The following is a 67,949-nucleotide window of genomic DNA, read 5'->3' on the forward strand; positions in this document are numbered from 1 at the left end:
ATCTTGGCCGCGGGTTCGTGTGTGTGCGTAAGTGACTACCTGAGATGCAAATGTGTCAGCGAGACGCGCACGTGGGTTAGGATTATTACGTGCATATATGCGACTACCTGGAAATGCAAATATATGTTGAGGGTAATGCTCGCCGTTGCGTAGGAAATCGTGCGCGTGAGTGTAGCTGAATTTGAAAATCGTTGCACACGCGTGTACATTTGTTTTGCAATATAAATAATATTTTTGTATTTATCTTTTATGGCATATATTGCATGGCAAAATATTTAGAATATATATATTATATTTAAAATATATATATTAATGCTATTTGTATTTATCGTAACAAATATATAAATGTTACGTAAAAGGAATAGAAATCATTAATATTGTATAATGCTCCACGCTCATGTATAAGAGCAGGCGGCAATTGGTTCTGCTTTAAGAAAAAATTAATTTAATTTATTTTCACCCCGCTGCGCGAGGGTTTACAGACGCGCCGTTGACGCCATTTACTCGGACGGCCGGAGTAAAGGGTTGCGAACAGCTCTCTTAGAGGCACCAGATGACGCTTTTTCCAATTTCCTGAATGAAAAGCGAAACTGAATCACGTCATTTCGTTACCTGATAGGTTTTTGTTTTTTCTATCTTTTTTTTTGGAGACAGTCTGTAGCGTCGAAAGGAATCATCATCGGGACAGAAGAAGTAAAATTCGAAAAGAAACGCTCTTTCATTCTCACCCTCAACCCTTTGAGTGAGCTTATTTGTTCTTGTTATTACGTGGCTCCATGGGTATAATAGGCAAGCAGATGGGAAGAGAGATAAGCCTACGACTATTCTACCAAAAAACATTAAGGCTGAGGTAGACGTTATACTTACAATTATGCAAATTATAATGATCTCGTCGGTGCGGGAAACGCAATTAAAACTTTTTTTCTTAAAAGCAAATGCAGCTATTATTACGAGCGAGTTATCTGGATTTGAATTAATCCTTATTAATTGTTAACCCTTTGTTTAAGCAAACAAACTTGATTTTCAAGTGCACTGCATTACAAGAGATTTATTCTTTATTTGCGAAAGCGCTTACGTACCTGCAGTGACCAACCTGTCCTACAATAACAACGCTAAAGTCAAAGTGCTCAAATCGTCCCCTCGTGCTGGATTACGTGCTTTTGACAAAAAAAAGGAAAGCGAGAGAGCGTCGGGCACACAATAGCCCGAGGGTGGTTTTGGGCGAAAAAACGTGAAAACCGACACCCAAAACAGGGCGGGGAGCGAGAAATTGGCAACAAAGAGCGCAAATAACACCGCTAAAGTAGAGATATCTGATTCGGGAGCCACCCCGAACGTGTTAAATTTTTTTTATCGACACGTCAGGTTCAATCCGATTTTAATCGAGCGATCCTTCAGAACGATACTTATTAAGCTGCAGGTTGCGCGTTTGTCAAGTGTTAATCTACCATGTAAAATCCATCAAAATAACATAATTGTATAAAAGGAATTATGTTAACGTAATCGTGAACGTAATAATCAGTTTGAAATGTATCAGCAAAAATATTTCAAAATAAAAGCAAGAAATATGTTATTGCATTTTAATGCATTTTAAATGTTCATAGGAAAAATATATCATCATGATGTAACGATGAAAATTCTGGAAAAATTTTCTATAATACTTCAGTACAATACTTCATCTCGCGCATACGATTTCACACCTCGCGCGCGCATTCATGCGTTTGTACGTGCATGCTGCACAAAGGATAGCACACGTACCCTGAAATACTCGAAACGCTTTGAATACTTTATCTCGGGTATCTCTAGAACCCTCGAGTCCGGTCGGACGCGTTCAAGAATTATCCGAAATCTCCGACCCGATGCATAAGCAAGTCCGCGAAGAAGTATCCTTGTAAACGATCGTAATCTTCATCACCAGCGAAAAATCACTGGGTTACTTTCGCGTTGACACGCTTCGAGGACAGTTAAATTGATTCGAGTGGTATCATGCTATTTTGTGGATACCTCAAGAGGTGAGCCTTAACTGTATCTATCAAGTACTTGAATCGACAAAATTGAATGGATTGTATCATGATTAACAGCCTCTTTTCATGTTGTTCAGTTTTTATAATTCATAGCTAATAATTGCAATGGATATTTATATAGATACTTAAACATGATTTTCTGTAATTTTTCTAAAATCTTTTATATTTATTCTCTTTCAAATTTTCTCTAGACACAGATTAAAATTCTCATAATTTATTTTGATATAATAACTGAATAATAAGGAAACTACGAGTATCATTAATTTTCTCTAGACGTTAACGACGACATCGAAAACAAGCTCACTGATCAAACGCTAATCAATCGAAAGCGGAATATAAACAGAAGAGTTCCGATATTAAAATGGCTTCTAATGATTCTAGTTTAAAGCTTTCAGTTTATCGATCAGGTTACAGTTTCTCCGGACGCGGATGAGGAAGAAAAGGAAAAAAGGAAGAGAAAGAGAGAAAAAACAGAGACCAGGAATGGCCTAGAGAAGTGAAGAAGGGTGGCGCGGGTCGTCGGCTCTAACCGAAATGAAAATGCAGAACCTATCGGCGCTCGCTCCCGTGTTCGACGCAAAATCGATAATGTAGTTCGGCGCATCCCTAATCCTCTTCACCGATTTTTTAACCCCATCTGTCGTTCTTTCGCCGGGCGCATCCCTACGGAGAGTGTTGCGTGCGAACCGTTCACGGCAATTCGACCTACTTCCGCGAGGTAAAGGATTGAAAAGCTGCAGAAAGGGAGAGAGAAAAAGAGAGAGAAAGGAAAAAAGAATCCCTGCATAGGGTGTCCTTCTGGCGCACGATCTACCTGGAAAACCGTAGTTCCCGCTCCCCCCGCCTTTCACCCTTAAGGATAATCCATTAACATAATTTTACATGGAGCACGATAGGTAGACGCAAAAGAGAAAGAGTGAGAAAACGAGCGCGGAGAGCTTTATACCTCGACACGAGGGAAACATTATATCGATGGATACGCCAGATGCAAAGGAGGACGACCGAATAAAATAATGGCAACCCACGGGGCTCAGGTATACGGTCTCCGCTAGACCGCCAGCCCGAAAGGGGTTAATTCAAATATTTAAAATTTCTCTTCCACTGATTTTTCGCGTATAACGGCTTCCGCTCCGCAATCTACCCCTACCTACCCTCTCTCATTCGTCCCGTGACCCTCTTTCCGTGTACCTGAGACTGGTAACTCTAGCGGGCGCCAATGAAATAGTAGCGCGACCCCGGACGACCCCGAAGATCCGCTAGCACTGCACTCAACAACGACGGCCTCAAAGGGTTGGTATTATCGTTACGCCACCGAGACCGAAGCATTCGTTCGCCTGCTCGCGAGCACCAGAACAGCGGCTAACGAGCGAGCTCTTTCTCTCGTAGACGAACTACCCGCGGGAGTAACCCAGGTTCGTAGTCCATCGGTGAGTACGTGCGCGAGGCGCGCAGGGTGAAAGCTCGACGAGTTAGCGGGGTCTCGCACGCGGAAACCAACCCTGAAAGGAATATATGCAGCCGCGATCTCGCACTTGTAATCTCCCCTTCGCGGGACGCGATAATTGGCGTAATTAGACTCCGAGCTTCCCAAAGAGATCGGAGAGTGCAGCGTTATAAGTTCGACAGCTCGGCTATATTCTGCTGTGCGAATGAAATGGGCAGACGGAAAGATTTTTGCTGTATATTTTAATATGCTGGACAAATAACACAATGAAATCGGAAATCAGCGTATACATATAAGCGCGGAGTGTGTTATATATCGTTCTTGCAATTTGATTATAAAATGTAATTTTCATTTTAAGTTGGATGAACGTATTTCTCAACACGTGATAAAGATAAACTGGGTATCTAGGCTTCATAGAATTTGTCAGAATATATTTGTGATATATATTTTATATAAATTGTAGATAAAATTATGTAACGGCAGTGTAACAGTGAAACATATCTCACTATGCTCGACAAGAGAGTATTGCAACGTTACGTACTGTAGCGAGATTCGCCACGAGAATATTACACTTTCCGCTGCTGTGCGCAACTGCGCTTCAGTGGGTTGTAGCAGCCATATCTTCAATTGTACTGACACTCTTTCCGAATTCTGAGCGTGGTATCTGGATTTTCCCGGCGTATATGTATCCTGCTTGATCTCTCTTCACAAGTTGCTCAATACTCAATCCCGTAATCGTTACAAACAGACTGCTAATCTTATTAATATTAAATGAAAAATTATTCTCAATAATATATATTCTCAATAATATATATTCTCAATAATGTATTATTCTCAATAATTTTGATTTTTATTTCCGATCTAAATCTTGATATCTCCAGATGTGTAATCATTTATATTTAAAAAAAATTATACATGTCTCAATTTTCAAAAGAAATATTAATAGCAAATTAATCTAAAACTTTATAGACAAAATGACATATAACGAAGAAGATTTTACTTTTATATACATATACTTTTATATACATATTAAATGCATATAATACATATAAATTTGATATTTAATTGTTTAATTATTCACGTAAAATGATTCTCCAATTTCACCACTCAATTTCTAAAAGAAATGCGTGGCAGTTAAGGGGATTATGCGTTTTGCGAGAAGTCAAAATCGTGGCATGACGCCCTTGGTCTTTCTTGGTTTTGAGCTTTGATTTACGAGAATCGTGACGGGCCATTTGTCGAGGAGCCCCTCGGACAACGCGTGGTGCGTTCTCCTTATCAGCTCGCGGCAGCGGCCATTTTCAAAAGCGGCTGGTTTCCCCGCCTGCCCGCACAGTGTAGATTCGCACAATCGACCAACCTAATACGAAACGAGGGGATCAGAAGTTAAGGAAATGGAAAAAGCTACAGTCTTTATAGGTCCCACCCGCTCGACACGGCCAGTGTGCGACTCGTTTGTGTGCACAATTTTTATTTCCTCTCGTCAATGTCCAAATTTCCGCTCTTCAGATGAACATCGGTACGCGGCGTGCCGTGGACAACCATATTAGGACACAATATAATAAAAAAACATCAGTTTTTGGAATTCTTACTTATTTATCCCATACATTTAATTGTTTTTATATTCAATCAAACTATTATAAATAATTACTAATGTAATAATCAACAAAAGACTATTTAAGAATAACAGCAATTAAGTTCTATTCATATCATTTAAAAAAAATTCATGAGTTGTTTAATTTATACAAATTGTGCAACGACATCTGATACACTTTTGCGATCGCTTGGAACGATTTTCAAACAAACAAACCTAATGTACATCAGTATCTGCACCTGTTCGCGGCAGACTGAAAAATTCAGGATTGCTCTTTGACGTGCCACTTTCAGTGCCCGGACCGATGCCAAGAGCGGAGCGCCGAAAAGAAGGAACCCTGAAGTCAAAGGTCGCCAAGATACTCGGTGCTCTCTGGAAAGGACTGAATTCGGGGCGAAATTAAGCCAACCCGAGCGACCAACTTCCTTTCGTTCGCGAGGGAGGGCGAAAAAAGGGCGAGCGAGGAGAAAAGGAGGCAGAATGCGGCGTGAGAGGGTGATGAAGGGATCGATATCGGGAACGGTGGTGGCTACATTTTTCAGAACATTGGGTACCTTCGCGGTAAGCCGGTCGTATGTATTCTTATGGACCGCCCTGTTTATGGCGCGCAATTTATTTCGAAATCGAAGGTAATGGCCGCCGGTTTACGCCCGACGGTGTTCCCTCCACCCTCGTGGTCCTCGACCACCCTCGGCCGCACCGGCAAGTCCCGACCGCGACCACATTAAAATTTGAAACAAATACAAAAATGGCCGGGTCCAACCCGGACATGTATTGCCCAATTTTTCGGCATTCTCCGGGTCACAAAGGAAGCGGAAAACGCATCATACGTCATACATTGTCTACATGCATATCAGCAACACCATGTCCATTCTTCATCTTTTGAGAATTTCTCATTTTTGTGTAAGTCAATCTTGACAAATATAATAAAGAAGATTATATATCATTTTTTTTACGATATCGATATCATTATTTTTGTCCAAATGAAATTTCTAATTCCGCAGGTAACAGAAAAAGAGTTTAGTTCTTAAATACGAATTATTGATAACAGGTCTATACTTTTTTCATGTCATAACTGTTTGACTGCAGTATCACAGATTCCATTGTGTCTTTGCGTTTGCAGACCGACGTTAGGTGGGGCTAGCGACAAAACTTTTACCGCTCGCAACGATATCATACACGGCGTGGATTTGGAGAGGCTTTGCGGGTCTTTGGAAAATATTTCCCGTATGTCGCAAAGGAAATTTCCGCACCCAGGTAAGTTCCCGCACCGCCGCCGTCACCGTCACCGTCGCCCACGATTGTTAGGATAAGAGAACCAGAGAAAGAGAGGATGCCTCGAATTTTTTTTCCATGTCGAGTGCGACGACGAGGACGGCGGCTCCTCGCGGAATAGAACGCACGGACATATTCGTTCGCGATGAATCATAATACCAGAACATCGCTGAAAACGGATTCCTCCGATATTAAATTCCCTTCGCGATGGATATTCACGAGGTACTCGTATCACTTTGCGCACCATAACGCGGCCGTATGATAATTATTTCGCGTTGTAGCGCGCGGAATACTTTTATTGATAATATATATAGCACGTAATGCACGATGCCTCTAACGATTTCGTCTTGCAACGGCAGACACGAAGAATGAAAGGAAACTTGCGACCAATTAACACAAAAAAGTATATTAAAATATTATAAAAAGAACCTATCAAATCAAAGTTTCAAGTCTACATCAGTATGAAAGACAAAGTAACACTCGTGTCGAGCACATGAACGTCTGAAAAATCGAACAGAGAACAATAGACGCTATAGTCTAAGAGCATCAAGAACATTAGGCACGCAGATCTTTGATCGTGACTCATTCTGAGCTCCATTGAGAGAAGAATACACGATCGAAGCTCGATTCGCGAGAAAATCGTCCGGCCGACCCTATCTCGCACTTTTTAGCCGCCGGATCATTTTTGATCGCTCGCCGATGACTTGGCAGCTCACCCTCTCTTCCCCATCCGCCCTCTTTCTCGCCACTTCGCTCGCTCGTCTAAGTCCGCCGCGCACGTGTTATCGTCGGGGTGGCGAAGGGGATGGACGAAAGACGACGCGCTTCCTCGCGCGGTGTTATCCGGGGGATTTAAGGGACGGACGAAAATTCGGCCCTCTTTGGCGATGCGGCACTGGCATGGGCAGAAGAGGGACGCCTCCAGTCAATTTTTATCATATATCTGAGAGTTTCGTTGGATTGGCTTCTGCCTGACCTATGCCCAATGGCCCGCGCGAATTCTCGCGCTATCGCGCATGGCTATCGTCTCTCCTCGACCGGATCTTCTCCGCCCGAATCCGGGATTTCGTCGTAGGTTTTCTATCTATAGCTAGTCCCCACCCCGCGATGAGACCTCTCTTTTTTGCTTCATCCCGATCACATCGAAGCTTCGCATCGCCGGAAGCGGGGAATCGTACCGCGCGATCGCGACGCGAAATTTTACGTTCGAGGTGCACACGGATTTCCGCTACGAAGAGTACAAAGATATGCGAACTGTCTGGCGCTACGGTGCCAAAAGATGATCCGTGGATGAAAATGGTATATCGTGTTGAAAATGGTATAACGTGTAGAACAACCGTGGAGTAAACTAATCGCAGGTTCTTTCTACGAGAAGAATGGTAAGATGTGTTATCGTTAAAAAATAATTGGAAAAGATAGAAAAGAACGTGTAACAAATATCGAAATTATTTAATACAATTATGACTGATATACATATACAACACGAGCGAGATGCAACTTTTCATGTCTTCAAAAAGATGGATCATTGTCAATAGATGTATTTTTTCCAGAATTCTGTTGTTTGCAAATTTTAACTGTTCTAAATTAAGAATTGACTTATTGTTAAACAATGTCAAGCTATCTGAAATATGTTACTGGGTCGAAAAATCTTTGTGTGCATTGAAAAGCGCGGACAGCCACAGTGGAGGACGCAAATGTAAACGTCGAAATTATATTCAACGACACAACGACGTTGTTCGCTCTCGCCTTCGTCAGTTACATAATCGATTGGAAAGCGATATCAAGATTTATCCTAAATTCACGGCTGCATTACACTGTCGCCGGTATGCGAGACTACAACTGTTGTAACGCCAATAGGCAAGCGAGGAGGGCGAAAGGGCAAGAAGGGGAAACGAGACGGTTGGCGTATACCTGGTGTTGCGCTTCCTGCGCACACGGACGCACGCACACGAGGCGAGCCCTTAACTTGCAACCGCGGAAAAGGCTTACCCCTTTCCTCCCCGGCAATGGGGTGCCAGTTTTGGGCCAGACTTCGCACGCGGCGCATCAGGTAAGAGGCCTTTGTGTAATCTGATTTCGTTGCCCTCTCGGCACTTCACGCCGATCGATACAGATTCGGCGGCACTTTCCCTCGTTACTGCCTTTCAAGCACGTCATTCGCCTTCTCCGCCTCCCCTAAAGATGCGTTTCTTCCACAAATATTGAGCACTGCTTAAACTCCACGATATTTCCGGAATCGTACATAGAGTGATAGATCAAAAGAGAAAACGGATGTTTCTTCGATTACATATATCAGAATATAAACTAACTAACAAAGAAAGACAGCGATCATTATTGAAGCACGTAACGTAAATTATAATGTTAGTTGACATTTAATCTTTATCTGCTTTATTTAACATTACTATTATTTATCTTTCCTAACATCTTTGCAAGTTTGTGAACTTGTCGACTATTTTGTTAACAGGAAATACTTCTTTGTATAAGCTTATCTTGTAACATGCACTGCTGTAAAGATTGTCTTTTTGCCACTGCAATAGTACGACGTGTATCGTTGATCAAATCGTTGTAGCAAGTGTAGCACGCGAGGACTCGTTGAATTTCCAACGTCTACGGCTGGCTTATCCACGTCTTGCTGATGTTCCAACTTGGAAGATATTTGAGAGTGTAGTCACACAGCGAGAGAGAGAGAGAGAGAACAGGGGAAAGGAGGTGGACGGGCGCCCGGAAGGTTTCCGAACAACCGAAGTCTGCGGAATAGTATCGATCTGGCTTGATATATTACTGCGAAGGTCCACCCTGCCGCAGCCCCGACAGGACCTCGAAATATGTTTTTTATGCGCCACCCTTCTGCGGTTGGATGTACCCGCGTCTCGACACGAATACCACCCTTGAGTCGATGCTGAATTTCTTAGTTCAGAGTAACGCCGGCTGGCGAGAAGTATTCGTTTTCACATAATGGCCCTACTTGCGTCGTGACAAAAGATCCGCATGTGAGCTCCGTCGTTTTTATTTATCTCCCTGTACAGAGCAAACAAGACAGAACGCGATTTGCGCGACATCACGTTAATTAAATTTTCCTTTGTGTCGAAGGCACGTCCCTTTCCCCTTGAAGAAAAACGCCGAGAACAACGGCTGTTCAAAGGGTCTAATAATTCCTTTCAATTCTTGTCACGATGTTCTTGTACTTCATGATTTACTGTGGAAAAGCGTTCAGTAAGAAGGTACTGCACAGATGAAGGATTAAACAACTTGCACGCGCAGTTCTCGCGAGCTGGTCTCTCAAGAAGCAGTAGTGCCTGCAATATCAGCGAGAGCCAATAACTTTAGAGAGAAGCGTGCACACGCAAAAATACAAAGGCCCTCCTGGAGAGACTTGCGAGTCCGATTTCTGCATAACGTCCTAATTTTCCGAGTGGATGAAAACATATGAAAATCTGCGAGGCAAACGAGCAGACGTTAGGGGCGCCAAGTCAGAGCCAATAAAATTCTCTCTTCTCTCCCCCTTAGCTCGCTCTTATTCCCTTCGCCGCCCTTTTACTTCCTCGCTGCCAGCCAGCCGCTTTATCCGTTTCTGCCGCGCGAGCTCTCGCGAGTGTACATCTCCGTATTTACATGTTCCCTTATCGCAGCTCGGGAAAAAAATCAGAGACGCGAGAAAAATCCTCGAGCGCCAGTTAAAGTCTCGATTGTCGGGGGCAAACTCGAATCGGTAGATTATTAGAAATCGTCGGAGGTAGATCCCGCGGCTCGTTTGCATTTCAATTGGCAGACAGTTGCCCGGGAGAGACATTAATCGGTTAGCAAGAAGCTGGGAAAAATAATGAAATTATCGTAAATCAATATGCGGTACAGGAAATCCACTTCGCCCACGCGAACCGGAGTAGCCGTACAACACGGGGTACAGTTGCCCGCAAAGACTTCGATCGTCTATAAATTTCGCAGGGTACGTTACTCCGCCGAGCCCCGAATGTTACATCACAGATGATGCCTGTGATACAGACAACGTCTCGCTAAGGATCGTTCGAAATTCATAACCGGTTGATGTTATATCTTGACGCGTGATACGTCTTGAAATAAATGTTCAATAATTCGCTAATGCGTATAATAATACTGTCTGTCTAAGTAAAGCGGTCTGACGATATAATTGTTTTTTAATTAATTGTTAATGTAAAATTTTATAGGATTTCACATTTAATTTTGCTTTTATTTTCACATTTGAAGTTGCTTTTATTAAACTCGTGTCATTTGTTATCAGAGACAAAATCTGCGCAAATAAGGATATGTATTATGATATAATATACGTTTTAAAGACATAATTTTATATAATATTTTGTATAATAAATGTCTTTTTAAATAAAGAAATATCATTAATTGTTTTAATTTGTATGAGATTTGCTGTCTTGAGTTATGATAAATATTAGGAAGAATTTGATCGTATTAATAAGAATCTGTTTAAGCGAATGTTGAATTGAGGTGTACGGCACACGAGAGTGACGTATTGCGGGAAAAAGGATAACGCGCAAAGGGTGGGACGGCAACCTGCTTCCGTGTAAGGAAACACGTAAAATGACCCTATATTGTTCGGCGGTTGGTGCCTGGCCCCTTGGACAAACAGAAATATATGTCGGGAAAAGATGTCTTTCTACCCCAGGACTCGAGGCGTTCCTTTTTTAAACGACGAAACAGTTGCGACCACGAATCGATGGTAACTACGCCGACCGGACTCTGGTACAGTCGGTCGAAAACGCAATGCCGTTTCGCGAATTTGTGTTAACGCGAGCTAAATGGGATGAGCCGTTTGACGAAAGTGTCCCGTCGATACCGATTTTTCGAGGATGCCTTCGGTTATCCCTCCTGACAGTCGGTGACGTCAATCTCGAGAGAAATACTTGAAAGATCGCTGGAGCGGAGGGGTAGCTTTTCTCTGCGGGGTGTACCGTGTTAGGATGCGCGGGGTGCTCCGGTCTTTTGCATACATTTTGAAACGTAGAACCGCCACCGCGCCGAATATGCTAGCCCGGCAAGAAAAAAAAGAGGGGGAGGAAAAGGAAAAGAGAAACAGAAATGAAAGAGAGAGAGAGAGAATCCGAAGGGAAACAAAAATATCCGTCTCTTGCTTTTACTTGGACGGGAGAGAGAAAAGGAAAAACAGACGAGTAAACGAGGAACGCGAGAAATCAAGAGACGCTCGGAATGTCGAAATGTGCTGTGTATTAAAATCCCTTTGCCCTTTGAGTTCTCGAAACGTAATTTTGTACCGCCGAGGACTCGCCTGCGTCAATCTTACTCGAGATTTTCTAAATTTGATATAAGCCTGATATCATTATTATCAATATGAATAATTTATAATATTACAAACATAAAATATAATTTCTTCGTCATGTATACCGAAATAACTGTTTTCGCACATGTATTCCTGTATCGTAACTAAAACATATATTTTCCAGAGAGCAATATGTAAAAAATGTTCGATAATACTTTTTGCACTTTTTAAGAAACCAGCAAAATACGGATACACGATTCCCCGGTACAGCGATATTTGACAGGTTAAAATTCAGCAAAGATTCAAAATTACGCAGCCAGAGAGAAGGTAACAAAGGAGCCCGACGAGATGTGCCAAGGATTCGTACCGGACTGGCGTGGAAGGTTATTCCGGCGCTATCGGAAAAATGTTATTTACGCAGGACAGCACCAAGCTACAGAAGCTCTGTCCTTATTTACATGTGGTAAGTCTCCTACGGGACCAAATCCCGGGCCGCGCTTGGAACCCTGATAATTCTTCCTTTGATCCCGTTCCCGTGGGCTCAACCACCCTTCCCCGTCCTGACCCTGTCTGCGCCAGAAAACGAGTGAGAAGGAGAACCGCCGGGAGGAGAAAAAAATAACCGGTGGAATACCTGTCGTGCTAAAAAAAATCGTGGCTCCCCTGCCGGGTGAACTGTGATTCCCGTTTCGGCGAAGAGGAGCCGTCATAAAAAATGTCTTGATCGCGAGAGAATGTATTTTGCTATTTTCGCCCAAGAGGGTGTATCGATCACCATACGTATCGTCACGTCAAATACTTGTACGAGATACGTGTCTGTTGATTGTAACACATAAAAAACCTTTTGTTTCACAGTTGCAACAACTAAAACATTTCTGTCAGTCTACATTTAGCAAGAGAATAAATTGACAAAAACGCGAGAACAATATATCAAAGGGTTTAAGGGTGAAAATCCTATGCGCAGACTATGGCTGACGGTCTCGTTCGGGCAAGTGTAAGAAGACGCGACCAAGAAGCGTAATAGCAAAGTTAGAAATCGATCCGAATTAACTCGCGATTTCATTTCCATCGGCCGTCAATGGCGGTTCGAAATTTCCGGCGGGGTCGTCTCGCCGGCTCGTCGGCGGCTGAGGAGGTCGCGGTCGCGAACTTTAAGGTGCCTTTAAGTCACCGGTCTCGATCCGAGTGTTGGCGCGGTCTCAAGTCCCCATCTGCTTTAGTAACGGTGAAATCTAACGAAAAGCACGGGAGAACGACCGATATCATCTCAAGCAAACTAACGATGGGACGAGCGGCGCGACGCTGGACGGATACACGGGGTGTCCCATTATTACGCTGATAACATTGGTAAACACGCCGACGTTACGTTCGCATCGACGCAGCGTATCCCGACGTGACGGTTTCTATCCCGACGCGTCTAGCGGGTGACACGAACGGAAATGTCAAACTCTTCGAAAACCGACACGTATCGCGATCTTCGTTCGCCTTCTCGAGGCTGAGACGGAGGAAACCTTTCTCGTTACTCGATAAAGTGCATCGCGTCGGATAAAGATATTACTGCGGACGTTTATGTCGCGCGTATGCGCTCTCCGTACTTCGGGACGGGTGGGCACTCTTAATACACTTTTTCGTGCGAGCGTATCGCGCGGCAAATATCTCCTGCTGGTCGACGTCACGCGCTAAATGTTGCTATGAAGTTACGGTAAAACCTAACAGCGTGGCTTTTTGCGTATCGAGCGAAAATTTCGCGAATCGACAAGTTATTCGCGCCAACTGCCAGTTCCCGCGGTCGAGTGGAACGAATATTTCGTGAGAGAATCAATTGCCGCGGAGGTTTCAATTTTCCATGGCATTCCGAGTGGCACGAGAATAACCGGTGCCGTATCCGAGACAGTAAATTCGTTCTAATCCCTCATCAGAAATTCCTTTGCCGGATGAGACTGGGCGGTGAATTCCGAGGGCAGGAAATATCTCCGCGGAATCTCCGATATCGAGGGCACACCCGGTACGTAATCTCTCTCTCCTCTCCGGTTAGTTAGCGGATCTCGAGGAGATCCGGGGCCGAGAGCGAGAGAGTATCCTCGCCGGATAGAGTATCCCTCGGGAGGTTTTCGTCCAATCGGCTGGCTGGTCAGCCGGGGCGGGTGGTGGGGGCCGGAGGCCGACCATTGGTCAGTCGAGGGGCGGCCTGGTATTGAGCGAGTCGCTCCGGGGGTTGAAAAAACCGCCCCGAACTGACCTCAAACGTCCTACCCTCGTCTCCGTCTGGAAACCCAGCCTAATGTCGTCCCCTACCTCTGCTTTACTCCGCTTGGTTTTGCAAGCCCCCTCCTGCTGCCCTCTGCTCGCCCCATCGGCTACGTTTGCCACTCAAGTGCGTTTTCCCCTTATTACCGCGGCCCCTTATTTTACTCGTACCCGACGACTTTTCTTCGCGACTTTCTTTCCGCACGTGCGACGAGCCGTGTAACGTATGCAAATGTGAGTGTTAAATGATAGTCGAATGATAAAGTGCGGATTATTGATTGCCAAATAATAGCTTAATTAGCAAGCACATTTTACGTAGTAACATTTGCACGTTTTATATTTCTTTACTGTTGATTTTAATCATTTCTATTTCTTTTTTTATTCCGTATATGTGTGCGTTGTAATTGCATAATTTCTTTTATCTTTGTAATTAGGAAGTTTTACCCTATAGTAAGTAGTAATTGAATACGCAGAAAAGATTCTTCTTATAATTGTAATATTAAATAATAAGTTATATAGAGCAATAATGATCTGTTATGATGAGCAAAATATAAGCATAGTGTTATTAATTTCACATATTAAGCATGATGGAATGCAATCTGATTGCCACTACAAATAAAATTCTAAGAAGATAATGTATTCATTTTTTTAATAATATAATAATCCTAAACAAATCCTAAAATCTCATTACATTTTTCTACAGAGTAAGAAAACATAATGTAAAATTAAAATGCTTGCCGAATCAAGATTCAACATAAAATTCATCGCGACTCTTAACGGAATAAAAAGCTCAACCATTATAGCAGTCAGCTAAATTTAATCATAAGCAAGACTTAGGAATGTTCTCGCGTAACCCGCCAAACTCGTTTCATTTGAACACCTCGGAAAGGGGTAATATCACGCGAAGACTTTGTCTCACGAACGGCGACGTAACGAGCTGCAGTTCTCGATGATGGAATTTTTTAAAAGCACGTGCACACACGGAAGTAGCCGCTCTCCCTCGGAAAATACGGCGGTCTAAACTCGCGCCGCGCCAGCTCTAAAGTATATTCAGTCAGTCTAAGTCCAAAGGCTATTTGCATAGGCGATATTATACCTTCGACCCATCCTCGCTTCGTACACTCTCTTTCTCCGTCCCCTGTCCTCGCTACTACCGCTCTCTCCTTCGTCTATCCTCAGAGCGTCCCGACGGCTCTTTCTCTCGGCCACCCCTCGGCCACCTTTTGCGCCCCCGTACCCCCCTCGACCCACCACGGAACGTCTCGAGATCTCTGGAATTGGATTAGTAGTGGTTCACCCGAGTAAGACTTGGACTATACTCAATTTGAACTAAGATCGCGCCGCCCGGGAATGGGCGAATTGCTAAATCAGTTTTACGTGATCACCTATTCAGAAAGTTGTCCGCGATCGAATGCGGATACCCCGCACCTCCGGATGGACTGGCTACCAGCGAATTTAACGACGGTCGGAGCGAACAAAGTGCCCGCGTTTGATCGCCGCAGATTAATAGAGACCCCGGTTAAGTAACGATCTCTTCGGTAATTCCTGAGAATGGGGTTCGATCCGCACTGAAAAATGCCTCTACATTTTGAAAGGATCACTCCTCTGGGAAGTACTTTACTGCTTCGAAGGGAAGACTAGAGTTTACAGAGTGCTGAATACATTTAATTTAAATGAAAATAGACTCTAGTAGCATTCATAATATATAGAATATAAGATAGAAATATGACGCATAAAATACATTCGTTAGAGCGTAAATGTATTTATTTAAATAAAATAAGTAGCGCTTGAGTACGACGCGTTACAGTCTGCTTGTCACGCTCTGATACGATAATGAGAATATTCATTTGTTGTTGCACATTTGTTCATTATAGAAATAGATGAGATGTAAATATTTTAAAAGGTAAATTATATGAAATAATGTATAATTAATCGTCAGTCTCTAAAGTCGATTTCTGTTATGCATGGTCTCATAATCGGTGGAAACCCACTTTTTCACTCTGGTACTTCGTCAACCCACGGTAAACGCTTTTACTCTCGGTTGCGCGCTGTGCTTCATCTCCTTCTCTTTAAGGAGTCTCGAACAAAGATTTTACAAGCATTAGTGATTCGATTAAGAAGCTGTCTCAGGCGCTCGGCTTTAAAGTCTTGCCGCGCGGAACTTTCTTAGAGAAATCGTTACTTAAGTTTCCCGCGTTATGCACTTTCGCCCCTTTTCGAAAACTTCGCAAAGAAATTACTTCTGTCCCGAAACTCGTATTGCATCTAGTAGCCGTAATAGTAACCGTAAAATAACATATACGCATTTTATTATTCCTTTAATTACAACTATAAAATAATTTCTTGAGATATATATTAGTAGCATGTGATACCTAATTCTCAATCTAATGTTAAATTAATTCTTTTAATCTAACGTGGCAACGAGTTTGAAGTAAATCGTTAAAACACAACAGCACACAATTCGTCGTTCCAAATGTAATACCGTCGTAAATCTGTCCTACGCACGTATCCTACGGGGGGAAATTACACGTGGTAAGTGGAGGAAAATGCGATGAAAAAAAAATCGAGGGTGAGGGACGACGATCGTTTCCGTCGCGAGATCCAGCGTAAAATGGCCGGTCGTAGGTCGAGGAAAGCGTAAAGAATTCCAAGGCCCCGGTCTAACGCAGTTAATTTGGCGAATGGGGCTGTCCCTCCACCCTGAACATGGCCACTGCCTTCGCATATACGAGGTCTTCGTACGTGTTACACGCGTGTACATTTATGCACATACACAGAGACAGAAGCGCACACACACGCACGTCCGCCTGGACGGGTATACCGGGTGATCCTGGCGGAGTCTAATAAAAAGCATCCCCGTGCGCCATGGGATGGTGGGGTCAGAAGTCCATTCGGAAAATGGAGGGACCCGCTCGTCCAACTAAATCTACCCGATAACGGACACCAATTGTCCGTTCGAGAAACGCTTCGAAAATTCGCCCTGACCTAGTCGTATCGATTTAAGACACGAAACTCACGACAGTAACTTGAAACATCGTGATCGAAGATACACCGCGCGAAAATTATTGCCAAGTGAACAACGTGATTTTATAGGAATTTTTTTGGTCTCAGTTGCGACGACCAAACCTCTCCGGTCTGTTAGCAAGACGTATGGTAGACGGCTAGTCCTGGCCAGGGTTCGACTCGACTTCCGACTTTCCCTGCAGAAAACATTGAGTCTGCGGGGTGGTTCTGCCTCATCCTTCCCTCCTCCTTCCTATCCCGCTCGCAAAGACGCTATAAATTCTGACCATCTCGACCCCCTTCTATCCCAGCGAACACCCCCCTGTCGACGTCGCAGGATAGTGGCCAAAAGTAAGAAACGTGAGTCTACCGATAGCCTCCTTTACAATTCACATGCTTCGACAAGTAACAAGGAAATACATTCTTGTCAGAAATTGCACGGGTCTAATTAGAGTCAAATTGATCATTCCCGATTAATCATTTATTCGGCTATTTCTAGTGACCTAATTATAAAAGATGGATCACTTGTTAAATTACAGATGACAGGTTGGCGAAGTCTATTAAAAACTGAATTTTCGAAAACATAAATAAATACACAATTATCCAAAAATAATATCTTGCTATGTTTCCATTTGCTTTGCTTGTCTTATAATTAAGACAAATCAAATTGTCGCGAAAAAGAAATAAGAGAAATATCTTATCATGTACTAACATTATCTTAGAGATATAGAATATAAGAATAGGTGATAAAGCAATTATTATCTTTCGCTAATCGCATATAGTCAATCATACCTTTAGATGGATGTTCCTTTAAAGAGCAAAATAATTTTGCACGTCGCAAGCTAGTTATTTTTGTATTTAATTGTAACTTTATCCGTGAGGCGAATTTTATCCGCGAATACTTTGGTTTCGATTCTCTGATCCGATCCGTGGTTCGCGAGGCCGTCTAGCAATAATTAACGAGCCTTACACGATTATCAGGTCAAAGACCACATTTGGCACAAAAAATCTGACATGAACATTAAATGCAAATAGGCGATATTACCCTCTATATTAAATCAAATCATATTTATCAATTAAAACTTTTATATAAAATTAAATTCTTACGATAAAAATTTATCTATAAAAACTTAGATTTATTTAGTATTTTCCGCAAAAAGATAACATCAATATTAAATTATTTCGTGTAAAATTGAAAGCAATTTTTCTAATATATAATTTATTAAGATAATAGGTTTTTATATTAATAAGTTTTAAGATATTTTGTGCGCGCAGCATCATTTTTTATAATTGCACTGTTAATTTTGTAATAGCGCTATTTATTATTATATTTATCGTCCTATTATCGTTAGCTATAGTTTAACACTGATGAAATCACATATTCAATCTAGTTAACATAATAATTATATTCATTTGCTATTGTTAACGAAACAATGATGCATCCGATTGGTCTTAAAGATTAGCAAAACATAAGAAATCAGAAAGAACAGAGGGACCCAACAGAAAATCATGAACAAACCCATCTAGTCGATTCTTCCGGACAGGAAATCTGTGTCTGCCGCGAATCGCCGATCAATCGAATCTCACAGGGAATTTAACACCCTTCGATGGACGGAAAAAAGGTGAAATTTCCAATTTGATCGAATCTCCGGTCGCTTGTCCTTTAAACAAACATTATTGCGAATCCTAAATCTTGAAGCGATTTACTTTGCCCTCAGCTTACAGACAGTCCATCCAAAATCTACAGAAACTCATGTCGTAAACGTTACTCTTCGCTAAGCAGGTACAAATAGATATTTAGTTCTCGATAAATGATGAAAGAGACTTATTTGTGTACCTAGGGTGATCCTCGTACTGCTTTCTCGAGAAATAAGGAATCGCGCTTTATTATACAGAAGCGGTTAAATCTTACATGTACGACTTCCAACGACGGAGCGACGATCAATATTATTTCTGGTAGAAAACCGTAGAAGAATGGCTGGTAATTTTGCGAGTTCGATCCAAGGCGATCGCGTGTCACTGACGAATCGGCACCTCGATCCTACCATACTCTCGTTAACGACAAACGATGTAAGACGAACTGTGCTCTGACATTTCGTCGTCTCCTATCAGCACACCGGAAGTCGACGGGGACGGAATAAGAAGAAGTGGGAGTGCACAGGCTGAAGAAGATCCATCGGTGCAGGCTTGGCATCTGCGTGAACGACCTTATCGGAAAGACATAAACGCCTGAAATCCCAGTCGTAAATTAGGATTGGCAGAACGCCGGACTCTTCCTTCGCCCATCTCTCTATCTCTTTTTATCTCTCTCTCTCTCTCTCATCCTCCTGAGACAGTCTAAGTTCGCGGTGTGACGACTGTGCCTGTGCAACACCCTGACGTTATCGAAAAATCAAACGCCGACCGAGATGGCTCGAGAAGAGCCAACCGGCTATTAAAGAAGATGACGATTTTATGAGCCTAAGTAGAAAGCAACGTTGCCTGTTGGCCGTCAAGGAATCTAAAAGTACATAATCGTTCAGAGGGAAAAGGGTAAACGCCGTTTTCTTCAGGAACAATCGCATTGATGAGAAAGAAATTGCTGCGTTGATAATCGCGCTGTATCCACATCAAATGTAATAACAGACTATCATAAGCAAACAAATTTTGTAATGAACATTTTAATAATATTGTTTCAATTATTTTGTAAGCTACTTTGCAGGAATCGTTTTGTAAGAGGAACAAAGATTCAGTAAACTTTTTCTTAATAGATCGGAAAGAGAATATTTCACACAGATAAGTCTTTGCGCGGAAGCACTTTGTGTCCATCGCAGGTTAAAAATTTTTACAGTCTCATCGAAGGAAAGGATGAAGACAATCCTCTCTCGGTTTTAGCGCTGAGTCTGACAGCGGTAAAGACTGCAAGATTAATGACACGGTTTCGACGACTTTTTCGTTCGTATTAACGGTCACATTGCCAGATCTGAAAAATGGGGATATATCTTTCAAATATCCCCGAGTTTTTCGAAGTAGATTTTCGCTTTGTTAACATGACATGATAAGTGATGAATAATATGCACGTTCAGTATCCATGGTTACTTGTCGAGAATAATAGAGAATGATAAAAGTAACAATACTATAAAAGACGAATAAACTTAATGACTAACCTGATAATTTCGATAATTATATTCCATAATCATTGCAACATTTGTTATTTCCTTATGTCGAACAGCCATCCATGTTTCAGAAACATCTTGCGGAATGTATACCGTACAGCGCACTTACATGCGTTCTGCGGGGACTGCTACAAGAGTTAAGAATTTTTTACGATCGCACAGAGGATGTAGGGGAGGGATCGACGACGATCCTTCTTATGGTGGTTGCGGCGACGAGGAAAAGAGCCAGGTTTGATGGCGAGACGACGGGGTGAAGGGAACAACCGTGGAGAGTCTATGCCGTAACAAGGGTGGCACGATTTCAAGAATGCGGAGCACGTTCTCAACCAATGCCGGCAGCCAGGCAGTAAAACAAATACGCCCTCTCTGTATACAGGGTGTCCCGGTAATACCGCGCGCGCGTCTATGTCCGCCTCACACCCCCCGAAGGAAGAGTGCCGCGAAGTAAAGTCGACCTCGTTACCGATACGAATGGGTGTAATGTGCTGTGTACGTAGTGAGATCTTTTCATGGTCCCCTGCGGGAAACAGGTTTCCGTTGCTGAAGCTGAAATTAACTCGATAGCAGAACTTTCCTTCGCGATTCTTCCTTACGCTTATCTACGAGCCTCCAGCGACATGCATCTCTCATTAAATCAGTTATCACATCAGACTCACGTGTACTTTTAATTCTTATGCCAATAAATAATTTCTCAAAGAATAACACATTGTGCGAACTAACAACAAATGTAATGAAACATTAACAATTTTATTATAATTTAATTTACTTTGCATTGTATCGTAAAAGAAATTACAGATTACCCTTTGAAATTATTGCGTAATAACTTCATGAATTAAAAGAACACAAAACTATTATACGTAGTTAATAAACTTGTATCTCACAACTAAATCGATAAAAAAATGTTTAAAATAATAAAATTTTAATTTTAATAAAGATTTAGACGACTAAACATTTTTTACCTCCTACAATTATGACCGTCTTTTTTTATTTCTAATCGCAAAAATAAAAGTACCGATGAAGAATAGATTACTATGGATTGATAGTGCGCCAACCAATTATAACGGAAAGTAGCGCGCAATTACTTCATCCCTATGTCATATGCATTCTGTATGAGCGAACGCACGGTCGCCAGTGGAGCGAATTGCTAGCGTAGAGGAGCTTGAAACGGCCGATAAAGGCGCACAATGGCTGGTACGAGCGCGGAAACGCAAATGTCCTCTTTCAGAGGCGTTCTCTTTCGAGGTCGGGGAATGATGGACAGGTGAAAGAAGTGGCCAATGTGGGCTGGTTTCGATGTCTCATGTGACACGCACGTCAGAGGCCTTTGTTTTCGCATCCTTTTGATTGAGTGCTGCATGTTCTTTGTTCCCGAGCTTAGAGTACAATTCCTTTTATCGTATTCTTCATTTAACGCCCGACGACAGTGCTCTACCGGAAAATATAATACAAGCTTTTTCATGGCGAGTAATGTACAGACTGCGAGAATTGACTGTTTCATCAGTAGCTCCGTAAAAACATTATATAGGTATTATTAATTCCGAATTAACCATTTAGCAAAATTTACGTGTTATCATCCTTAATGTATCGTGAAACATATAAGTAATTTAATAATATCACATAAATGATGCAGCGTGACATTGTAAACAATGTTTTACAATTCTAATTAACTTTTCCAGGTATCATTTTCATAGTTCATATAATAGATATCTTCATACTTTATCGATGTTTCCACATATATAATGAGTATAGATAATGAGTGCCACATAAATGAGCGCAAAATTGTGCGCTAAGCTAAATCCTTTATTTCTGATATTACATTAATCCCATTGCATGAATACCTCGTAAACAAGGAATTTCCTCGCACTATGTTCACGGTGAATCTAAACACTCCACCTGCTCTAGATTTCCGATGCGCGGTTGAAGATCGTGATCCCGTTTATTCAGCGGAACCTGTTCCCACTCTCGTATTTGAGCTCTCGTTGCTTTTCTTGGTGAGAGGGGGAGGGGAAGCCTGATCTCTGATCTCCACTCGGCCAGATCGCTCGTGGATGACACCGAGCTACTACTGAACTGGGGGACTCAGACTATGGACCAGTTTTCACCTGATATAGATCGCGATCCATTTTCCAAGCGGAGGGATTCCGCTTCGTGGCTCCCTGCTCGGCGAAACCTGTTCGTTCGCGTGGCGAGGTCCCTCTCCGGGTTATTCTATCAGGCTCATCCTCGCGCGCTCGTGCCGCCGAGAAAAACTGGTCCATCCGACGAGGGATGCTGCCCCCGGCACAATAGCCACTGTCCACTCCAATGTACACAAACACCGGGCCACAAAACGCATCCAGTTAGCCTTTGACTCTCGTTTTGAGGATTCTTCCGGTCAGTTTCAGTCGACAAAAAACTGGTCCATCAGGAGGGAGATGCTGCCGTTTCTCTATCTTTCTCTCACTGTCCACACTCGGGGCTAATAAACGCGTAACCACAAATTATTCATCCAGTTGGCCTTTGACTTTTTATACGAAAAGGGTTGACTGTGCTCCCCTTCGTCGACTTTGTAATATTTTGAAAGCATAGATTGGTGTTTCACAAAAATGCCATTTTCTTAAAGAGAGTAGAATCTCATTTTATATTTTTATTAGATATCATTTGTTTCATGGCAAACAAATCTTGATAATTTTCTTTTTTTGCATTTTACAGCAATTAAATTTAATTAATTACTAATTTATTATTAACAGTTATTAATAAACATTTTACTGTGATGATAGGGCATAATATTTAAGTATTTAAATATTTATTTTGCTAACAGAATTTTTGCGGCATTTCTGTTGTATCGCGCCAGCAGCAGAATCGATTTTACGTGGGATTTGACTGCCCTCTACCAAAACACTAGGAAACAAGTAGCAGTGCGGATAACACAATTTTTATTTTTTCTGACATTAGGTAAATTTTGAGAAAAAATTTTATTTACTAAACAACTTTTTAATCAATAAAATTAATTAATAGGTTAAATATAACCGGTATTAAAAATTATAGAAAAATCCAAACACATACACATTCAGCTGAAATGGTAAGTACGGAAAGTAACTAATCTGTGAAAGATAACAGGCTTTCCAATATTTGCTGTTATGAATAATACAGAAAATTTCTAATCAATATATGATATCTAATTTAATTCGAAAGACGAATGAAACGATTACAATTTTCAAGTAAATGTTACAACAAAATTATTGTTTATCAGAGTAGTTGGCACAGAATTATAATGCTAAACGTTCAGTATTATATTTGAGATATACTAAAGATATACTAAATGAGACATTTGTTGCCCTCTCGTTCCTAAGCAACCCCCACGTACTACATACATATCGCTGGTGCATGAGGGAAGACACGTACCATGGCGAACGACAAGTGATATGGGCTTCTGAGGTAATATTAGCACTGTCGAGCTACTTTGGCACCTGTCACACTTTGAAATGTACGCGTCGAATTCGCATCAAATGTGCAACGTTTCACGGACTACCGAGCAAGAGCAAGCCAAGCTACAGAAAATTAAGGAACTGACAAACATCTTAAAGGTTTATTCACGACAAAAATAGCAAATAATTTATAGAACCTGTCATTTTTCCCTGTCATTTTGTACTCAATGAGCGTGTCGTTCTTTAACGATTCTAAAAATTTGCCTAATTTATTGCGCAGGATACGGACAAAAATCTTACCATATGCGAGGAAATACTGGCGACTTACGTAAAGAAACGCTTGAAGGTAATGCGCAAAATAACTTGCTTTCTTCCTTGTACAAGAAAATTATTTATTTAGTTTCGGTTGCTTCCATTTTTTTATTGTGTGAAAACGTCACAATCGAGCACTGTGCAATCTTATAATTGATACAGCAAGTGTCGCAAGCACAGTAAGTAATCGCAACAGAACATCAACTAATCAATAATATCTGATAATTGGCGTCACATGGATATAGAAAATCCAAAATATCTACAAACAACTATTATGGAATCCATAAGGTTAAAATAAACGTAGAAATTGCCTCGCTCACTTAAATGCACTCAGAAGATACAATTCGATGAACATTATACGCATTATGATAATGCAGACAACACATTTATAGATTATTGAATATTAACCACTACGTGTGGTTTTTAGCTGATTTTCCATTTATACCAATTGTATTACGATATATCAAGATTCATCGTAATATGTCCATATAATTTCCATAAGTAAAAATATTAAATTTTTCACAAATGCGCTTATGTTCATTAAGCTTTCCTATTAGAATTATACAGTCATTACTTTGCAAATGTAAATAATTGCGTGTTATAATATTATTCACGTGTCTTAACAAATTTATAGCATGTCGGTTATGTGACCATCACGGTATGAAACTTCAGTATTATTACTGACCGTCATGGCGGTCCATAAAATTGCCATTATAAAATTATCATAATGCGATGCATATTTCTCTAACAATGATCGTAAACAACGTTCAATTCTCGAAATTTACCATCCTTTGTACCAACCACTGTGCGAACCGTATAACAATGGCCAACCCGGATACCAACCGTAGCCGTACAATCCATAGCTACTTAGCTCGCCCAATCGGTACCTGAGAAATAATTATATAAATCACCGTGCATACGAAATTCTCGAAATATTTACTTATTTACATCACTGACACTAACTGACAAAACATTTATACATATTATTTACCACGGCAATACAGGAGCATAAGAGCCTACATTAGTCACGGGAAGTAAACTTCTTTTCTCTAATTTCTTTTCTCCTATGATCTCCTGGACATTCGGTTGAGTCTGAAGAATGGTTGCTTGCGAAGATACGTCATTATTCTCGCTTGTTCTTTCAGCGACAAGAGCCTCACCTCCAGAGGCCAGAACAATCAACATTGATAACAGAAGCTACAACAATGAATATGTCATACAACCAAAGTTTTCTTCATTGTTACTTTTCATTTGTTACGAAGAATACGAAACAGCATGTATTCCTGAATTGATTTATTGAGGTGCAACTGTTTTACCACTTTATGTTTAATCACCTATGTCTTAAATTTGTTTCTTTATTTTATCATTATTTAAATAATAAATGCACTCGATAATGTAGAATAAATATTTTAAACAAAAAGAAAAGAGAATTGGTTTTTATCCTCAAATTTAAAGCAATTTGATAAAACTTGTGTGTGTTAATTTATCCTTTTGATATTAATTTATAGCACAGTGCCTTTTTTGTATTACTCTTTTGTATTATGTAAAATGCGATCTTTTATTTTTGAATTTATATATCTAGATCCAGATTCTAAATTTAGATGCATCTTTTAAAGTACCTTAATTATATATTTTAATTATACTTTATTTAAAAATAACGTATAAGACAAATTTATTATATATAATAATTGGAAGAATAATTTGTATAAATTTTAATTTGAAATCTGACACAATCGGTTTAGAGTTTCATTAATTATGCATTATAATCAAATTATTCTATAGTGTTAAACGAATTCACACGAGTTCTTACCAACTTCTTCATGTTAAGCATGGCGTGCACTTACAAACTGATAGTGCTCAAAGGGTTGACACTTCTTTTATACACCAGGTTTCCCATGCAAGTCGTTTGCTAAATTTATGGTGAATTCTAGATCCGCCGGTATGTGTACGCGTATAACTAGCATTCCGACTGACAACTTCGCAAAACCACTCCCATCTAAAGAATCGCTAAATGACATAACGATTGCAGAAAACAGCACCGCGAATCAGCCAACAAAGTGAGAATGTGCAACGAATATAAGAGAGAAATTAGAATATTATTGCATTATTTTCCTTGTATAATATAATATAAAGAATAATTATAACAAATATTTAAATATGATAAAGTAATTTAAAATTATGAAATTCAATTACACAAATTAATACGTGCGAAATACCATGGAATAGAATATTATGAAAAGAAAGATAATGTCTTTTTAATTATCGTACAAGAAATAAAAGTGTTCCACTTTCACGCGACAGCGAAGAAACAAGCAAAAACCATTGACAAAATATCACCGTTAACACTGTGATCATTTGTCACTTTTGCAAGACAATCTTTATGGAAGAATGCATCGCAGAGAAAGTATTGTCACTATTTTATTACTTTGAAGTTCACCTGGCGATTTGGAATTGTTGTCTCGATTGTTTATTAGTTTTGTAATAATTTAAAGATTTTAAAGAAATTTAGAGATTTTTATGCGCATAAATTTTCTTTTTCTGTATTATTTTATATGATTTAAGCATACTTGACACGTCAATACAATGGTTTTCAAACGTTTCAAACATTGCTAATGCCCTAATCTATTACTCAACATTTTCTACCTGAGTACCTAAGAAAACTTAAAACCTTAGAACCTAAGAAAACTTTCCAAGAACTGAATGTCATTAAGAAGATAAACGTTATCACGTTTCTTTGTATTCTAGCAACATTGCCACTTGCATCATGTTTTTCACATGGACACTTTAATCATCTTTAAATGGAAATCCATTATCTCTTGAAAAACGTAATTCTGAGTATGCTAAGAGTGTCGGTTATGCAATTACAAGTCCTCCCTTACGTGCCTAAACGCTGCGAGTTTTTATTCCACCGCTCCCTTGCGAATCGTTGTTCTAAAAGGTTTTGCCGAACTAGGAAACGGCAACTTTCTCTGAACAGAGAACAGGTCGAACTTCTTCTTCGTCTAGTTACGAAAGTCTTAGCTAGGAAATATCCGACTAACGCAACGTGCTATCGTCCTCGTCATTGGCCACGCCGATATCGATCGGAGGCGACAAATGATATTTCAAATCAACGTTTACTGTCATCAGTCTTTCGTAATACTCTCACAAATCCCCGTTTTTCTATTGTCACAGTCGATTGTCGAATCGTACGTAACATAATCGTTTTTATGGAGTCGCTCGCATCAGTGAACATGTATTTTTATGTAACGCTTGCATACTCATGCGTATTTCGACGTGAATGTATATATATATTTTTTCTTTTAACTAATTATTATTAAAAGTTAAAAGTTTTATGGAAATCACAGATTTCAGAAATCTTTATTTAAATATAAATATATTATATTAATTAATCTGGATAATATCTAAAAGAAAATTGTAATTAGTGCAAAATTTTATGTAAAAAGTGTTTTAAAAATAATTACTTTGTTCGGTTTATGTCGATTATCATAATAATAACTTTATTAATTATATAATAATTTAAAATAATTTAATAACAATTATAAAATAATGTAATTATTCAAGTAATGCTAAAGCATTTAACTACATTTCTTTTAACATAAATGCTCTGACAAATTTATACATACATTGATAAATAACTGTTGAATTCATCGAAAGCAATATTGGTTTTCTATCGATTATATAACTCATAAGTCTGAATAAGTAATAATGGTAACCTTACTCTTAATAAAATTTCCAAACTCAGATAATATTATAAGAGAAAGAAGGAAAAAAAAGAAAAAGAGAAAAAGAGAAATATCGCCGATCTGTAAATAAGAAAGTTTGTTACAAAAATTTTCCCTTTTTCCCCCAGATTGTACTGGCTATTGATGGATATAAAATAATTTTTGCACTTATTAGACAAGCTATAAGTTAAGAATCCGAGATACCGGTAGTAAATATAAATATAATTTTACGCTTGTATACGCACCGGTGAATCCCCTTTCACTTGCTTAGGAAGCTGATAAGAAAATCATACAGACGAAAATATCTATGTATGTGTAAATAATCTCATCATAATTTACACACACAGTCAATTACCATAACTTTTTATAGTATATTAAAACTTAATAAAAACATTCCCCATATTTTTATACAAACTTTATATAACTTTCTGTAAATTTAAAATTGTCAGACATAGCAGCAAATATTTGATTGATTCTTTATAAAGATATAACTAAGGACAAAAATTTGTTGCCATTGTGTATTTAACCAGCTATTCTTAAGGCAACAATTAGATTGTTATAAAGCAATGTGTTTCTTTCAATTTTAATTTCACAGAAAAAGAAGAATTGCCACTGACGAAATATGACAATAAATCTAGTATGCAACTCTATCTTTTCTTAGAAAGTAATGGAATGTTGCGATAGATATACACTTATACATTTGCAATTAAACTGCGAGAGAGTTTAACTAGCTTGAATCGCAACCGAACTCGACTTTTAGTATCTTTTTGTTGGCGGCAATTCATTCGTGCACGGTCCCCTGGCTTGCTCACGCTTGCTCGCGCATTGCATCGTGCCGCTTCAGTTATCGCAAATCAACGAGTAGATCCGTACAATTCAAGAGAAACTCGATATTTCTTTCCGATATTATGCAAAAATGTATCCCCACCATTTAAGTCATTGTTTAACGACGTCTACGTCTGCGCAAGCGGTCGACAGTCATCGTGAAGTTCTGAGACACGAAAGTCTCACGTGAATCGGCTCCATTATCGCATCTTGACGAAATAATAACTTTCCGTGATCGAACTTCAAACCATGTGCCTATGTCTTATCGTTGTTCAGTTACGGTAACAATAATATGCATTAAATAATATAGTACAACATGTAATTCGTGATGTGATGCGAATTCTGTAAAATATATGTAACATGTCTGAATACCTGAAGATTAACTTCAAGGAGAAAGAACGTTATTTGTTTAATATGTGGAAGTGAAGTGCATCAATTTGTACGAGATTGTTGAGAATAACTTAGTATACGTAAACTGACCCAATGTTCTCGAGCATCAATTAAATATCTTCCAGAATGGAGCCACGCGCAGGAGTGCTTATCTTCTGTTTACTGTGTGTTGCGCGCACATCGAAAATGCATCCGGAAGAAATCGCCGAGTTCGAAGCAGGATCCTTAACCTACGAAGGTCTCTCGGGGATCCCCATACGGGAAACCAATGAGACCGATAAGCAACCTACAGATAAGCTTCGCGAGAAGAGAGCTCTCGGTCTTTTGTTATCAGGTTTAGCTCAGATTTTTGGTTATACTGTGACTCCAATCCAAGTCGCTTCACTGCCAAACCCGAACACCACGAGACCAGCCGCGATGTCGAACTCGACGATGAAAGGCAATGCCATGAAGCAGCAAGGTGCATCTTCTCGACCTGCCTCGATGAACGCCACGGTGCCAAGGCTACAGGAGACCATCAGGTTCACAGGTGTGCTGAACTTCGGCAATAACTCGGACATCATAGGACACCTCCAGCGCTACGAGCAGATCTTTCACGGTCGTGGCAACAACACGACAGGTACACCGAAGCCCGCACCGATGCCTTCCGCGAATGTCTCAGTAGATCCGAGGACGAATTCGCCGACCAAAGCGCCGTTGTTAGCGCCGTTCTTCGTGAAGATTCCGTTGCCGATTGCACCTAATCTGCCGCCAGCTACGCTGTCCATCGGAGATATCAAGTATCCTGTCCCACTGGTTTCAATCGTGAGCGAATCAAATGAGAACGCGGAACCACCGGTTCGAAAGGAGCAGGAGACAGTATACAGGAATAACGAGGACACTGAACGGTATACGGTGGAGGAGAAAGATATCTATGATGAAAAAGATGTAAGGCAACCGGCAAGCAAATATAGTCATGAATTATACATCGACGATTCGAGGTACAATCAGCAACAAGATGATAGATACGATGAGGTGCAACATAAGCAGCAGGATCACGTTCAGAGACTGAAGGAACAGAATGAACAAAGAGATCGTGAAAAGGATACTTACTACACGGAAGACGAGAACAACGAGAAATACAGGAACCGAGAAGAGGAAATCGCCAATCGAAATCGAGAATACTCTTCAAAGTACGAACCGAAGGAGAAGACGAGACCAGAACACGATGATGAAGAAGATGAAAATTCCGCGGAAAGATATGAGGAGCATGAAAACCAGGCAAACGACTCAGGCGAGTCCTCGAAACAGCCGACAGAGAATGAGGAAAATAAAACTGAAGACTACTCGGATGAAAATAATGATCCGAACAAACAATTTGACGGATACAAGTATCCTGACAGCTTTGACAAGTATGTAGAAGTGGGTTATAATCAGCGGTTGCCAATCGGCGACTACTTCCACGAGAGTAACCCTGAAGCGATCCGCGACAGCTACGGTGAAGTTTTAGATAACAAGAAACAAGAGGATGACAGGCTCTCCGGTTATTTCAGCATGTTCAAGAACCCGTACACCAGCGTGTACGATTCGCAGGAAGTACGAAATCCTGAAGACGCGTCGAAGGAGGGCGAAAAGCAGACATCTGCGGCGCATGGTTACGACGAACACTTGGACAAACTGCAGAAGCTCCGAGATGAGTACGCTTTACCGGAGAATAAATACGAGGAGTACGATATAAACGACGAGAGCGAGGCGGACAGAAACGACAGAGGGAGTGAAAGGGTTCAGGACCGCGCCTCGGCAAAATCAAAAAGTCGCAAAACGAACCGTCTTCACAGCACAAAGGACAATCGTGCGAAAACGCAAACTGGAACGGACAGGAGCGAAATGTCACGCGGCGATGTCGCGAAATCCGAGGATGTGAACTCGCAGGAAGAGATCGATTTCGTAAGGTACACACCTCTAATCGTGCCTGTACGTTACGTTGATGCGAGCGACAAGTTGGAGCAAGCAACGAGTCAGCGAGGATACGACAAAGAATCGGATAAATCGCCGCGCAGCCAGTTTCCCGAAGGTAACGTTGACTCCACTGTGTCCAACGAGAAGCTGACTTTGCCAATCGGTTTGCCCCAAAGGCCGCAGCAGTTGCACGAGGATGAACGAAAACAGCTGCACATATGGCCGCCGCCATTCGACTACGTCTTCGACAACACGGAACCTGTGAACGCCATCGTTCCGCCGGACTCACAAAATCATCCTCTAAATTATCAACATGTCGCAAAGAATATTGCAGCGAATGACGCGAATAACGATAACTCTCCGGAAGCACCTTCCGGTTACGTGGTGGTCGTTGGTAATCCGGAGAGCTCGTACAGATATCCCTATAACGTCTACTATGTTCCCAACGAAGCTGTGAACGCGAACCAAAATCCTCATCTAAACGTCGAAGGAACGTACTCGCAAGAGCAAATCTATGTTCCTCAACAACATGTGAATCAACAGCTGATCCAAGCAAATCCCAATGTCACCAGATATAACTTGAACGAGACTACAAGAGATTTTCGCGATTATTACTATCAGCCTCAAGAAACCCCGATCAACCATCTCGATCGTTACAAATACGTCTTTGAAGAACGTACCTCTCAAAATAAAGAGTCGCCTAATGTCTACGTAAGAAATCAAGCAACTAATACCGAGAACTGGTCCAACAGGATACATCGATCCCGAGATGAGACTGAACAATCCTCACCGATCCAACTGCAGAATACTGGACCTTCAAATCAGCGTGTGCAAATTAGTAAATCTTTGGAAAGATCATATTATTTGCAGCCGCTACGAAGAAGACAAAAGGATTCGCAGCCAGAGGACCAACGCAAAGATGATGGGAAGCTGAACGCTCCATCGCGACAACACATCCGGAGAAGCAAGCCCTTTGACGATCCTCAGAGTACACAAAATTCCTTTGGCTTCAGGAAAGCTGGTAACAGCTTTGCAGGTGAAAGCAGTAATGTGTCGAGAATTATCGGAGGGAACAGCAAAATTAAAAAAAAGTCCGGTGTGCTCGTTGCACCGGAACCGACTGCTGCTTATCGCAGCAACGAAAGCCCGACGAAACACATCGATGAACCAGAACATAACGCGGAGAAAGCCAACGGCAAGGAGTACAGGAACAAAGTGACGACCTTGAGAACGTTGGAGCAAAGACCGAGACCGAGATCGAACGGACCGGCTCATTACGTGAACTTGAACGTGCGCAACATTTAGTCGCAGTATTTCAAAGGGACCAATTATAGAAAAATGTGCGACGTTTTACGTCTTGTTTTGCGTTATTAATAAAGATATTAAAGCTTCTTTCGTAATATAAGAAATGTACATGTTTGATGTAGCATTCATTGCTGCATTCATTTTTGCACAGTTTTAAAATTGCATGTAATATTAATTGATACAAAGTTTGTACTTTATGTGGGTAACAAAATGTAATACAATTTATTATATTAGATAAATTAATAATAAACATAATAATATCTATGGACTGTGTGGTATAAAACATAATCGTGCAATACGTATCAATGTATTTGTAAAAAATAAAAAGATTTTCCTGTTTAAGAATTCAAGAATATATCATATTCGAGACCATATTTATTTTTCTCTTTTATCTCTCTCTCTCTCCCTCTTTTTTAAATTATTGCATAACATATTATTACAATATATATATATATATATATATATATATATATAATGATATTATTAAAATACAGAATATATATAATTAATTATTTGTCTACCAACCTGCATAAAAATTGTATTTCTTAAATATTTCTCAAAATATCTTTCTATAAATATTAAAAATCTAATTTGTAGCCATATTTTAGTTAAAATATCAAATATTAAATTATTTTAACAGAAATAAAAGTGAAATTAAATTTTTGCTAAGCACAATTGATTTATACAACTTCTTCTTTGTCCATCACAATATATATATTAAAATATTTTTAGACACTTATACATATGTTGCAGGAGAAGAGAGCAGAAATACAAAGGAGAAACGAATTAGAAAACAAAATGGCCGAGATATTGGAAAATTTGAAGACGCGATTATTGGTTGAATAAGTCAAGTCTGAAATATATATTTTTGATAATTTAAAGTGTAATATGCTCAAAATGCATGATGTATTATCGTTTCTGTTACTTGATATATCCTTTAGTGTCTGATAAACAAATAAAATTATGTTCTGGAGTTAACCTTATTTTAATCAGTTGCCTCCTATTCGCTATTCGTACATTAATAAATTATATTTCAATATTTCTTATCGACTCACCTATTTTGGATCCGGAAGATCGCTCGTCGTCCGATAGATATTCACGAAACACAGTCGCCTTTTAGGTAAACACATGCACAGTCACTTAGATCGCCGCGAATTGAAACGATTAAACTCAATCGCGAAGTATGCGGAATTTGTGAGATTACTTTTCGAGAATTCGTAATCCTTTCTTAAAATTCAACGAAACACAACATGGCGACTCGATTACAAACGATCAGCAAGCAGTTCGCGAAATTACGTATATATGTTCCGGAGTTTTGCAATCTCTACGGCAGAAATACGCATAATTAACTTACTATCACAATGTTAATACATCTTACCGATTTTCACTCGCGAATACGATTACTTTTCGCATATTTCTTTTCGTAAATCGCAGAACAAACCTTCGTGTACATACGCGTCACGTTTATCATTTACCGTCGGTACTACTTGGCTTGAAATTTCGATTATCGAAACATTCTTGTAGCGTATCGATCAGTCGAACTAGCAGCCAACGGTGGCCTGCGAGTTGACCAATCAGCATTGAGTAAGCATCTTGACAGACGCGTTTCGGACGCGGCCAATTCAGACCGTAGTATTCATTGTTATTCCGTAACGTGGTGTTGCTAAAACCGTTATTGTTTAACAAATATTAATTTCTCAAACAGTTGTATGAGGAAATAAAATCAGTAATGTTGAATTTTTGTAAATTGTAAGCGTGTTGATTTACTTGCATAATAATACGTAACGTATAAACCATGGAAGAGATACTTGAGCAATTGGGGGTTGGAATACGACCTGTAAGTGATCCCTTTTTCGACGATTCCTATAAAGTATGCAAAGTCTTTCAGAGAAAAGGCGTCACGATCGACGACGAAGAGGAATTATGCCACGAAGTGTGAGTGAATACTGTTTCTTCCAAAGTGGTCTCATCATAACCTAGAAATCTACTTTTGTTTATAACCTCTTACGATGGTTATACATAGATATAACTAGTTGCAATTAGCTTGTTTTTGAAAAATGATGGGAAATGACAAAAGTTTTAGAATCGGAAAGATTGTATAATCTTGATTTTAGTGAAGTGAGTGATTTTATACATGTACATGTGTGTGAATGTGTGTTAGAATAAGAGAAACAAAGTTGATATTTGATTGCAGTATCAGAGAATTCTCATGTTACGTCCCAGGATGCAGGACCACTTTCCAAACGTTACTAGATTACGAGATGCACTATAATAGTTCGCATCGATACACTTGTACAGAATGTAAAGTATCTAGGCCAAATCCACGGCTCCTGGAAATTCACGTTCAGGAAATGCATGATGCTTTCTTCAAGGTTCTATCCGAGAAACAACCCATGGTATTTATAATATTCACTTACATCTATTAATTCTGTTACATTATGTATCTAATACAAGTGTTATTTTATTAGTATCAGTGTTACGACTCTGAATGTGACATCAAATTCAATAATTCAGTGGAGAGGAGAGAACATTGCATTAGAGTGCATAAATTTCCGAAGAAATATCGATTTGAGGACACTCCATGCTGCAACAAGAAACACGAATCGGACGAAATGGAAGTGGACGATAGCAATAGTAAGAAAAAGATTGACAAGAAAAACGAATCAGACAGAATGGAAGTGGATGACAGCAGTAGTAAGAAAAAGGTGAACAAAGTGATTTTCAATAAAAATCAAAAGGGTAAAATGTTTTCAAAAGCCGCTACCAGTCCTATCTGTACAGACAATGCTAGTGCAGACGTAATTTCTACAACTACTACTAAAACGAAAGCAACATCGTTAACTTTCATTCCTAGACAAGTACAGAAATCCTTTTCAAAAGTACTTACAAATAATCAAACCAAAGAGAGGAATGTTCTCGAAACAGAAACTATGATGGAACTTGCAGATTCATTGCCGGATTGAAATCACTCGAAATATTTTATTATTAACAAATTGGTATTAAACTGAATATTGTCATCTGTTAGAGATGGCGTATTAAATGAATATCGAGTATAATACGCACGTTGGATTCCAGTTACAGTTAAATTTTCGGTGCTACTCTAATAGGTAATTTTATAAGCTATCATCTATCTTTATTTTCTAACTTATATTAATCATCTCATCATAATGATCTCCTTCATAAAGTATCAAAACTCTTTTAATTTTAGTAACAAAGTACTCTATGTAATTTTTGTAATTTTATTTTGAATACATTTTATTGATTATTTATATTAACACATTATATTCTTTTATACATTTACAATATTGTACATGATTTGCACGCATTGCTTAAAGATATTCCGTAAAGAGATATATATTAAAAACAAAATGTTAAAAATCGTCTATATTTTTTTATTTTTAATGTTGATAGAATTTGTTGTTATGAAAATAGAATTAGAAAATCGCAGTCATACATATGTGACACTGACATCTTACGTCCATCAATACATCGCACATAATCGACATCTGACAACAAGTACATGTTTAAGTAATGTTTAACTTATAACATTCCTATTACAATCTATGGTAAGAAATGTTTTCTTTCATATCTAATGGATATTTATATACTGTATTTGTATTATATTTTCTTTGTATCTTCTTTCTTTAAAAATATAACAATATAGTAATTGTATATTTACAGAGTTTTATTTAATATTTGATTCTATTTAATTTATAATTACTATAATTAATTTATATTGATTCAATTGTGTATACATGCATGCATTGTACTTATTAGTCATTGAATTTTCTACATATATAATATATCATTTGCAATTATTAATACAATATATTATACGATATAACTTTAATCAATCTTCTAGTCAATCTTATACATTAAAATGCAATTGTTATCTAGTCAATTATCGTCAAACTTAATATAAATAACTTAATAATAATAAAAACAGCTTTTTGTGTGTGTAATTTGCGAGAAACGCAGTCCGTTTGACCGCATTTTTAAGTAAGATAGTTATATGATCCAATATAAATCTTTAGTAATCTTGATTATGAAATACTCTAAAACTGTGTATAATAAACTAGCAAATTACACTTATTTAAATTTCCTGTACGTTTAAAATATTGTACAGACTTATACACAATATTATATACAAATTATGCATGGGGATGCATTAGTTAAGAAATTTTATAGGACAAAATATGTTGCAAACGAAATATTTTACGTACATTTAAATTCTTAAATTTAAACTCTTAAATTTAAATTCTACTCTAAAGAAAAATCTGTTCTTGACAATTGTGAATATTCATAAAGTTATATAAAAAAACAACAGCTTAAACTGATAACTGGATGACTGGTAAATAAACAACAATTATATATATTTTATATATACCCTAATCAAAAAATGTGACGTCATGTTAAGCGATTACGATATATTACTATTTCCGTTGTTCATATTCTACGTTATACGGCAATTGTGTACGTAGCGAGTCAATATTTATTTTGTTATATAGGCATATACTCCGAAGAAACTGTATTTCGTTTTTGAGTCTTTGGTTCTCTCGTTCGAAGAAAACCGCCTTGATAGCAAGCTCATCTTCTTTCTGTCGTCGAGCATCTCTAGAACGCTTTGCTGCTGCATTATTTTTTTTTCTTCTTTCCCAGTAAGCAGCATCTTTCTCCTCAACGGTACTATTGGGCAACGCAGGGCTTTTATTCGCTCTGCGCATTTTAGGATTTGGATTTTCGTTCATCTTTTCAAATGATTGCTTCATCTGATGCCGAAATCTCTGAAACTTCGCGTTGTCTTCCTTGTTAAAGTATATAGAATCCTTTCCGTAGGCCTTGAAAGGTCTGGTAACTTTCTTGGTCATTTCTGTTTGTGCTACTGACAGATTTGTCTCCCGAGGCAACGGAACTGCAGGCTGCAGCGTCGGTATCGGTGAAAATGTCTGTGGAATCATTCTGGTAGCTTCGCTGATCGGCACGGACTGCGGTACTTGCGCAAATGACATAGGCAAAGATGAGCTTGTCAACATTTCTCTTGAAAAACCGCCGATAGCTTCACTACTCTGTAGGAAATATGGTGGGTGATACATGAGCGACACTGCGGCTGATACATCCATTTGATTTGATGAATTGTTGGTAAAATCGCTGTTCATTGTTGCTGTTGGCTCATTCAACTTCCTCCTTTTTGGCGAGTTCGTCTCCGAATACGGCGACATCAAAACGGTGGCGTAGGGACTATGTCTCTCTGTAGTCGAAATAGTTGGTTGTTCATATCGATCGCTTGTGGTCAATGTCAGCGATGAATATGTGTCCGTTGAATTTTTTATGTTGGTTGGTGATGACGTGCGCTTTTTGCATGATAGATCTAATGCATTTGGTGTGATATGCTCATGCGTTGGCTCTGTCGCTTTATTCGAAAGTAAATCCAGATTGCGTATTTGAAGATCCTGCGGGCACTCCGGTATATAGTCGTGAAATTTCCTCTTCATTGTATATAACTACAATAAAAGCAATAAATTAGAATTAGTTTTATTTAAGTTCATACTTAATTTATACTAATGCATACATTATGCTAATTGAGAATAGTATGGAAAGTTTAAGATTATGTAAGAAAAGATTAGAAAAGATGGCAATGTTAATTAGTGTTTTACGATGTCAACGTTATATTTATCAAGTCTATTTTAACGAAATCGCGCATAAATAACAAATATCATCAAATTTTTGATGATATCATCAACTATAATCCGATCGCTTGTGCATGTCTAATTACGTGGTAGATGTATTTGACGAGGAAATTTTAACACATGTGTAACAATTATGGTCAATAAACTCTGATATAACTCTGAAATGTAAACAAGTAGGGATTTTGATAATTTTGAACCGGTGAAGAGAAAGAACGCGAGGATTTTTGCTTCTCCCTGTATTATTACCTAGTATTACCTAAGTTGAAATATACATATGTGTATGTGTATATAATAAATATTTATATATATATTAAATCGCGTTAGAGAGATAGAGCGCGCGATCCTTTTAAATATGATTTTCTATCTCACACGCTAAATAATAGCCGTATTGGTTCAGATACTATTCCAATATTATGTAATTTACTGTGATCACTATCGTAAAGTCATTAGCGAGTCAATGCAGTTCCCTAAAGATAATAAAAGCTTTCTCGTGACCAACGAATAGCTTCATGCAATTGTCAAATAATAGCCGTCCTAATCGCCGTGGTTGTTATTATCTTAATTTTGTATTACTATCGATTAATATCTGACACTGAAAATATGTTTTCTGGTGTTTTTAAAGAATGATATATTTTATTCATCTGATAAATTTCGATTATCTTATAATTCGAAATAACATAAACATCCGTAGCATTTGTATTATTATGCTAATTTATGTTATAGAAATTATTATTACTATGAAATTTAAATGAAGTTTAATCAGAAGGTTTGCTTTTTACGATTGTTACGAATTATTTGAATAAATTATCCTACATTCTACATATTATATGTGTCGCAATGAAAATTGATGTAGCGTTGAGTAAGTCTAATAAAATAAATTCTCGATATTATTTAACATTTAAATTATTATTTAAAATTATCAATATTTATACGGAACATAAGATTGTTAGAATGTTAAAACATTTAATATTCAATATACGACATATGTTATACAATCACGTGCATAAAGGAAATATTTAGTGCGAATTGAGCATGCACATCTGCTAATATTAATAAATTATTACATATTATGTGTCTGTTCAATATTATATGATTATAAAATTGTTCTTTATTGACGACCAGAACTGGTGGAACAATATTGCTGACACTACGTTTCGACCTCAAATTAGGGTCCTTATTAAGTGTCAAATAGTTACTTTCTACAAACAGTAACATAAAAAGTGTCAAACATAAGCAATGAAAAACAATGAAAATAGCAACGCTCAAATAAACACAAATAAAAAGATAAAACAGTTAAAAAATAGAGCTTACTTCCAAGAAGCAACCATTAAATATCGGAGCAACAAAGGCATGAGACAAAAGCACACACCACAACATCACCGGAGCAGTGTCTAGAACATCTCGACTACAAATGACAAACTCGCAAGTTCCCAGACAAATGTGTTTTTCTCAAAATAGTATTGTATATATCCGGCAAGTTTTCGGTGTCCTTCTGTATTCAATGTATTCTGTGTTCAATGTATTAGTTATCTTTAAGGAGCATGTTTCGGATATTAGAAAAAAAGATGTTGATAATTTATCTGTCATCAGCAGACATAGACGTGATGAAGACCATGATTTTGACTGGAATAATGTTAATGTTTTGCATTGTGAGGATCATCTCAAGAAACGAGAAATTGCTGAGATGGTTTTCATAAAACAGCACACTAATACATTGAACTTACAGAAGGACACCGAAAACTTGCCGGATATATACAATATTTTGAGAAAAATATATTTGTCTGGAAACTTGCGAGTTTGTCATTTGTAGTCGAGATGTTCTAGACACTGCTCCGATGATGTGGTGTGTGCTTTTGTCTCATGCCTTTGTTGCTCCGATATTTAATGGTTGCTTCTTGGAAGTAAGCTCTATTTTTTAACTGTTTTATCTTTTTATTTGTGTTTATTTGAGCGTTGCTATTTTCATTGTTTTTCATTGCTTATGTTTGACACTTTTTATGTTACTGTTTGTAGAAAGTAACTATTTGACACTTAATAAGGACCCTAATTTGAGGTCGAAACGTAGTGTCAGCAATATTGTTCCACCAGTTCTGGTCGTCAATAAAGAACAATTTTATCACTGTTGTCGGATTTATTTATTGTGGATTTATATGATTATATCGTATATAATTAGCATTATTAATAATTATGATTGTAATATGATCTTCCCCAATTCGCAATTTATAGATATGCTTTATTCTACTTACATAACATACTTACATATTGTTAATCCAAAATGAAAGTTAAATTTTTAATATCACAGTACTGTTGATAATCCTGTTTTTGCGATTTTTATTGCAATCGTCACTAAATCACTGATGCAGACGTCACTGAAGAAATCACTAGTATGCAAGTTGTCTTGCGTTGAAGATGTCTGATGTAGAAATGACCATTGGCTTGAATGGGCAAATTTTGGGTAGCACTGAAGGGCTTTATCTCACACAGGACGAAATGGTAGGCGTTCTTCTTAGGACACGTAGTGGGGAAACTAAGATACCTGTTGGCTATAAGCAATAGACCATGCGTCCAATGTCGTTGATTTGTAAAATGTTTGAAGATAACTAAGTAGTTTATAAATTCTATTTATAGATTGACTGCTATCAAAATGTTTACAAATATCTTCTTGCAAATTCGCAGTTTATATTTATTCATTCTGATCTTTGTTTTATATGTATAAATCTCTTTCCTTTTATTCCCATTCTTATTACTTATTTTATAAGTTTCACATTAAAAACGTCGTACTCTGTGCCACACAAAATCCCCTTCTGTCTTGCTCTACAGTTTGTTTCTGATATTCGACGTTGTGTCATTCTCACGGCTTATGTCACTGAGAATCTATTAATAGTACTAATTTACAGGAGATTATCACCATTGGTTTAGAAATCGGTAATTATGGGAAATCCCAATGTAACTATTTTATCAGATGTGATCAGCTACAATTAACCTTCTAGTAGTGGCAGTCTGTGAAACTGCATTAATTTTTCTTTTGTCATTTCGTTATTAAAAACTCTCGTTCTTTAAGCTCTTGTATATTTCCGGGGACAGGGGTGACGAACATGTCGAAAGAGCTTAAAGAAGATTTGTTTAATAACGAAATGACAAAAGAAAAATTATTGGTACGGTCTTACAGATCGCACGCTACTACTGGAAGATTAAAAAAGAATTTATATATATATATATATATATATATATATATATATATGTGTGTGTGTGTGTGTATATACAATTATATATATAATTATTTAATATTAAGAAGTGTGGTTAAATTAAATATATTCAACGTAGGATAGTTCATATTTATAAACATAAATATTTACACTAACAAAACTTTAGAATTTTTTAAATATTTATTAAATAAAACATATTTGTGTGAAGCTATGTAGAGATAGGGGTATTCTACATTTGCAAGAATATTAGCAATCGTTAGTAATATTTCATCCTACATGAAGTATGAATAGAAGTCTACCACTATTCTGAATAAAGACTTTTACGAACATTCCAAGAAAAAGAAAAGAAAAACTGAGTCCTTTTCACAATCCGTTCGACTTATGCATAACTTACGCTTTTAGCTGCGACAGCAAATGATCATGCAGCTTTTGTTTGCTTACGTAAAAATGGAATTAGTCGGCAAAAGCATAAAAGTTTGGCGAAACCATGTCGTTTCCAAATGCTGCCATCTCTGAAAAATTAATGATGGAACGAAAACCTGATTAATGATTCCTGTACATATGGAGATACATCTAAAACCAAAATTCCAGAAGATCTAATTTACTCTCGCGATAGCTAGATGATTTTTTTTGTATTTTATATGCAAGAGTATTAGATATTTTATCTATTTTATTTAAAGTTAAATTAGATATAACGATTTCAAAGAAATATTTTATGATATTGTTTTGTTTTAAATACTTACTTTTCAAATGTCAAATAAACGCAAAATTCAACATGGGTGATCAATAAAAACGGATTTATGGGAGAATACACGGAGCGGCCATATCTTCCCTTTCTTCTAAAAAGACCTGTTATTTTTGCTTATTTATTCCATTTTTAAATAACTTCACTACTTATGCCCAGTTCCACAACTTATTTTAACTGGAGTTTAACTCGTTAATGGAGAATTCACAATGCGTCACGTTTAGAATCTCTAGAAAACGAACTCTCCTATTGGATTGAACGTCATACATCGGACATCGGATGCAGTATGAATTCTTCATTAACGAGTTAAACTTCGGTTAAAGTAAATTGTGGAACTGGGCCTTAAATAGTTAAACTACTTAAGGCTCCTGAGTACTCACCGCAGCCATGTTAAATTATAACGTCATAAACGAGAAATGATACGCTGAGAATTCTTGCGTGCCATTTTCTAATAAAAAGATATTTTGATAAAAAAACACTACAGATCGCTTCAGCACACTTGTAAAATATACCGAAAACTAAGCTTTTCTGTTAACAGTAATATGAAAATAGTCTTGCACGTGCACAGTCATTCCGCATAACCAAGTCTCATATCACAGTCATTTTACGACTATTGATTGACTGTTAACAGAAAAGCTTAGTTTTCGGTATATTTTACAAATGTGCTGAAGCGATCTGTAGTGTTTTTTTATCAAAATATCTTTTTATTAGAAAATGGCACGTAAGAATTCTCAGCGTGTCATTTCTCGCTGCTGACGTCATAACTCAACATGGCCGCGGTGAGTACTCAGGAGCCTTAAATAGAGAATTAACTGTAGGATTTTCAGTAACGGTAGATTATAGTTTACTGTCCTTTCAAGCACCTTTGATTCTCGAATCAAGAACATTTTCCTTAATTAAATTCAAAATTACTGTACATTCATCACTCAATAAGTTCGATTCGCTCTCGCCTCTCTTTCGGCAAAAACTGACTAACGAGAGCAGCAACGGCTGCTCCTGAAGTATTTCCTCGAATTCGCCAAATACCTGTTAGCCCATGCTCCAATCACAGCTTGGTACAGTGTGTCACGTGCCGATCACATATTATTTTCCATAGAAAAAAAGAAAGGGAAGAGCAGGGAAGAAAGGGACGTGCCCAGGGATGAGTCAATAAGAAAATATTAATAAAATATATAAAAAAGGAAAATCAGATACAAAAGAGTAAATGATCTCTTTTTTTAAAAAGCTTACAGCCTCATTAGAAGGCTACTCTGAGCATCCGAAAAGTATGGAATAATAGACCATAAGATGACGCGTATAATTTTTTTATCTTAAATGTTCAATCGCAAGGACGATTTTAAATAGAAAAATTTAAAAATTTTAGTTAAATGAATTGCGCAAGTGTGTTCTATTCTAGAATCTCTCCCAAACAGAGGCTCTAGATCCACCATTATATTCATCGCTGTAACACGTTTAAACGTGTAAAAGTAACTCCTTTTATGATGATCATAAATGTAGATAATTGGAGAAATGCCGAAAGAAAACTCGAAAGAATCGACATGAAGAAACAGTTATTCTCAATGATGACATCCGATTAATGCCGATGCTCTGCCGTCACGTCAAATTTAGTCGTCCGCTCTAGGCTTGGCTGAGGCGTCTGTCACTCATAGAAAAGCACCCTGCGCCCAATTCACCGCAACGCCTCTTTTCCCATGTATACAAATTTTTGCTCTTTTAGCTGCATAACCCACATTCTATAGTACTGCGGACGACCGTAACCCGTTATTTGCGATTTTTCCCGTGGCCGTCGATCCCAGCAACGGATGAATGCATTTGCTATTTGCATCTGCCACACACTCACAGATGTATAACGGTATCGGGTGGACGCGCACCTACCCCATCGCTTTTCCGAAGATGTCTGAATTTATGGACAATAGATAGCCAGATGTACCATGGATAATTTCTTGCGAGAATGTTTGTAAATTTAAAAACAGCGGAATGAAGGAACGTCAACAAACATTAGCTACTGCCGAGATATTATTACTAATACTATTTCTGATCGATTATTAATTAATTGATTAATCGCGTTTGATAACACTGCAAATAGGAAGATGAATTGTTACAGACCCTGTTGAAAAGAAGCGTGTTGAAACGGTATACCTAGTTATAAAAAAAGCACTACAGAAAGAAACCGGAACTGTGGCAGACGCAGTTGCATTGAGACATTCTGACGAATACTATACTGGTGGTAATTACTTTTCGATTTATCTTGCTGGCAGACCACCGACCCAGAGTTTTGCCAACAGATTTTTGAGATTTGCTTACTTCCGGTGGTCGCGCACGCCCATTCGTTTCTCGCGAGAGATCCTTTTTTTTCCTGGAACTCTTTCTTATTCCGTTCCTATGGCATTGACAGACACACTACGCTATAAGGATAGATTATTTCTCGAGTGAAAATCTCTTCTTTGTAGCTCGATGAAGATGGATGTCTTCAGTATGCAACCATTGAATGTATAATCCAAAAGTTACATTCGATTCGAGCCATTGACGAAATATTAGAAAATGTTGACGACATAATTTACCTCCTTATATGTATATATTTGCTACGTGTGCGCGTATGCTTGTGCGTGAACTTCTCAGTTTTATAAAAATTTCTTTAAAAGAATAAATATGTGAAATATATAAAATTACATATTACAATTGAGACATTAGACAACTGAGATATTAAATCTAAGACAGTAGATTTGGATAAATTGTGTGATCTGCTTATAAATATTTCTAAAAGAAAATTCAGTCACGTATTGATATCGATTGGAATAATTAAATACCCGTTGAATGCAATATACAAAATAACGGTAAAATTAAATAGAAATCTTGAACAGCCAAAATAAAGTGCTTGACGTAGCAGTTGCCGTCTGCGACTGTAGAACTTTTCAAAACGGACTACATGGTGTCCTGTTACTAAGCCCTACAGTAAAGAGTTGAGGTACCACCACGCGACAGTACGAAAACCGTTTACTTACCATTTGTTTGAAAGGTTTTCGAGAGCACGAGGACCATCTGAAGACTCCAGTATTGTAAACTTTCTTTCAGTTTTGTTGAATCAGTTTGTGCCAAGTCGTGATTGCGCTGGAAGTTTCTTTGTGCGGCTCTATAATCAAAAACATTCTTCTATGTCAAACAAACCTTCATATATATGCTTGTTAAATGTATCAATCTACTTGTTTTATGCTTTGATTTTGATTGCTAGATTTTAGATCAAAGAGATAGTTTCAGATTGGAACCGCAATGTGGTCACTTAAGTGTTAGTGAATGGCGAATTGAAAAATGAGAGTCCAAGCAATTGTAGTTGAGAAGTTAAAAAAAAGAAGAAAATAAGAGAAAGGAACGATTTTAATCGCGTATATTTTATATCATCTGAGGTGGATATCAAACATTGTATTAGATAACAGAATAACACAAGCCAGTGATCTTTATTAAGAGCCATAATATTAAAGAACATTATATATATTATTATATTATATAACTATAGTAATTCATATGTCAAAGTTGCTATACGATTATATTTCATTATCACGAAGGTACAGAATTTCCGAATCGCCTACTCTTATTGTTAGCTTTCCGCGAAAAGGACTAGGAAAGCACGATATGAAGCTTTAGGAAAACACTTTCATGTCGACTCGCCACGTGGCGTTTGACATACGTACATATTATCATCTTTTCAAATAATAATAGACGTACTCTATAACGGTAGGTTTTCATTCATAAAGTGCATTTGATTAAAAATAAAAAAGACAGAAAGAAGAAAATAAATCATGAATAATCTTCACGTCAATTTTCAATTTCTGTATTTAATGTTAAAAATAAATTACGGCACTTTTGCCGCAAAAATAACAAGAAAATTATCGGATAATTAAATAATGAAAAAAATGCATGAAACAGTAATGATTATATACAGGGTGTCCCGGGTTTTAACCGACAAACTGCGGGAGCATATTCTACTAGTGGAAATAAGAAAAAATTCTTATATCGAGTTTGCTTAGAAATGCTTTATTACAAAGTTATAAACCAATATTGAAAAGAAATATCAGATAAGTAACAACGGAACATAGTGTAGAATTTGGAAGGTCGAAGATGTTTATGTTACGTGTATTCACATGTATTCATGTTCACTATGTTGAAACGATTCAGTATGATTGTTACTTTCGCAACAGTAGCTGTTAGATTTCAATCGTCGTGTCAACTAGCAATTACTATCAGAATGCCAAAAGTGTTTTCAAATGAGGAATACACTGATACTCATTTCGTGTACGGATTCTGTGACGGAAATGCACGAGCTGCCGTACGAGAGTATCGACGTAGATTTCCTAACAGGAGAGTACCAGATAGATTTAAAGCAACGAATTACTAATTCAGTTACTGAGGTGCAACAAAATTTTCAGGAATGTCGTACCGTAACAAATTCTGTACTACGTCGGTGTCTAGCTTGTATCGATGTGCAAGGACAACATTTTGAAATGCGTCACTAAATCATTGCGTAGATAATTTTTATTTTTGTGAAAAAATCCGTTGTTACTTATCTGATATTTCTTTTCAATATTGGTTTATAACTTTGTAATAAAGCATTTCTAAGCAAACTCGATATAAGAATTTTTTCTTATTTCCACTAGTAGAATATGCTCCCGCAGTTTGTCGGTTAAAACCCGGGACACCCTGTATGCTGCTTTTTCTTATACAAAAATCTTCCTTTGTCTCTGAAATAAGGGTTTAGATTCTCATTATGGGAGCCGGTCTTCTCAAAACATCAGAATTTGGTCAGCATGTCATATGGTCAATAGTCGGTAGGTGTGTGGGCGAATAGAGGTTGCAGGGTGCAGATGCGCAAAGTTCATAGTGAACCCTACAGTAATAACGCCGAGAGAGCGAAGGCTGCGTCACAATCCTTTCCCCATTGTAGCATCTCGACACCGGGGCGTCCATTGTCCATCCGCCGTTATCCCAGAAAATGTCACCGAGAGATGCGTGGTTCAGGTAACGGTAAACGTAGGGTGCGATTTGGTTCGGAAAGTGTGTCAAAGGATTGTAATTTGCAGAGCCAACTTGAGGCCGTAACCTTTTGAAATTGCTTTTATTTTTATGCATTGACTATATCGATTAATTATGCAAACTAGGCATTATTTATTCTCATCAAAACATCATAAATATGAAATTTGTATACCTACCTTGAAGAAAAGCTTTGTATCTTGCATTTAATGATTCGGCAATTAATTAATCATTTTGATAGTAAAATTTCAATGAAAACATCGAATTTAGATATTGAATAACGTAAGCTTCACATTATACGTTTTTATTACATAATAAAGCAAATTTGTTTCAACAGTTTGTAACATTTTTTGTTATTATATTAAAAGACTTTATTGAAATTAGAAAATCAATATCATTGAGAAATTGAGAGTATCCAGAGAATTATCGCAAATATTGTTTCCTTAAAATTATCCCTTCAAATTAGGAAATCTAGAACAGTGGATGATAAGAGTTGATTAAAAAACACTTTCTTCAAATATTTCAGCAAATAATTGTTCTTATTTATCATACTGTACACAATACATAATCGATAAAAATAATTAATGATGGTATTTTCAATGATCTTTGTATGTTCTTCCATATAAACGTATCACTTTCTATCATATTATTAACAGCTGATTTAATAATTAATCGCGCTTTATTACATGTGGTAAGTCATATTTTCCGCGTACGCATTTTATTTTAACACCAGGTGTATCTCGCAACCGTCCAACTCTGCAAAGCACTATATTATGTTCTTGCAGATTGTGGCCGATCCCTGAAACAATTTAATCAATTTCAATATTCTAATGCACGAACTGTAAGACACAACATATTTTTCACAGAGCAACATATTTAACTCAACTACTAAATCGCTTTATGGCTTTAATTGAAAATCTTACCGGGGACATATGATGTCATTTCTTTGCCATTCGATAATCTCACAACAACGCATTTTCGATTCGCGGAATTAGGCTTTTTCGGTTTTTTAATGACAGTTTTTAAGACTACGCCCTTCATGAATGGATTGCCATCGAAAGGATTCTTTGAAGGTTTCCTTTTCCTATACGGGCCATTTCTCTTGTGCATTTTGATTAACGAAGTTGCTAATCTGGTTTGACCTAATCCTGGATCGATAAAAATAATCATGCAAACATTCAATTATTAAGAAATAGAAAAATCTAAAAGCAGAATTGTCTTGAAGTGTATCGAATTAATTATCAGAAATGAGAAAATTATGTGATGACGTTATAATGATAAACATAATAATTTTTCCCTGAAGGTATTGAAACATTAGTCAATATAATGACCGTAATTATCAAATTTTACGAAAGTTTTCACAATTTCGAAATGAGTTTGTTAAGTCCATATCAGATTACGTATTGGAGATTGATATTTGAAACTTGAAATTTAAACAATCGGAATGTAATAGGCAACGCTTCACGCAGGTTAATATGTTTTAAAGATAAGATGAATAATGAGTTATATCATCAAAATATAATTAATAGCTTCGACTAGTGTTGCGTATGTGATTATAAATATAATTTGGGGAACCCAGAATTCTGTTTAAGCTTTTATATATATATATATACACGTAATCTGATATGAACTTAACAAGCTCATTTCGAAATTGTGAAAGTACTTTTGTAAAATCTGATAATTACGGTCATTATATGTATATATATACGCTTATCAAACCATTTGATTTTATAATAATATCTGTACAAGAATAATTAACAATAACTAGAATTTAATTTTAGTGAAATTAAAACGCATTTATATCACTTACATTCATATCCAATATATTTTTCTTTGTTCAAAATTAAGCTTAACATAAAAGTAAAACAGAATGTTATAATTATGAATGTTAAAATATGTGACAAGTATATATAATGCGAATCGTGAAATATATTTAATGAGATCGTATTAAATAAGATTTATTTAAATAAATAATTGTGAAAATAAATGAAAGTTATAGAAAAAATGTAAATTTGTTCGTGAAGAAGTGTAAAAGAGTCAATTTTAAAACATCTAAAAAAATGGAAAAAGTATCATGGTCAAGTACAAGGAAACCGCAAATTCTTTCGTAAACATCTTATAGATCGAAGAAAGGAACAAAATCCCAGCGGTCAGAATATCAAATATGATGGACGCCTGACATCTACAAGCCGAAAGAACTTCTCTTTTACTCAAGCGTGTAAAAGCTTGTTAAGTAATATTGTTATGAAAGATTGCTAGCCGCCGTATTCAGACTTTTGCATCTTTAAAGTGCACATCTTTTCACATCGCGTGCTTTTCATGAAATAGCGAATAGTGTTTAATAATGATGTAATAAACGCACATGCACATGAATGTATACGTTTCATTCGCAAGATAGTTGCTATCACTTGAAGAATTCCAATAAGATTATCATGACGCTTTGAGATATTTTATGATAAATTTATTCGTGGTTCATGTGATTATTGTAATTTGTATTTTTCCAAATTATTCTTATACACTTTTAAAACTTCATTTGATTCAATATACTTTTCTTCAGTTTAAATTTTAATATATAATAACTTAATTCTTCAATTCTAAAAAAACGTACCTCGTATATTTTTGTAATTTTATTTATTTAATATTTTTGTGCCGTCTGGAAATTAATTTGGTCTATTAGTAAATTCGTTTATCAATAACATCGATATATGTAATTATTATATTAGCAATGTGTTAAATTATCAATATGTTAAAAAATATCAACATGTTTAAAAATAAATAAAATTTTATATCTTGGATAGCAAGTATAATATAATTGGAAAAAACTCGCGAGAAAATTTTTAACGATCGCTAGAAATATCTTCAAAGAAAGTTACATGACAGCGTGTCTAATGGAAAGAATGCTCGTTAGAAGGTAATCATTCTCTCAAAATGAAAAGTGACGCGACAATTCCTACATCAGTTTGGCAAAAGCGTGACCTTCTGCGATCAGTTAGAAAATTCTTTCCGTTGAGGGAAGCTACACTATTGTTGTTCATTTCGAGATCACGCTGACCACTGTCCGTCAATACGACAGATGTCCACGAGCACTGGCTAATCCGACCTTAGGCTTAAGTAAGCCAAAAGGAGCTATACATAGAAGGCAAACCCCTTTCCCCAAAGATGAATGCGCAAGATTACATTGCGAAAATTTTCGACGTCGCTGTTACGCCTTTGTTGCATAGTTGCAGGTCTTCCTTTCCTCTACCGCTACTCAATTCTCCAAAAATGGTCTTTTGTATCACAGAGTGCCGATCTTTTATAATTGAAAATATCCATATTTAATAATTTAATATTTAATAAAAATCACCGATTGTATTATATTTATACTGTAATTTGTAAAATAAATACTGATATAATAAACTCTCTGACTTGTCGTGTTAAATCTCAGTTTTTATTATATTTCATCTAAGATTTGAAAATCCAAAAATTTATAATCTTCGAAAAATCAAGATAAACAGCGCTATGGATATTTGTGAAAAGGACCCGACATTCGAATTTTAAGTTTAACAATAAGCTTAAATTTTATTACTTAAACTGTATATGTATATGAACTCTTTTCCAGATATTTATAATTGTTTCTTAAAAGATTTAAGCTCACATTGCATACAATAATTCGATATTTAACCGTATGGTCCAAAAATACTAAACATATACATTTCTTGCAATGCAGAAACTAAATATATATACATAAAGTTTACGTGTAAAAGTTCTATACAAGATATCGATATAACGAAATGCAGGATTTCCGATTCTGATAACTCGTTTGCGGACGCTCTCACGCGAATAATCCGTGAATACCCCATGGACCCTTTGTAGGGTTGCGAGAAAAGAGGAAAGGGGAAAACATGCGAAAAGCGTCCTCCTCCATAGCATCTGATTCCCCCCAGTGACAACTGGTCAACCGCAAATGGACATGTCACCCCCCTCAATTCCCAGTGATTTTCATTGGTCACACCGTTGGCACCGTCTTTACGCAGCGCGAGTCTTTTCTTGCGAAGTGGCCGAATAGATTCCTTTTCGTATTTCGACATCTCTGTCCGCAGGGATCAAAGAGGTGAGGGCTGCGCGCATTTTCGCAGCGAATGAATGCCGCACGCGATGGGAAATTCGGTGGACTTCCTTCGAGGATCAACCACTCCTTTCGCTCGCTGGATCCGAGAAAATCGCGAAGATATGTATCTGCGAGGGACGCCCACAAATGGGCTTCAAAGGGAGCAATCTAGTTGCACTCGCAAACAATAGGTCTTTGATATTTTATGTTAAGTTGGTTACCAAACGACCGATCCATTTTATCTCTTTTCTTATCACAATTTTAGCTTCGTTTAAGATTTTGCCATGTAGAATTTAAAAATTTTTTAATTTTATTTACCTTTTTTGCTGAAGCTTGCAAAATATGTATTTGAAAATATGTATTTTGATGTTTAAAAATTCGATAAAGTTGCAAGCATTTGAGTGGAGCATCGCATGAGCCGTATTTCTTTCTTATTGCGCATATATTGTCAATTCCGAGAGACTCCCTTTTTGCCATTATACATTAAAATAAATCACGCCTTTCTAATTGTTTATATGCTTCATTTAATTGCTTTATTTAATTCTGTGTTGTTCACAAAAGATCAAGATTAAATTCTCTACGATTATGAGAAAGTTAAATCCTTCGAGAAGACAAAGTAAGACTATACATGAAGCAAATAAAGAAACTGCGGATTTTTTTCAAAAAAAGTATCAATAGGCAAATGATATGACAATATATAAGTTTTTCTTAAAAAAATATATCCAATGTTCTTAGCTTGAGAGAAAGAGACAGTGTTATGCAAAAAGTTAATAAAGAATTCAAATCATTAATGTATATGATAAAATATTGTAAGGATGCATTTGGAGACAACAAATTAAGTTTTAAAATTTTATATTACCTTGCAATGCAGTGTTTAAACATGTTCTTGTGGCGTTTAGTATGCTTCCTGTTAATAAATATTTTCCAATTTTAATTCATTATCACATTAATTGCTTGTTACTAGAGAAAATTACCTGGAATATAGCTGTTCCCGTAGAAGTTTGCTAAACTTGACGTGCTACCTAGAACAAATAAATAACAGTGAAAATAGTTTATTCAAGCAAAAAGTATACAAAAGCAATCGTTTCCAGCATACATGTATCAACGATAGATAGAATATTCTATGTCATGCAAATTTGATTTTGTATTGTTTTTCAATAAATATAATTTGTATTGTTCCAACTATTATTTCGCTATTTAGTTAATATCTACATTTATTGAAAAGTAGATTAGATTTGTGGATTACAGGTTAGGTAAGTATCGAGAGTATAACTTTGTATCGTGACATAACATATCACCGGATTTACCTTGAATGGAATTTGTTATACATGCTCTTGCTATGTTCATTACGCTTCTGACCAGGACATTCATGATTAAGGTAATTAATAAACTTTTTCACAGATAACTTAACCTCACTTAATGCTTCCCATACTACTAGATTTTCGTTTAGTATCGAGGAGCATACGAACTATTCTATGGCGTGTATAAAGTAGAAACTCTACTTACCGAAGGTAGCTCTGTTAGCAACAAAAGATATCGATTTAGTGTTTTTCGTTTTTTCTTTATATACATTTCATTTATATTATATTTATTAGTTTATAATACATTCTTCTTAATAAATTCTTAATACAAATTTTATATAATAACGTATATGTACAATATGTTAAAACATGTCACGTCAGTTACCGACGAACATATTAAAAAAGGTTTTTATTATATACTTGTGTTTAAACAATGAATAGTAAATTAAATAATGTATAAACAAAAAATGTTAAAACTTTTGTTTTTAAAAATTATAAAAAACTTTAATAACTGCGTGGAATTAGTTCCCAAGTGATAATCTGTATAAAGTATTGAAAAAAGTCATTCAGAGATGGCGATGAGATGTAGATGCAAGCGCTCACGTGTCGATCCGGAGAAACGATGGAATACATAACCTCTTCGGTTTGTTTGCGATAGACTATGAAGCAGTTGTACAGCTATTTTATTTAAGAGATTAAATAACAATTAATTGTATCAGTCGACGACGAGTAAGACATTCTAGTGTCCTTTTGTAACTAATTATGATAGTTCTCTTAATGAAAATTATTTCTTAAAGTACATGTTTAACCACAAAGAAAATACATATCTTTTCCCGGTAAGTTTTGCTTATATTTCACAAATTTTATACTCGACAGATACGTATTTATATTAAAGGCATGTGAAAAAGTATTAAAGTCATTTTACTACTGTATTTTAATTATTTATTAACAGAATTGGTCACGGTAGCCACAAATAATTAACAACTACATGTTAATTCACAAAACTACAGTTATGTTGAGAACTAAATGTGTTTTACGTCTAATGTCTTTCAATGTGCAAAGTACATGTCAAGCATCTTTCAAAAAAGACTCCACAAAGGGTAATAGAAAGAAAAAATTAATGAAAGAATTTAAAACAGTATTCGGTCAACTAGTAGAAACAAAAGCTGAAAAGAAAAAGAGGCTGAAATTGGAGGAAAAGGGAAAAATTCCCCAACAGGAATCAAACCAAAATAATACAGAATTATTCTGGGTTTTGGAGAATTGTCACAAGAATCTCCAAAGCATTACAGTACCTGCAAAATCAAAAGATGAAGTTTTTGAAAGTCAGATTGTTAAAAATGAAAAGAATATTTCTTTACCAGAGAAAAATGAGACTGTGCGGGAAATAGATGATGAAATTTCAAATCAAACGTGTAATTTGTCAGTAATGACCAAAGCTAGTAGTAATAAGAATCGTAATAAAGTTATATCCGCAATGGAAACTTTATGTCCTGATCAAAATGTAAAAGAAGATGGTAATATTCATAATAATGCATCATTGCCTAACTCAAATGTATCCAACATGGAAAATGCAAATGCAAAATATAATGTGCATTCTAATTCTGAAAGACCATCTAATATTATTATAAAGAATCTACTATCTTTTCCAATTATAAGCAATAAGCAAGAATCCTTTAAAGAGTCAACTCAGTCAACAGAAATATTGTCCATATCTGGATTGGATGATCCAAAAACGTTCAAATTTCCCAGCGTAACTAAAATTCTCACGCACACCATGCCATTAGAGTCAAAGCTGGCTTTAGAGGCATGGAAAAAAAGAATGATAGAAAAGCTTGGAGAAGAGGGATTCGAAATGCATCAGAAAGGTATTCAATCAACTATCCTGTTTTATGCTTTAATGACTGTAGAAAGTACTGTGTAAAACTAGGAAACCTTTTTACTGTCGGTATATAGCGCTGTTAGAGGATGGAGCATCTCTGCACACGTGTATAGCACAAAATTTGCTTGGGAAAGAATTTGAGCTTCCTCCAAGAACCGAGCCGGTGTTTAAGAGCGTTCAATCTGTTTTGGAAGATGTATGCCAGGTGAAAGCGATCGAAACGCACGTGGCTCACACAAAGTTGCATTACAAGGGTGTAATTGATTGTGTAGCGTCTTATAGGTAAAGTAGTTTTAGAGTTCTCCTACGAAAAAAATTCATTTCCAAACGGGACGCTAGAAATTATTGCCCAAGTTTTAGATAGAAAATAAATGCTTTACATAATAATTAAATTAGTTTATATTCGTGAAAATACAAAATACAACTTTCTCAGTTGTACATTATGTGAAAGATCTGTAACATACGCAGAGTTATATTGACTTTAATCTATCAATTCTTCTAATAACAACGTCCAAAATAATCCTGCATATTTTTCTTTTCGTGTTTCTCGCGCGGATTAAACTTACAGGGGTGAAAATTATGTAATCGATTGGAAGAAATCGGACAAGAAGAAGTTGAATCTGAAAGAAACATATGACGGACCTGCACAAGTCGCTGCGTATATCGGAGCTATCAATGCTTCTAATCTCTATCCTTTTGTGGTAAACACATCATGATAAAAATTTTATCTAAAAAGTATAGAGATACATAAATTTGTAGAGTCGCTATAAAAGTTTCTTTGATATTTTCGAATTGTTGCCATTTGTCTACTATAACTTAATCATTAGATTTGAAAACATTATGGATATTAATTTAAACAAAAATAATTATACATTATCTATAACGATTTTCGATAATTTTGATTTTTGATAAACGATTATTACGATCAGTTGTTGCAAAATATTTCAGTGTCATGTTAACTTTCATATCACAATTATGTTGACTGTTTCTCAGATAAAACGCGGACTACTCGTAATTGCTTACACATGTGGTACACCAGCATCGGTACACGAGATATGTAACAACACGTTGCAGCATTACTGGACGATATGGCTGCATCGCCTGCAGAAATACTACGTCGAAACGGCGAATAATGATGACAATGAGAACATTCCCCAATAAAACACTAATGTACCAACGTGCCACGTATATTCATTAAAACTTTCCCATACAGAACCAATTAAATTCTTATCCGTCAGCCACAGGTAATTCTCCGCAGAGAAAGTTTTTAATTCCATCCCTTGCGCGTCAGAAGTTGCAATAATCTATAGTCTTTGGGGAGTAGTTGGAAAAGCCTCACCGCAGGTGGGTGGAAACCGGAGGACGCGGGGTACAGCAAGAGAAGAGGACCGCGTCGATACGGTGACTTATTAAACCTTATGGTGGGCCCGGCATTTATGATTTACGAGTATGTATGCATTTAGCAAGCCGTTCGTGATAACGTGATTATTATTATAAAAGAGTATATTTTTATAATGAGAATATACATATATTATGTATGTGCGAGATAAATTATAATCTGTTAAATACAATGTTTTCTTTTATTAAAAGGATGTACGTATAATGTAACGCTTTATCACGCTCTACTGTATTTTTAAAGCTTTGAAAATCACAGAATCCGAAAAGTTTTTAAATTAAAAGTTTTTATAGGTGTGTCATTTTCGTAAGTTGACAATATATATTGTATCAGATGCTTGCAAAAGTTCATAGAATAAAAGTTATTTTTATTTATTAATAACAATGAGATGACATAATATTTTAATCAAAGTATTGGCCATTGCTATCAATAACCTTTTGTTACCTTTCGGGCAATATTTGATCTCATGCTGATAAAATGACTCATCTTTTGAGGCAATCATTTGTGATCTTATGATCTTACTTTTGCAAGCACCTAATAAATACATTAATTCTTTTACATATAATGTTATGCCCTTTTCTATCGTGAGATATTCCAGTATTTTTAACTTTATTTTCAATTATTTTATTATGATATTTAATACTGAGCTGGTTCGTTAAGATTATCTCGTTCCCGAGAAGTATCTTTGATTCCGTGCTTTTGCATTACAAGCGAAGAAGACTGATAAAAACGTAACAAATGTACCGTAAAAACTGATCCTGTCGTCGGGATGGTCGGTTAACATACAGCAATTATAACTTTCCGCCTGCAGATCTGAAGGGGGTGCTCTGTTACGCGGCTCCCTATTACAGAGCCTCATAAACATTGCGTCCAACCCCTCGTGCGCCCATGGGGATCGTAAACTAATGGTGAAGCGGTGTAGCGGAATTATATCGTTCGCTGTGTTTCCGCATACCTGGATCACACACCAAGACCGAGAATATCGCGTTAGGATATCAGATATTGCACGTCCTTTAAGTTCTGACGGCGCCATACGTAGCGATATCGATCCGGTAACGTCGCGCCAATACATCATCAGTTTAACGAGAACTCGAAATTTTCACTTCAGATTTTTTTCAGCAAGTTCATAAGATACTTCATTGACATATTAACGTTTAATTTATTTCCATGTATTCAAGTCGATTAAAGAAAAATGCTATGTTAAAGGGATCAATTTGTACGTTTCCTTAAAATCACCGTTGAAAGAGTTCGTGTAGCACGCACGTGAGAAACGCAAACGCAGCATGAAGTCGCGGAATAATCGCAAAATCCTACCAATGAAACCGACGGCATTGACTCGGTGAAAACGTCGTTGCGGCGTATTTCTTTCGTTCTTTTGTCGGGCAGCAGATCAAAAGAGCGAGGAGGTACTGTGCCGCAATTTGTTTTCGTAATATAAGATAACGCTGCAAAGTGAAATTTAGTGCATGCCGCGGATTATCCGCGCGCCGCTGCCGAGAATTCCGTCGTTCGCGTCTCCCTGCGTCCTGCTGGAGGATCCGCGCAAAGACAACCATATTTTCGGATTAGACATTTAGCGGGCGCCCGGCCCCAGATCACTCTAAATCTCCCGGCTAATCCCTGCTAATCCTCCCATAACAGCGGCATATTTTCATCGGCTGGTCCACCCTCTTTGAACGCGAAGAGTTATGAAAATGATAACGTTAACTCGTCGGACGAGTCCCCCTTTCTCCGCCTGCGTCTCTCTTCGTCTATCGAACGCACATTCGCCGGTGAAAAACTCGGAAAAATGTGGGAACTATCGAATTCGCAATTTATCGCGGACCTAGAGAGGAGGATGCCCTTCGAGCGATTCCTTATACTGCTCGTCCTTAATGCAGCAACGAAGGGAGACGGATTTTTATTAACTCTATAAGTCGACTCTATAGTCCAACGAACGTCAGCGAATTCTTATTCTACCGAAAATATGAAAATTTCAAGTAACGCTTAATTATTTTGTATCTCGAGATATGCTTTGGGAATTATAGATAAGTTAAAAATACTGGAGGTGGAAAAGGAAGAATTTAACTTTTTAGAGAGACTTATAACATCAAAACTGATAATATAGAAATAATATAATACTTGTAAAAGTGACATTTTCATACTATGCAAAATGCTATACTAATGCAAAAATCTATTATTGGGGCCTCTTTTCACGTGTTACTTAACTCTCCCAAAATTGATGCGTTTAAAGTCCCCTCGTGACGGCATTGCGCTCAAAACTCGTCACACGCAACATCTCTTTCTGAACATAAAACGTTCTCTCAAGCATAGTGTAGGTGGCACAAGTCAGAAGCAGTCGCGAAATTATTCTACGTGACAGAGCCGCCGTATTTCTTCCATTAATAACCGGTCGAGCAGGCCGCTTAAAACTTTCCATCCGGGCGCGTAACAATCCCCGGGAGCGTAAGCGCGTCTTCGAAAGATCGCGATAGCTCTCGGCTAAAGTCGTCGGTGAGCAAACTGGAGCACATCCGAAATTACGAAGTTTTCATCGTCCTGCCGACGCCGAGGAGTCGTTCCCGACGTCGATATCCTTCGGCGAAGTTCCGCTGGCGGTCCGCATCGCTCTTCCGACGGGTAACCGCGACGAGTGCTCCTAATGGCGAAAAGTTTATAAATACAAGGGAGTTCGACGCTTCGAAGGAAAATCGACGAGTACGATGGCCGAGGATAAAAGCAAAGCCTCGTCCAGACGATTCGCTTGCCCGAATTAATCACCCTCTTCGGGAGCGCGCGTCGCGCAGCGTCGTGCATGAATTATCGATCGTTTGCCATGCGCGCCGGTCACGCTACATTTACCTTCCAATAATAATTAATAATCAAGCGAAGCTTAAACGCCAGGGCCAACTAACTACAAAGGACCGGATTACACGCGAGACGAAAAACAACCACGTGCCAGCGTCCACGTCGGCCAGTCAGCTTGAACGTGGCCTTTCTGGTCCCTCTGCGCCGCTTTATACTTTAACTTTGGGAACTGATTACTGCAACATTGCGGCAGACAAATCGATAGGTAAACAGTTGCCGATAAATTGTCATTCGATAGTTTTTCTTGCAAATAGAAGATACTTTTGTAAGATACTTTTCGAAAATGATTGTTATGTTAGTCATTTCTCTTCTTATTATTTTATTAGGTGTATATTAGGCATGAGTTTTACTTTTTTTACCCTTTTTTAATTCAATTATTTGAAATTGAAATATATACCTGTAGTTTTGCGGGTTTACAATGTTGATATCAAGTCTTCGAAATGTTATAATAACATAATGATTAAAAATTCTTTAAATTAAATTAAATTAAATTATATTACATTCTTTTAAAAATTCTTAAATTAAATTAATTAAAATTCTTTAAATTAATTTCTTTAAAAAACTTCTTTAAAGTAAATTAAATTATAAGTTCCTCTCTATTATTAGAATATAATATATTCTAATAATGAAGAGAAGTTTCAAAAAAGGGAATACTAAATCTCATGCATATGCATAATCATGCATACGCAAATTAAAACGACCGTTTACTGTTAGAATATTTCATGTTTTAACTATGAAAAATACATTCCTCACTACTTTATTTCGCGTATAAAAATCGCCCTCCACGGTGTTGCACGTACTAACAAGAACAACTTGCTGTGCTTTTGTAAAATGACCATCGTTTCGTAAACACTCTGCCAGCTGGCTTATGCACTTACGCGCTTATATTGCCACGTTTCCACCGTGGCTTCTCTTTGGGGACTTGCTCAGGTGCGCACCTGTGGCCAATTAGGAAACGCGCATTAAAAGCGATTCAAACTGCGTCCTAAAGCGAACATCGCGTAATTGTGTCGCGTGAGCTGTTAGCTCACCCTGGACGCGTGTGCGTAATAATGCGGTATCTTGCCGAGATCGATAAGACTGACACGGATAAAGCGGCTACAGGGTGTATCCAAACGAATCTCGTCCTCCTTGCACAAGAATCAAACATTAATATAAGTAAAATAATTATGAGCGATAAAATTTGAGCAAGATTTTTTAATAATAATAATATCTTTATAATACATTTAAAAGATATAATGCTTTCCTTTTTAAAGATCCTTTTTAACTCCTTTAATTTGTGCAATTGCGAATATAAAGTAATTGATAATATAAAATAATTGATAATTCTTACTCTTTTCGTGGATATAGAATATTACAAATCTAATCAAAAATTTTGAGGAATCAAACAGGTAAGTACATGAACCACAAGACTTTGAGAAATTAATGTTTCCAAAAAGAATATAATCCGGGAATTTAACATAAAAAGAGATTCGGTGAAATACGCTTTAATGCAACAAAGAACAACGTAATTTTTTCCTGTGCTTTAGATCCTAAGCCAAATTATCACTAAATGTCTTGGCACGGTCCTGAAAAGCGCCGATTAAAAGCGTCGGGTCAAAGCAAAAAGGGGGTCAGAGGGCAAGTAATTTTGCCGTGTGTCGTGAAATTCGCATGCTTTCGCAGCCGGTTGGCTCGTATCGCGAAACTGCCGCGTATACCCGGTGTATTCGTTGTGCAATACGTCATCGAGCCGCTCGCGAGCAATTTCACGGGGCGCTATATCTCACCGGGGGAAAACTCCCGGCAGCTGTATATTGCGAAATCGGCGAGAGATCTGCCGCAAGCTTGAAAATATAACTCCGGCTACAGAGCGAGAGCCCATACTTTTAGTATTTTTCCTCGATGCTCGCGTTTCTCTCGAGTTCGCGCGCCAGATTTTGGTCCGCCTCGCACGCGCGCCCGACACGACGCAAAGAATCAAATTGTCTTCCCCGATTTGCACCAGATGCACCGAAGTAGATCTTCCGTCAGTGATCCTCCGACTTCGCGCAATGAAATTATTTACCGTAACCTTTCAATTCTCACCGTCACCGTTCCCTCACGATTAAGACCGAGATTAAACTTTGCTGAAACAGTGCAACATTAAAATATTCGTGATTTGAACTGTTTTACTCCCGATCTCGTCCATTTCAAACTTTGAAATCGCCTTATGCAGAGAGTTTTTATTCTCTCTTAATCTTTTAATCTATTTCAATATTCTTGATCTTCAGTTTTCTCAGCTCTTCATTCCTCAGCTTTAATTATGCAATAGTTTGAATAAATAATAATAAGAACTGCTTGAAAGACTCAATGTGGGACGCAGTTGCTATTGTTAGTTATTCTCTGTGTAAATTGTATATTTATGAACTTAAAGTATGCGCGATGGCTCCAAAATGCCCTGTGTTTCTGCACCTTTAATTCAACGAATATGAATGTTTCACGGGATGCTACAAGTTTATGAGACGTTTGAAAAATTTTCAATTTTCTTCATCTCGACCCTAGGCGCAGACTCAACCTAGAGCTTGACTATATAGTCCAAGTTACGTGTCTGCATCTGCAGGCGTAGTAGAATCGCCGAATGTTCTTTTAGTTGTAAAAAATGGTATAATTATGCCAGCAGAGAAAGAGAGAGAGAAAGATTCAACTTCGTGAGAAATAAGGCAACAGCTGCCGCGGAAACCGTGATCGCGGATTTTGCGGTGCGACGTTCTGTTGGATGAATTTCAGCACTTTTCAGGCTACTCCACGAGTTGTCATTGAAAAGAAGTGGGTCTGGCGAGGTTTCTTTGTCGACAAGTAATGGTCGATGCCGGCACTTAAGTCTTCCCCGCAGAGAAAAATTCCGCGGGAAGTCGACGTCGCGCTGCACCGCCGTCGCAACAGCGCAACGTTGGAAGTGCATTACTTAATTAAACTTTATCCGTGAAGTTATGCTGTTCGTAAAAAAAAAATAGGAAAAACCCCGCAGCGGTATTTTTCGGGTACAGAAATCACCGGGTTACTCGAAAGGAGATTAAGAGCAGTGAGCGTGGCTTCGGTGGGGGTTTCCTCCCTTTTTTCAACAACAACGTTGTTAAGCGAACAGGGTCAACGAGATTTTGTACCCACGGGAATTATTCGCGCAAGTTGACGACAATTCCCGTCGAGTCCCGATTATCGATCAGCGTGTTCGAGAAACCGAAGCGTACTGGAGTGCTAGCATACCGTAAAGAGAAGTTACACTGTACTGACGAGTTGTACACACGCACAGTTGCTGTAAGCTTAACGTTTTGGAAATTGTTTCATTCTGGCGGCTATACGCATAATCAAATATGGTAAATAAATTAATGATGGAATATTCAGTTGAAATAATAAGACGTTATGGTCTTATTTACTGATGCAATAAATCATAAATAAAAATTATGAAGATTTTGCTTTGAGGAAGAAGGAACATCCCTCAAACTTTTTCATCCTCTTAAAGTCTTGGAGCAAACTGTACGCTTCAGGGTAAGCGTGTCACATATTTCATACTTTTCTGTCGATTGCATCGTCGACGTCGTGCTGATAATTTTGCATACACACTGTGATTAATAATTAACACATAAAAATTGATAATAATTGAATCGGCGAAGACCTCTATACGTTTTGAGTGCAACTTTATAATACTTTAATCAGAGACGTGATTTTCTATCTTACTCTTTTAAGACTTTACCATCGAACTTTTGAATAGTTTATGCATCGATCGGTGTTACTTGTAAAATAAATTGTATCGATAATTGCATAAACGATACACTCGTTCAAAAATTCAAGAAGTCTGCCGCTTCTAATTATTTCAAACCTCTTATACAATACTTATATCAGTATAACAACGTCAGGATTTACGCAAAAGTGTAGCATAAAATTCTTTTTCTGGACAATTATATTCAGATACCGAGCTGACTGAGAAGCACATGGAGAAACAGTATAGACATTTCACTTCTGTCACATTTCATGTGACATTTCATTTCTGTCTTTTAATCTTAACTGTCAGTCATGACTTCGTTGTATGGCTATTCACAGGACAAAACTCGGTTCTCCTCGTGCTTCGGAAGCTCGCAAATGCAAGACAAGATGCAATTTGCAGCAGCTCGCGGTCGTTTTCGCCGACCGGAATTGATGTTCTTCGCTCGAGCTCCATGTCGATCGACATGCCCGAGGAACCGTGCGGAATTCCACAAGCGGCTTGGGGGACATGGTAGTTCGAGTGCGTCCGCAATACTGCGGAAGAGAAGACGCGCGCGACGAAAGAGAAAGAAGCGGGGAAAACGCTCGATTTCACAGCCATTGGCTCGAGAAAATGCGGCTATACGGGGTAGTCATGTGCGCCGGAACGTGCATACGCGCGAAAGCGGCAGCGGCAGCAGCGGCGACGGGGGTGGTAGATGCAAAAGTGCCCCGTTACGTGTGCAAGGACATGCTGAATGCGAACGCTATAGATAGGGTCGGGGCTGTGCTAGGTAGAGCAACTCTCGCGCGGTTTTGCACGTGCGCGCCGATGCGTGCGTGCCCTGCAAGTGCATAGACGACTGGAAGAGCGACGAGAGAGGCGCATGCCGCAGCGAGAGACCACCGCTTAGCACGCTTAGCACCGTGCATTTCCTTTTTTTACTCGCTTTTTTTCCCGAATCCCGAATGTGATGTGGTTGCAAAGCACATTCATGTCTCGGAAGAGGAAAAAGCAGATTACGCGAGGTATTCCGTCATGTGCGCGCATCAATCTTCAAGAGCCTCGATAGAGAGAAACAGATCTGCCTCAAAAAGGATTTAACTGCAAAAAAAGAGTTTTTCTGGATTTCCTACCTTTCGGTCCCATGAGTTTATTATGTTATAAATCTATTGACGTAATCTCGTTATTTTACCTCGCCTCGACATTTTGCAGAGCAGAGATTAATTTTAAGATAATTAATTTAAGGACAAGTTTTCGTGAAATACGATCAGATATAATGCCGTATTATCGAGATGTTTTCATTCTACTGTTTTAGTATATTTCTCATTTTGTTACGTGGTCTGTCAACAAGTATGAAAGGATAAAAACTAATTTTCGTCAGATACAATAACTTTTAGGTACAATTCCAGGTCTCAAAAGCTTTTAGGTAAAAGCTTACAGCTCGTGGAGCTCGAAGGTGAAACTTGAAGCGGTTTGCGGCATTGCGTGGAGCTATACGAAAAGGGCAAGGAAACGAAGGGTAGGTGGGAGTATCGCACGCACGACGTGGCAGGAGCCTTCTCGGTTAAATGAGGCTAACTCTCTCTCTCGCTCCCCTTCCCACCTTTCTCTCTCTTTCTCTTCCTTTTCCTTCCTTCCGCCCCTTTTATCCCGTCATTCTCTCCCTCGCAGCCTCCGCTCCTACCCTCTCGCTCAAAGTCGAACTCTCACCGTGTCGAGCTCACTGGGCGCGGCCCCGCACCGACCGAAATCGATTTTGGAAAGACGAAGAGGGCGAGGGGACGATGGCTACGCGAATGAGAAAGATGTGATACAGATTACGGACCAGCCAGAGTTCCTTCTGATCTCCTCTGTATCGGGAGAGCTCCCTCTTTCCCGACCCGAGGAGGTCGCGGCTGGTAAGCAACCCTCCTACTCCTACCAGGTCTATCTCGGTCATAGCTGAGGAGGACGCGCCAAAGCGCGTCTCCATGTGCCATGCACAGCGATTCCCTGGCTCGCGCCAGGATAGCCCGAAATTGGGATCGTCGATGCGGCATGTCGTGCAATACCGGGGGAAGCACGGTGGTGGGATGCGCTGTGAGTAATAAGCGAGAGACACCGCTGGGGAAACGCGCCGGAGAAAGGAAATTTCGTGGATGAAAGTCGCGTGCGAAACCGGTAAATTGGGTTCCTAATGGAGATGCATGGGACACGAGATTTTGTTAAACCGCGATTCTTCTTCGCACCTGTGAGTTTTCATTCTGAATGCGAAAGATAATGTTTCTAATTATAACTTACAAAATATGGTTTTAATCTGCATTTTTCATCTCCACGCGCAACATTTTAATTATATGTTTCATGATTTAACAGTCAAGTTTACTCCTCAAAATCTGTTTTATATTAAAAAAAAAACAGGAATATCCATGTCCCAAATTTTTCATCACGTTTTATCTTTTTATAACTTGTATCTAGAGACAAAATGGATTAAATAAGTGTACGTACATATATACATCGGCAGATATATCTATCTAGCGCATTGCAGAGTACCACTTTGCGTTGAAAACGCGCGGCTCGCTTTATAAGAAAGGGCTCGTTAGTTTACGTCAAAGAGCGACGTCGCGTAACAAGACGCAAACATGTTGAAATCTAGGGAAATACAAGCTGAAAGCAGAAGCCCCGCAAATTACGCGATGCAACAAGAATATGCGGTATTTCATATCGGCTCGTTATTGGTCGTCACATTTTGCCGCCTGCAATCTCGAAAAAGCAGAGAATTTGATGAAAAATTAACAGTTGCTTTCCATCAGTGAAATTATTGATTTCAATCTCACGTGTCGGTGAAAAGCACGAGGTATCATTGATTACATCAAGATACACGATGCAGATCAAGCAGGATGTCGAGTCGGGATCTTCTTCGATCTGATGTATCGAGAGGATTGCTATTTTCGCGCAAAGGGAGGCTTGACAGCCACCCCTCCCGAGAGAACGAGCTTATGTTACGCGACGAGCAAAACTTATTCTCTTCTTTTTGTCTTTATAGCCTGGAGATCTATCCTGCGCCTAGATAAACCAGAAACGTGCCTGGAAAACTCGCAGTTTCAAGAAATTAAACTTTTACATGTACGATCCCCATATCTCAAGTCATACTGTTTAATTTTTCAAGAAATTATAGGTTCGCTGTACGACAAAAATTTTTATGAGCTCTTAAAGTATAAGGCTATCGAGATTCTCACTTTCGTTGTATTCCATTTACATATTAAAATATGCCACGCACCTGCATTGGGGGCTTTATACCGAGGAGCTACATCTGTGCATGTAACTAGTGTTTCTCGATGAGTTCTATGAACGAGATGGGTCGATTGAATTTTGCCCAGGAGGGTCCAACCTGCGTTTGAAGATTAGATTTTAAGCCGGCGCTCGCATGTATCCGGTTATCGAACATTGAATTTTCCTCCCGCGGGGCGGCCGGATTTTTTTTCTCTTTTCTTTGAAGCAGCTTCATACTGAGATACGTACCACATGTAACTGCCAGGATTTCTATGGAAACAGAATTAATCAATGAAAGATGAACCTTTAATTATTGTCATCGTCCGCATTAGATTGTTACTCATTAAATTTAAAATGTTAATATAATATAATTATATTATATTATATTAACTCACGATTATATTTACAACGTTAATATAATATAATTTGCAGATTTATAATGCATCATGTTTTTAATATAATTACATAACGCGATGTAATTGTATATTTATAATTTATATTTTAATTATATTTATAACTTTCATAGTACACATTGATAAATAATTGATATGCTTTACATTATTGATATTAATATCGTTATTAATAATGTAATTAAACGTCGATCTAAAATTCCAACGAAATAAAATATTTATTTGTGATAAATAGTTCTCTCCATTTAATCTTGTATTATAAATTACAAAACTTAAACTGCTGGTTCAAGATTTTTATTCAAAATTTTTGTTAGAGATCAACTTCATGAATTATTCAAACAAAATTCAGCATTAAAGTTAAAAGGCATCTTGTGAAAACAACTTAATTACTGACAAAAGAGAGATATTTTCAGCGCGTCTTTCCGTCTAACAGAAAAAAAGAAGCTTAACAATTCATTCTTGATCGCCGTTCACTAGTGTTTTCCTCGAGGAATTTTCCGCGAGGCGACGGCGCTCGTGGTCCCGTTGTAAGGGGATCAATACCGGGTCGCCCAACGCCAACGAAAGCTTCTTTTATCCCGTATCGGGACACATTCTCGTCTCCTTCGGTTAGGCGTGAGTGCCGTATCGCCATCACGGTCGACCCCGAGGAAAAGTCGCGCGACCCTTCTGCCAGTTGCGTGAGGTGACGTTTCGCCTTGGGCAAACGGCGTACTTCCGCTTTTAAATATTTCATCGCCGCTTAATATTCTCGAAATGTCACGCTATACTTTAAAATTAAACTCACGTTCGTATTCATAGTGGAGAACGGATCTTGTTGCAAACTAATTTCATTCAAAGACTCGTTTTCAGGCACCTTCGCACTTTTACGAGACTAGGAGAAGGGTGTAATTTTCCCTATCGCTCTTTATAATTTTCAACGATATAATTTTGATTATCGCATTTATAAAAGTATTCACGATTTGAAGTTTTTATTAATTTAATTTTAGTTATTTTATTTAATGACACGTTTGAGATTTTTGAAGAAACAGAGAGAGAGAGATACTCTATCCTTTCCGCGGTATTATTTACTCAAGATCCTTGAAACGTAAAACACGTCAGCGTTCTGTTTTCGTGACTTAAAAACGTGGCCGTCTTGTGTTTGCAATTTTTTTCCGCGACCATGACGCGAGTTTCGGTCGCGAAATTCGATCAAACTTTCTCGATCTCATCCCTGGATCCTCCAGAGAGAACGACGCCGCTTCCAACTCCGATGAACTAGATGCGCAATGCGCACGAACAAGTCGTCTCTTTAAAAAATGCAAATGCTGCAAATGCGGATATGTGCGGAAATCATATCAGTGATGCATCAAGTCCAATGCATCGGTCCGAACAGCATAGATAAGCTGAATATTCGAGAAGGTTAGAGGCGCAGTGGGTACATGCAAAAATAATAAGATGTCTCGTTGCGACACAGGAAAGTATGTTCTCAAGAAAAGTAAAGGAAGTGAGACGTTGCACTAAAATAACTAGACACATTTCTGGTTTTCTTTGCAATTTTGACAATTGCCTTTACTTTTGACAACTTTGACACGAGCTTCTTACTTCTTAACTCATTTTTTATTTGATGAATGATTTCTTTTGATAGAACCAATTCTATCTTGGTCTCTGCCCAGATAACACGCCTGTCTGAATGACATCTTAAAGACGTCTTAAAACTGACGTCATAACGATGTCTTTCTGATAGTTTTAGAAGACGTCTTATATAAGAATATAAGACGTCTTTTAGACGACATAATGTTATCTGGGTGTATTCATTAGCTCTTAATATATTTCTTCTTTCTATATTTTAATATTATTATATATTACTATAATATAATCATTAATATTATCATTTGCGATTATTAAGATTGTTACTATCCTTAATACTATGATAGTATTAAGGATATTATACTTTGATGTAAAAAAATGTGAAAAGTTTACATCTTGGATTTTTTAAGAAATTCGAGAAAATTTAGTCTTTCATAAGTAAAAAATTTAAGACATCAGTTTAGCTATTATTATGAAAATCTAAGCTTTCGAATCTTATTTCTTACTACTATAACCTAAATTTGAATATCACCAAAAGTATCTAAAGTAAAATGTTAAAGATTGCGTTTGAGCAGACATTACCGAGGAAAGAGCTATTCGAAATTGTTAAAGATCCATAGATGAAAGAGAATGCGATAAAGACGCTTCGTACGTACGCCATGTGCTACGCTAATTGCTAATTGCACGTCAATAAATAATCAGTGCGCATTTAAGCGCGGACGGGCCGGAATGGCTCGAAATTTTCACGGTAACTCGAGTTTGCGAGTTCTCTATCGCTTTGAGAAAACCTTGTCTACCTTGCGCATGCGGAAGGCGCGGATCGCGCAGATTGTAACAAATTTAAATGCAAAATTATGTTTGCCATACGGTGCTCCGTATCTATCTACCTATACAGGGTGTCCCGGGTTTTAACCGACAAACTGCGGGAGCAT

The 67,949-nt window shown here is 37.9% G+C and overlaps 6 protein-coding genes across 9 annotated transcripts; 4 read left to right on the forward strand and 2 right to left on the reverse strand.

Annotated features, from left to right (window-relative positions):
• Positions 1-23,349: 23,349 nt before the first annotated feature.
• On the forward strand, positions 23,350-32,885 carry LOC105284901 (hypothetical protein). Of its 3 annotated transcripts, none has more exons than XM_020033435.2 (3): positions 23,350-23,571; positions 23,693-23,758; positions 24,870-25,963. In XM_020033435.2, exons 1-3 carry the CDS (start codon positions 23,470-23,472, stop codon positions 25,014-25,016), a joined length of 315 nt encoding a protein of 104 aa, XP_019888994.1. In that variant the 5' UTR covers positions 23,350-23,469; the 3' UTR covers positions 25,017-25,963. The 3 variants fall into 3 exon arrangements, with proteins under 3 accessions (XP_019888994.1, XP_019888995.1, XP_019888996.1); XM_020033436.2 differs by lacking the exon at positions 24,870-25,963 and adding an exon at positions 32,640-32,885 and having other exon boundaries at positions 23,353-23,571; XM_020033437.2 differs by lacking the exon at positions 24,870-25,963 and adding an exon at positions 32,661-32,885 and having other exon boundaries at positions 23,359-23,571.
• LOC113561917 (midasin-like) lies at positions 27,222-32,281 on the forward strand. The gene has a single exon (XM_026969544.1). The coding sequence runs from the start codon at positions 28,791-28,793 to the stop codon at positions 31,905-31,907; it is 3,117 nt and encodes a 1,038-aa protein (XP_026825345.1). The 5' UTR covers positions 27,222-28,790; the 3' UTR covers positions 31,908-32,281.
• A 614-nt stretch (positions 32,886-33,499) lies between the features above and the next one.
• On the forward strand, positions 33,500-35,278 carry LOC105284899 (zinc finger protein 511). 2 transcript variants are annotated; one of them, XM_011348730.3, is made up of 4 exons: positions 33,500-33,744; positions 33,796-33,842; positions 34,102-34,303; positions 34,376-35,278. In XM_011348730.3, the coding sequence occupies exons 1-4, from the start codon at positions 33,703-33,705 to the stop codon at positions 34,868-34,870; spliced, it is 786 nt and encodes a 261-aa protein (XP_011347032.1). In that variant the 5' UTR covers positions 33,500-33,702; the 3' UTR covers positions 34,871-35,278. The 2 variants fall into 2 exon arrangements, with proteins under 2 accessions (XP_011347032.1, XP_011347031.1); XM_011348729.3 differs by having other exon boundaries at positions 33,502-33,842.
• Positions 35,279-36,102: 824 nt separating this feature from the next.
• On the reverse strand, positions 36,103-38,798 carry LOC105284897 (probable serine/threonine-protein kinase nek3). Its single transcript, XM_011348728.3, has one exon. The coding sequence runs from the start codon at positions 37,397-37,399 to the stop codon at positions 36,341-36,343; it is 1,059 nt and encodes a 352-aa protein (XP_011347030.1). The 5' UTR covers positions 37,400-38,798; the 3' UTR covers positions 36,103-36,340.
• Positions 38,799-47,083: 8,285 nt separating this feature from the next.
• On the reverse strand, positions 47,084-52,122 carry LOC105284895 (40S ribosomal protein S12, mitochondrial). Its single transcript, XM_011348727.3, has 5 exons — positions 51,965-52,122; positions 51,632-51,679; positions 51,517-51,564; positions 47,491-47,715; positions 47,084-47,366 (listed from the first exon to the last, which is right to left on the reverse strand). Exons 1-5 carry the CDS (start codon positions 52,026-52,028, stop codon positions 47,236-47,238), a joined length of 516 nt encoding a protein of 171 aa, XP_011347029.1. The 5' UTR covers positions 52,029-52,122; the 3' UTR covers positions 47,084-47,235.
• A 449-nt stretch (positions 52,123-52,571) lies between these two features.
• Positions 52,572-55,056, forward strand: LOC105284894. The gene is made up of 5 exons (XM_011348726.3): positions 52,572-52,794; positions 52,911-53,826; positions 53,915-54,122; positions 54,409-54,541; positions 54,834-55,056. The coding sequence occupies exons 2-5, from the start codon at positions 52,947-52,949 to the stop codon at positions 54,999-55,001; spliced, it is 1,389 nt and encodes a 462-aa protein (XP_011347028.2). The 5' UTR covers positions 52,572-52,794; positions 52,911-52,946; the 3' UTR covers positions 55,002-55,056.
• The last annotated feature ends 12,893 nt before the right edge of the window (positions 55,057-67,949 follow it).

This window comes from Ooceraea biroi, chromosome 5 (assembly GCF_003672135.1).
Source record: "Ooceraea biroi isolate clonal line C1 chromosome 5, Obir_v5.4, whole genome shotgun sequence".
Classification (NCBI taxonomy): domain Eukaryota; kingdom Metazoa; phylum Arthropoda; class Insecta; order Hymenoptera; family Formicidae; genus Ooceraea; species Ooceraea biroi.

Bases quoted from the DNA above. Each gene is read 5' to 3' on its own strand.
- LOC105284901 (XM_020033435.2), top strand. From the start codon at position 23,470: ATGTACGCGTCGAATTCGCATCAAATGTGCAACGTTTCACGGACTACC. The intron at 23,572-23,692 runs GTTTATTCACGA...TTTATTGCGCAG, and splicing joins AACTGACAAACATCTTAAAG to GATACGGACAAAAATCTTAC. The intron at 23,759-24,869 runs GTAATGCGCAAA...TTGTTCTTTCAG, and splicing joins ACGTAAAGAAACGCTTGAAG to CGACAAGAGCCTCACCTCCA.
- LOC105284895 (XM_011348727.3), bottom strand. From the start codon at position 52,028: ATGAATGTCCTGGTCAGAAGCGTAATGAACATAGCAAGAGCATGTATA. The intron at 51,680-51,964 runs GTAAATCCGGTG...TATTTGTTCTAG, and splicing joins TATAACAAATTCCATTCAAG to GTAGCACGTCAAGTTTAGCA. The intron at 47,716-51,516 runs GTAATATAAAAT...TTATCGATCCAG, and splicing joins TTTAAACACTGCATTGCAAG to GATTAGGTCAAACCAGATTA.
- LOC105284894 (XM_011348726.3), top strand. From the start codon at position 52,947: ATGTTAATTCACAAAACTACAGTTATGTTGAGAACTAAATGTGTTTTA. The intron at 54,123-54,408 runs GTAAAGTAGTTT...TTAAACTTACAG, and splicing joins GATTGTGTAGCGTCTTATAG to GGGTGAAAATTATGTAATCG. The intron at 54,542-54,833 runs GTAAACACATCA...ACTGTTTCTCAG, and splicing joins CTAATCTCTATCCTTTTGTG to ATAAAACGCGGACTACTCGT.
- LOC113561917 (XM_026969544.1), top strand. From the start codon at position 28,791: ATGGAGCCACGCGCAGGAGTGCTTATCTTCTGTTTACTGTGTGTTGCG.
- LOC105284899 (XM_011348729.3), top strand. From the start codon at position 33,703: ATGGAAGAGATACTTGAGCAATTGGGGGTTGGAATACGACCTGTAAGT. The intron at 33,843-34,101 runs GTGAGTGAATAC...ATTTGATTGCAG, and splicing joins GAGGAATTATGCCACGAAGT to TATCAGAGAATTCTCATGTT. The intron at 34,304-34,375 runs GTATTTATAATA...TTATTTTATTAG, and splicing joins TATCCGAGAAACAACCCATG to TATCAGTGTTACGACTCTGA.
- LOC105284897 (XM_011348728.3), bottom strand. From the start codon at position 37,399: ATGAAGAGGAAATTTCACGACTATATACCGGAGTGCCCGCAGGATCTT.